Below are 72,089 nucleotides of genomic sequence, written 5' to 3'. Positions count from 1 at the left end.
GTAACAGCCCCTGTCATAGCACTCAGCCCGGACGACCAGCATTTCTATTCTGTACTCTACCAAAGCCCAGATATCTCAGGATAGGCTTAGCTCAGGAACTGTCTATCCTGCTGTCTCCACACCTATTCATGTACTTGTCAGACCACTCGTGCTAACTCTTGGTTAGGAAATCATGGCTCTCAGTCAGATCCCTCTCCCTCTGTCACAACTGCTGGTGGGGCCATGTCAGAGAGCAGGGAGGGGGGACGCACGGTCTTGGGCTGCCTCCCTGCAGAGCTGTGTGTCCTCAGCCCAGTGCTAGGGGTGGGGGACACCAAAGGCATGAGCCTTGTGATGTGACGCTCTGTGCCTCTGCTGCCATTTTCCATTAATGTGATTCAGGAAGGCTCATGGAGCAAATGCCTGTGCAAAAAATGAGGGAAACCAGCTGCCTGCTTTCAGGGCCTGCACATCTGACTGAGCCCTCTCCCCAGGGGGTAGCAGCAGCTTCTGGCTGCCATTGGTTTTGGGGTCTCCGAGCTGGCAGGGTATCCCTGTGAGGACTCTCTTCTATCCTTCCCTCAGACACAGTTACCAAACATGTTTTTCATCTTTATTAATCTGCTCCTCTTCTCACGTTTCTCAGGTCACAGCTGCATTGTTATCTGATGGGCTGGCTGCCAGCCCCGTGAAGCCTGACAGTTACAAAGAGTGGATTAGCTGCAAAGGAATATTTGTTAGAAAAAAATCCCTTTTTATTCTTCTGGCATTTTCTATGGAGTTAGCCACATAGTGCCTGGGTGAGATAAGAGCAGCCCTAATCTTAAGCAGCCTTAAGAGGGCTGTAAGCACAGGTCCTGTACCTGGGTTTGGCAATGCCCAGTGAGTGAGCAAGATTCTCCTTGACCGTCGTGGACCATCTCTCTCGACCTCTCCTGGAGGACCCTGCTTGATTCCACAGCTCAGAGAGGTCTGTCAGGTGGTTGACTTTCTCCAGAAACAGGAGCATCTTTTTGCGAATGGATCTCACTTTTCCTCCAGTCTCTAGAGCTGGAGATGAGTAGAGATCTGATCATTTGCTAATTGTTTCAGTTCAGTAGCTCTCCTTTGCTGGAGTGTGTTTAATGGCATTATGAGAGAAAAGTGATGTTTCAATAGAAAATAGAGTCAGGGGCCGGCCCTGTGGCTCACTCGAGAGAGTGTGGGCGCTGATAGCGCTAAGGCCGCGGGTTCGGATCCTATATAGGGATGGCTGGTGCGGTGTGCTCACTGGCTGAGCATGGTGCAGACGACACCGAGCCAGGGGTTATGATTCCCTTACCAGTGAAAAAAAAAAAAAAAAGAAAATAGAGTCAGGCAGGGACTTTTTCTTATCCACTTATAAAGAAACGCTGCCGCTGAGGTAATTCAAAGTCTCTCAGGAAATCAGGTCCTTGGTGGGGAGTTGATTTTTCACTCTGTCTTTGAGACTTCAGTGGTGGGATTGCAAATTGAAGGTGTTTGCAAGCCTGAGAAATGTTCTGATGCACCACGCAGGCTCCCTGGGAGGCCCCAGAAGACATGCTCTATTAGGGCACATGCACTTTGAGTAAACTCCAGAGAGATGTCAACTTTCCCACCCCAGCCTGGGAGCTGGCCAGACCTGCCCAGGCCTGCCTGCCTCTGGTGCACTGTGACACAGGAGGACAGGTGAGAGGCCCAGGATGCAGGCAACAAGGTGACTTTGGATCTGTTCTTTCTGATCCAGTGATGGTCATCATCTGGAATCCATCCAGTCCGGGCTCTGGGGGTAATGGGAAAACCGAGGAGTCAGGATCTCTAGACCAGGAGTCGGGGTCTCTGGAGCATGAAGGGAGAGAATCTCACTGTCAGCAAAGAAGCCGAGATAAAGTATCAGAGCTACAAGAGACACTGGAGATGGAAACCCCTCGTCCATTCACCAACACCAGTATCCAGACCTCCTTCGATATGCCCACTACAGTTGCCACACGTTTCTATAGTACGTTCTCTTTACTGAATGGAGAGAAGCTATGGCTTTTGGAAGAGGAAGTGTCTTTCCAAAGAGCTTGAGGCAAGGAGAGAGAACGGCAGGGCCTGGGCCTTGAGGAGGTGTACCTGCTCACAGCCCAGCCCTCCTTCCCATATTTTATTTCCCTTCCCTTCCCATGGGCCCTTTCTACACGGCTTCTTGGCTATTCTCATCTCTCTGTGGATGGGCCACCCCCTGCTTCCTGGGTGGGTCAGACACTGGGCAGACCCGCATAAACTCCCATCTTCTTTCTCATCCCAATGTGTTCCTCTTGACCCCCTGGTTTTTGGATAATGGTGCCAACATTCCATAAGTCAGCTGGGCTCTGGAGTCCAGGGAGGTTTCGATGCTTTCCTTGCTCTTGCTAGTTCCCAAATCAAGCACAGTCTACCCTGGTAGTGTCACTTCCATTCAGACCCTTATTTTCCTTCCTACCTACTTCCCTGGCTTTGGTCATCATCTCTCATCTCGGTTACTGCAGTGGCTTTCTAGCTGAACTTTTGATTTTTTCCTCTTTCTTCTTAAGATTCTTCTTAAGATTTATACTCTGGGACCAGATTCATCTTCCAAAAGGCTCTGATCATAACCTTGTAGTATTAAAAGCTGTCGCTAACTCCCCATTGCCAATCTAAAAATCCCCGAACTGTTTAGAAGGGCAGCATTGGGGGTTCTCTGGTCTCATCCTTGGAGGGACTGCGAACTCCATGAGGTCAGGGACCTTGTGTATTTTGTTTACTGGTGTTTCCCTGTCATTAGTATATGCCCTGCATATGGCACAGAGTGCCTGGCACACAGCTGGGCCTCAGCAGTGCTTGGGAACTACTCCCTACGCATAAATGCTGCTTCTGCCTGCCAGGAATCCTTACTGCTTCCAAAGAATACCCTTCATTTCCCCCACCTCCACCTTTGCACATGTTCTCCCTAGAAGCATGCCCCACCATAAATGTCTGTTCTACTCCTACCTGTTTTTCCAGGTCCAGCCCAAATCTCATCTCCTTCATGAACCCTTCTGTGATTCCCCAGAGGGACATGCAAACTCCTTCTCTGAACTGCCATGGCAGTTTTTACCCTCCTAAGGCCCTTGACATAGTTTGCCTTATTTGGGGACTTCTCCTATCTTGCTCTACTAAGGTTTGAGCTACTTGAGGACAGGGATCTTTTTCATTCATATTTTAAAGCATTTAATCCAGTGTCTTCCTCTGGAAGGTACTTAGTAAATTTTATTGAATTAATAAATAAATACCTAAGTGACTGGTAAATCTTTTATCTGCCTGCCTGGTTTATTAATAACCACATAATTTTATAGCTTTAATAATGATGAATGACTTTCAGGCCAATTAGCATTCATTTCTGCTGCTGCTGCTGCTGGGTTGATAAATTAACTCTAAAAAAATGTGAACAAATTAGCATTTGTTGTCTTATAGCAAATGTTACATTGAGGTGAATCCTTCACCAAGTTGTGGAGCAAGACACTGGGCATACCCTACATTAACTCATCATCTCTTTTCTCATCCCGATGAGTTCCTCTTGGCTCCCTGGTTTTTGGATAATGGCACTAACATTCCATGAGTCACCAAGGCTCTAGAACCCAGGTCAGTTTTAATGCTTTCTTTGCCTTTGCTAGTTCCCAAGTTGAGTATAGTCTCTGTGGGTAGCACCCAGTAGTCCTGGGCAATGGATTGTATAAACTTGCACTGTGGATGGGAGATGCCCTAACGATGAACACACAAGGGCCTCCAGTGTTCTCCCAGCTAAGTGCTCTCCTGGATCCTTCCAAAGAATGTGTTTCATGCTGAAGGGTAGGACAGGAGAAGCTGATCAAGTCTCTGGGCCTGTGCTAATTCCTTTCACCTATTTTGCTTCTCCATGAGGCTTTTAGACCCACTGGCATTGGTGGTTCTAAGGCTGTGACAGTCTGGGGGAGGGTCTCGGTGGTGACTCAGCACCTAGGGAGGGAGAGGTCTGGCTGTCTTGGCTTCCTCCGAGGCTTCCTGGAACCAGTGTCCTTCCTCCTTATGGTTCTCAGCTCACAACTCCTCACAAAAGTGACATTACGTAGAAGGAGCTCAGCTTTCATTCTGGCATGTCACCTCATCTCCCTATACCTCAGTTTTCCCATCTGATGGTGACATCTGCTTTATGGGAGTAATGGCATTGTTTTTGAGGATTAAATAAATGTCATGGTATTTTGAGAACCAAGTATGTTATATTATTATTTATTGTCATTGTTATCAACAGGTTCCTCGGAAGTCACTGGCTTATATTAAGCTGCCTGTGGTGTGAGGGTAGGCATGATGTCTCAAAAGTCCTTTGCAGACTGGTAGGCCAGCTCTCTGGGAGGCCGTCAGCGTGGGTGCTTAATTGAATTGCTTGGTGCACACAATTCTTTGAGCTTAGTGCAGTGGGGACCCTGGAACACATCCCATCAGTCTGGCCCAGCACTGGGTTAAAGTCTTGTCCTGGATGTCATTTCTAGTAGTTCTGCATTGTCCTGGGAGCCCTGGCACTGATATAAAGGACTTTGATTCTTAAGATCTTCTGGATAAAGCTGCCCTTATTTTGGGAGCAGTGGATTGAGGGGGAGCTGGAAGTTGTTCCCGGAACCTAATTTCACAGAAGGGTGGCTAGGAGAGAAGCACCTCATTTCATGTCTCCCTGGGCCCTCCACTAGGGAGAGCTGTCAGTAGGGGGAGCTCTGTCACTGTGGTGGCCCCTCTGGCTGCATCTGGGTGGAGGGTCTGTTTAGGGACCTGAGGAGTGGCTAGTGGGGGCTCTTTGTGCAGGAGGAACCCTAGGTATGTGCTGAAGAGTCACCAGGTCAGGAGTCCTAGCTGGAAAAGCAGTGGAAATCCAATGTGCCCAGTGTCCAGAGGTTGCCAGGAGGCTCAGGTTAAACATGCAAAGAAAATTGCACCAATGTCCTGACTTAGGCAGCCTTAGTTAGGTGGGGAAAGGGAGAGAGGGGTACAGCCTCAGTAGGACTGAAGCTGCCTCAGCACCTACTTATAAGGATAGAGGATCCAGAATTGCCCTCCCTCCCCTGCCCAGGGCTGCTGCGGGGACTGGCTGCAATGGAGGAAGGGGACAGGCAAGAGAGAACCTGGAGTTCCTGAGTGTAGCCTGTGTGGGTGCCCTGTGTCCACGCTTACTGAACAGCCCTCAGGGAGGTGCCCCAACCTGGCCCTGGCCGATGTGCTGCACCCAGAGGCAGGAAGGTTCTAAATGGGAGTGTTTCCACATGGTAATAGGCCCTTCTTGACTCAGGTCGACTGTCTTCCCATGCACTTGACCCCTAGACTCAGACTGGGAAGAGATGAGGATCAGGTAAAGGGAAACATCCTTCTGTTTCAGTCTGCTGTTGGCGGCCATGTGAGCATTCAGGGTGACAGATGCATATGAGCATGGGCATTCCTGGGACTTCTGGGGTGGCGGGGTGGGGGTGACCATCATGCATGTTCATCTTCTGCAGAAAGTCTCAGGCTCAGGTGGGACTTGCCTGTGGCCTCTCTCAGGAGGCTGCGGAGTCACTCCTTCTCCATCTCTGTGTCATGCTAGATGAGGCCCTGGGAAGCCTGAGGACAGGATGTTAGTATTGTTGTCATTCTTGCACACGTGTGATATGATTCTGTGTGGTGTGAGTCCAGGCTCTGGAGCAGGAAGAGGCTGGGAGGTCTGAGAGGCTGAGACTAGGAGCCATTTCTCAGAAGCATGTGGGGAGGAAGTCCAGCAGAAGTGGGTCAGTGTGGTCTTGTTCAGAACCACTCTGCCATTTCTGGTGGCTTATGAGATCAATCTTTGACCCTTGGATATTTAGGTTGAGATCGAGATTGGTATGCCAGGGAGGGTGGTTGGCTCAGAGATGGAGGAAGGATTTGCTGGAGCTCTTTTCTGAAGGTCACTGGGATCAAAAGAACCTTCCCTGCATCCTTCCACCTTGGGGCCAAGGAAGAGACTGCTTGGCTTGGAGCAGGTTAGGAGAATCCTACCAGATTGACAGATTAGAGATTCCCTCTGGGTGAATAGAGAAGAGACCGTTTTCTTGTTTGTGATGAGACTTGCAGTGAACCGCTGAGTTCCAGAGATGGAGGGAGGCTGACTCCCGTCCTCAGCAGCTTCTGTGGTCTTTTAAGTTTCATCAGCTTGGTTTCAGAGGTACCAGGGAAAATTGTTGTGACCTGCCATACCTCCCACCTTTTGTAAGCCTTGGTTTATAGTATTGTTGGGGAAGTCAGCCTCACCCTGTAAGCTGGGTGGTCTGTACCCTCCATGGTGCAGACACTGTTTAATGTGTGGTCCAGATGGGAGTCCACAGGGATCTCCTGCCAGTCTGCAAACACAAGTGCAAACCTAAACTTTATCTTTGCAAAGCAGTTGGCTAGCTCTGCTTGCTAGAAGCAAAGTGACCCTCTTGAATTGTCCATTTTAGAGTTTTTGGATCAAGATGGATTGAGACACAAGCCAAGTCTCCCTCTCTGCATCTGGGCAACATTAAGTAGAAGTGGCTGAGTGCTCAGACCAGCATGTGTAACGATGCCACCTCTTTCTCCCTCACACCCTTCGATGGCTTCCCACTGCTCTTAGGTAAGGATCAAAATCCTTTAGAAAGTCTTTAGGGCCCTGCACGATGTGCCCATCCTGAGAGATATGCTCTCTAGACCCATCTCATGCCATTCTCTGGACTGCAGCCGCTTGAGACTTTGGTTCCTTGATTCTGTCATCCTCTTCCCAACCTCAAGACCTTGCACATGCTTTTCCTTTTCCCTGGCATGTTCTCTCTCATCCCCATCCCTTTCTTTTATCTAGGTCATTTCTACTCATCCTTCAGGGTCCAGCCTATGTGTCACTTCCCTAAGGAAATCTTTGACCTTCCAGATTGTGGTAGCACTTGTCACAATTACAGATACTTTGAGTTGTGTAATTGATTATTTTTTCTTTTCTCTGCAAGCTTCATGAGGGCAGGGCCTATGAGTTTATATTCTGTTTTCTTCACCACCTAGCATAGTGCCTGGCACAAATTAGGTACTGAACAAAAATGTGTTGAATGAATGAATGAACGAGTGGGGTCACCAGGTTGCCAGTAGATAGATACCCTCTGGCCTTCTACTAGATGGACTCCTGTTCCAGATTGTGTGGATGCTGTTTTTTGTTCTTACCCATTGAAGGGGAGAACCATAGGTGGGCTGGGCAGTTGCACGTGCCACTCATGTGACTTCTGAGGCTTAACTCTTGCGAGATGGTCACAGTCTCATCTCCTCCTGTTTTATTCCCCCCAGAGCTCCTCTGCTAAGGCACAGTCCACTTCCTACCATGCCCACTGCCTTCTCCCTACTGATCCTTAGGTGCCTAGCCTCTGGGCTTTGTGGGAAAAATGTGGCTTTCTCCAGGCACAGCCCAGAATGCTACCTGGTCCAGGGAAGATTACTGGCTATGATCTCCTGAGTTATAGCTCCAGAGCTAGGCTTCTCAGCTTGGTCTATCCTGCCACAGGTGAGATTGAGGAGCAGGTCATCTGGACTGCTTGGGATGGTTTTGGGGCAAGCTTTAATATCTCCTGGAGAAGTCACCAACTAGTTTTTGCAAGTCTTCCAGGACAGTGCACCTTGAGGCCTGCTCAGGGGTGGCTGAGAAGACTGCCTGTAAACTTCCCTTTCCTCAGAGAACTGGACTGTGGTTTGCTGGCTGGGCTCTGAGCAACTCTAGGCCATTCCAGTTGTCTGTTGTGGGCATGCTCCACCCCCAGCCACTCCCCATCTGCCTGTCCTTGGACTTCCTTGCGCTGAGTCAGCAACATCCCCCCTGCTATGTTGGCATTGTGAGGCCAAGCTAAGCCAAGTCTGCCTACAATGATTCAGTTCATCTGGAAGCTCACATCCTGTACTCTTTTCCAATGTGATGCTCAGCCAACTGGCACCTACTAGTGAAGAACAACCCTGGGAACCGAGGCTGCTGAAAACTCATGGCCCTGCACAAGCCAACAGCAAGAGCAGTGGGGATGGCAAGGCCATGCTGCTGCCAGGCCTCTTTTTCTGTTCCATGCTGGTTCCTGTCTAACAGCACCATGGCTCTGGCAGGCAGTCAAAATCCACTGCTGGTGCTTGTTGGTGGCTTGGTTCTCCTCCACCTAGCCAGGGCATTTGGACCATTTTTTTATGTTCTGCTTATGAGCTTGTGAAGCAAGCCAGTAATTCTCCTTGGAAATTGTCTCCATCCATGTCATTTCCCATTCCAGTCCCAAGGGAGACATGTTTCTTTATTTCCTCCACATCGACACCTTCTCTTGTGCTGGGCTCAAATACAGAAACCTCAGGTAGTACCAAAGCTATGGGGAGGAGAAAGGACAAGGGGACACGTACAGGAGGTAGTTGTGGCAAAACAGAGTGAGATTTGGTCACCAGTGCTGGACGAAGCACTGAATCTCCTGATCTCCAAGGGTGTAAGTCAGCCAGGAAAGGAGGTAGTTACAGGATTATTTCTTGGCTCCTGGACTGATTGTCTGTGGCTTTTATCAGGAACTCTCTGGCACTTCTGTGAGCCCCAGTGTTGACTTCTGTTATGGAATAAATTGTGTACCCCCCACCTCCGTTCATATGTTGAAATCCTAACCCCCAGTATCTCAGAATGTGCCTGTATTTGGAGATAAGGTCTTTGCAGAGATAATTAAGGTAAAATGAGGTCATATGAGTGGGCCCTAATCCAATATGACTGGTGTCCTCAGAAGAAGAGATTAGGACACAGATAAGTATAGAGAAAAGACCATGTAAAGACCAAGAGAAGGCGGCCGTCTATAAGCCAAGGAGAGAGGCCTCGGAAGAAATCAGCCCTGCCGATAACTTGGTCTTGGACTTCTAGTCTTTGCAACTATGAGGAGATATGTTTCTGTTGTTTAAACCACTCAGTCTGTGGTACTTTGTTTTGGCAGCTCCAGCAAACTAATACAGCCTCCTCCAGACGTAGCAGAGTGGGTTTGCAGAAGAGCCAAGAGAGCAGTAGATGCGATGCTCCCACTTTGCCCAGCTTCTTCTTGGGCTCTCAAGATTGGTAGTGTCTGTCTGGCTTCTTCAGTTCTTTCTGCTTGAGGCAGCCAGCAACTTCATCTTGTTTCTGGGATTAGCCAACGAGGCTAATACATGCAGCATTTCTACTCTTCATCTTTCTTCCCCTCTATAAAAAATTTATGATAGGAGCTGTGGAATCTCAACGTCACCCGGCATGGCTGGTCCTGCCCTCTGGAAGCTTACATTCTATAGGAGGGAAAGACACAAAAGTCACTTCACTGCAGTGTGGTAGGTGTCAGCAGAGGAATATGGGGATATGGAGGAGGACAACCCGAGCCTACCTGAGGAGGTCACAGAAGGCTTTGTGAGATGATGGCAGAGCCTAAAGTCTGTCAATCTTTTGCTGCCAGAGGCTGGGTCTTGCTCATCTTGGTTTACCCGTGGAATCTAGCACAGAGCTTTGCACATAGTAGGTGCTCATCTAGTGTGTTGAGTGAAGGACTCTCTTGAAGTCCCTCCCAGCTTTACAGTTCCATGATTCTGTGACCTCAGAGGCCTCCAGAAGTCAGATGGTTGGAGGTGCTGCTGGCAGATGGCATGAAGGTGAACAGATACAGGGTTTTGTAGTATGCAAAGTCATTATGAGTAATTAAACTGGAATCAAGGGAGGAGAGTGTAATGAGCTTCCTTCTTAGCTAGATTTCTGGGAGAATCCTCAGGCATAACAACAGGAACCCAGCCAGTGCAGCTGCCCCACGTGGATGATCAGAGGCAACATCTTACTCTCCACAGAGCAAAGGTTGGTCAAGCTCCTCACAGCTGTTTCCCGCAGAGAGGAAAGCCCCTAAGTTCCCAGGCAGTGTAAACTGACCGTGTGTTTATAAAATATGCCCCATACCCCAAGAACATAAAAAAACACTCCAGATGCACGAACCTGCAGCTGGTGCAGCAGGGACTGAAGATACTTGGGAGTTGGGAGGAGAGCGTGGGAGAGAAAATGGTTAAATGCCAAGTCTGCGTGGCTCTCTGGTGGAGAACACCCAAACTGATCTAAAACCGAAGTTCAAAAAATAACAAACATGCAAGCCTTTTGAAAACAAACTGTGCCTAAATATCTTTTAAAGCTGAGCGGTCAGCCCCCAGTCAGTGCCATGAGGGAGTGAGACCACCCAGCACCCAAGGAGGTGGGGGTAGCTTGTGCTCCCTGTTTGAGGGGTCCAAGAGTTCAGATTAAAATCCTTTCTGCCTGGCTTTTGCAAGACATAATGGGAAGAGCCCCCTGGTGAGAAGATGGGAGATTGAGGATGGCTTCCCCCCTCCCTGTACAGACTGGGTGTTGTCTTCAGACAAGCTGTTTTGTTTCACGCTGAGCTGGGCTCACCTGGGTGATGACCTTGTGACAAGAATACCAGGCTGAGTCCAGATCAGCAAAGAGAGGACAGGAAGAGGAAGAGGAAGAGAAGCAGGTGCAGCCATGCGAAGCAGTGACTGGCAGAAGCCTAGTCAGAACTGCTGGTTAACACTATTTTTAATCCCTCCATTGCAGTTAATAAAACTTTGACAATAGCAAGTCCTTGTTGTTAATCTCTTAGTCTATATAAAAAAGCTCGTTCACACCGAGGAACATAGGACAGAGGTGTTGGAATTATCAGACTCTCTTCAAAATATTAGGCCAATCTTAGGCTGCACTGGGGTCTGAATCCCCTCAAGGTTAAACTGAACACAGCAAACTGGATATACACAGACATCTCTATCGCTTACTGGACTCTGGGAAGTGCTGGGGGGCCACCTTCCACAAAAATCTACTCGAAGAGAATTTGCAGGCCCAGTATGGCCCCCGATCAGGAAGATAACAATGGCAGTAGTGGTAACAAAAATGATAAGAAAGATTATTATTTAGTGAGGCTTTGATGTGCTCAGGCACTGTGCTAGGCACACACAGTATCCCATTTAGTCGTAGTAAGGAACATTATTATCCCTTTTCTACATATGAGAAAATGAGGTTAGAGGAGGCAAATTGCTTTCTCAGGGTCACAGATAAGTGAGGGAACCAGAATACCTGTCTGACCCCAAAGCCTGTGCTCTTAATGTTCACACCATCCTGCCCTAGGAAGACACCTTCTGGACCTTCTGGGGCTTCCAAGCTGTGTGTGTGTGGGTGGGGGGATGGATATTGAACTAGAACCAGGGCATGCTCTGGATCTACCTGAAGTATCCCAACTCACTCCATTCCATCGCATGACTAAAGGCTTTTCAGATCTGTTCTTTTTCTGACCTGACCGCAGGAAGCTGGAGTCCCCTGAGGTCTGGATTGTGCATGTTTGGGGACACTAAGGGAGAGGCAGACCTACCTGAGATTGAATGTAACAATGTAACTAAGGAGAAGGAGGAGGAGGAGGAGGAAGAGGGGGAGGGAGAGAGAGAGGGGGGAGAGGGAGGGGGAAGAGGGAGAGAGGAGGGGGAGGAGGCGGGAGACTGTTATATCGAGGGGCCAGGAAAGGAGCTGATGAAGGCCCTGTAGATGCAGTCTGCAATCCTGTTCCCTCAACCAGCCTACACTGTCAGTAATATCCCAGCTTTCCCTTCCCTGCACCCTCCAAGCCCTTCTCCCTTAACAGCTAAAGACATCCTAGATTGCCTGGAATGAAAAATACCCTGGGACTTAACCACAAAGGAGCTGCCACATTCCAGTTTGTTTCTAAACTTTGGGTTCTAGGGCTTCTCTGCATCCCTGCTTCATTACATCCTTCCCTTCCAGCTCCGTGACCAGGTGGACTTCTGTTCTGGAGGCCTGATTCTCTGACTCGTTTAATGGAGATGTCTCTTGGAAGGCTGTTGGGCTGGCCATTAGAAAAGGCCATCCCTAGGTCACATGGAGGCACAAGCCATACCAGCCTCCACATCCTGCCATTTTTCACACCAGGAGGTACATTAGAAATCTCAACCTCTCTCTTTCTCTCTCTCCTCTGCCTGGCCTCTGGGACCAGGATCATGAGGGCATGATGCTTTTAAATGAAACAAGAAATTTCCAATTCTTTTACTCTCTATTCTAGCAAGTTCTATATGCAGTGCATATTTTATATTTACTCTCTCTGACTTCTCAGTAAACACTAGTTTCAAAGTGAATGGTATTATCAGCTGCCGGTTTACAAAATAAGGGAGTCTTTAGAGGAATGAAAGAGAAGGAGAAGCTTTAGAGGAAGGAGCAGTGACCAAAATTAGCTTTCCCTCCTCTCAGGCTAAGAGAGCTCACTGGTGACCAGTCAGAGGATTTTTTTTCTTTCTTTCTTTTTTTTTTTGCATCTGGCCTGCTTGGGGATCTGAACCCTTGACCCTGGTGCTATCAACACCGTGCTCTAAACAACTGAGCTAACCTGCAGCCCTCAGTTATAGGGTTTTAATGAGCGGGGTTAACTCTCTTCTCCACTGGGCCAGGCAGGTGCAGTTGCCACCTCGGATTTAATGTGGGTTCCAAAGGAGTTAGTTTGTATTTTAGGGCATCCTGCAACTGGAATCCCATTTCAGAGTCAGGAAACAAGGTTTGTGCCCATAGCCATATATATCTAAGGATATATGACCTTTTATTCTCCTTCTGTCTCTCCAGGACGTCTGCTCCCCTCTCCCCAGGCTCCCGAGACGCACACAGTTCTCTGTTCAGTGACAGTCTCCCTGCGCCCCTCCAGCTGGGGGAGGTGGCAGCATTCCAGCAACCTCAGGCTTCAAGTCTCCCACGGGGAGGTACCATTTGGTGGCGCATGCAAATCAGTTTTGCCTGGAGATCTTGGGAGAAGAAAAGGAGGCTCAGAGGGACTGATCTTGCCCTGTGTTCTGGGAAGCTGTGTTTTTTGTTTTTTAGATGCTGCTTTCACGTGACCCAGATCTCATTACAGATGCTGAAGTGGGGCGTGATTCTCCGTGATTCTCAGGAGGCACCTGAGAAATGGGAGATTGGCTTGCTGTTGCCTTTGAGGGTCGGTGGGAGTGAACCACAAGCATGTTCAGATCTTATCTGCTCAGGAAGGGGCAGGAAAGCAGCACAGCAAGACAGCTGCCCGGGTGAGAACACCACCTAGGGCCTTCACACTACGCCCACGCGCGATGAACTTGCCATTTCTCATGAAGACCAAGGAGGAAGGGTGAAGCGTGTCAGGGATTCCCTGAGCCCCAGAGGGGAGGCTCAACCAGGCCAGGAAGGGGCCATCTGACCTCATCCCCTGCAACTAGAGCGCTCTCCCTGCAGGGGGCTGAGGGGGGGCGGTCAGCTTTCCCTCTCTGGAAGAGGCAATCCATCAACAAAAGCTGATTAAACATGCTCTGTGTGTATGCTTTGTGATGTGGGGAATTCAATTAAATACAAGACAGTCCTGGCTCACGTGGAACTTAATAAAAACCGAGAGGGGAGACCAACCACCGAGAAAGGAAAAGTTAAATAATATACAGCACACGCACACGTAAATCACACACAAAAAGAGCGGTTACAAGTGGTCCATGACTAATTGGCAAACAAAAGGCACCCCTTCACTCTCGCTTTGCTCCCACACTGACATTTCGCTGAATGCAGACAGAAGGATAGTAGGCCACTGCAGCCAGCTGAGGTGGGGGTGGGAAGAGGGGGCACTTGGATGGGGTTGCATAGCATGGCTGAAGCTGCCTGTACTCGTCCCCAGTTATGATATAATACAGAAGGACATGTATTCTGGAATGGACTCAGGGCCAGCTTTGCCACGCTCTCAGAAGGCTCTGGTTGTATCTTCCTGCAAGGCATCAATCACACTTACTTACGTCTTTCCCCTTCCCCTCTATGGGAGCCTTTCTCCACTGTGTGCTGTTGCATGCTCTGCTGCAGGCTCCCTGCTTCTAGCCTTCAGAATGGAGCCATTCTTCACTATTGCCTTGGCCAGGCCACTCTTCTCTCAGGCCTTTAAGATGAAGTCCCACGGCAATGCCAGTAAACATGAATTGATTTTGAAGCTAATTGGTTTGGGAAAAAATCCCAGCTCTGTCACTCACTAGGTGGGTGACTGTGACCATGAGCCTCAATTTCCTCATCTGTAAAGTGGGTACAAAAATGATATCTCTATTGTATGATTGTTATGAGGGGCAAATGAGATTGTGAATGTGATGGCACCTGTCACAGCACTTGGTGTGTGTCCAGAGTCTACTGTTGTGTGGAAATTCACCAAAGTCTGTGCTAAAGTAGTGCTTTTCAAACTTGCATGTGTATGTATTCTCATCACCGGAGGATCTTGTTAAAAATGCAGACTGATTCAGTAGAACTGGGTGGGGCCTGAATTTCTCTATTTCTAACAAGTTCCCAGGAGATTCAGATGTTGCTGGTCCAGGGACCATACTTTGAGTAGCAAGGTACTGAAGGACTTTATGATCAGAATCCTGCATTTCCATGATTTGTTTGGGTGCCAACCCTACTCTGCTTATGCTGACTCTTGCCTACACTGACACTTGCCTTCTCTGTGTTTGAAACTTCCTATCTCATTTTTCTGGCTTCTCAGTCTGCCCCTGTTGCTGACCTTTTTGGCATATAAGTTCTGATTTTCCCTCTGGCCTCTGACTCTACACTTGTCTCTGAGTCTAGAGTGGCACTGCTCTCTCTTTAATATTTCTGGCTTAGTCTCACAAGGGCCTCTTACAATTTGCCCAAGGTCACCCTTGACTAAAACCCATCCCGTTTCCCTTTTCCCCTGGGCTGCCAGGAAGCTTATAGTTAAGTTTTATGTTAGGTTATAGCAGCATTAAATCCCCAAGTTTTCTGATGAAATTAATTTCTTCCCACTTGACATCCTCCTCTTTTCTTTTATAACTTGATTCTTATAATCTTTTTCATTTTATTTTTTGATTTTTGTGTGGGTGTGTAGTTTTTTTTGTTTTATTGTAGGTGTTGCCGTTTGCTAGCTGAGTGATCTTGGGTGAGTCACTCAAGCTCTTTGGGATTCTGTTTTCTCCCTTGTAAAGTGGGGATAATAATGGCATCTACTTCATGAAGATTGTTGGGAAGTTTAAATGAATGGATATCTGTAAAGTAAGCTTGGAACAGTGCTTAGCCCATGGTAAGCAACACAGGAATGTTGTTTGTTGTTGCTGTTATTTTACAAACTGCCTCAAATCCTTTTGAAAGGTGAGATGGATATCATCATAATCATCATCATTGTTAGAAAAACCATTGAAGTGGTATGTAATATACCATGAAGTTATCATATTACACTGGAAGAATTGAGTTATAGAACATCTTTTAAGCTAGAAAAAATGAATTTAGGACAAATTAAATCAAATGCAATGGATAGTAAACTTTAGGGAACTTCTTTCTTATATTCTAAAACTAGGTATTTCCAAGATGGGTTGAAATGAAATAGAATTTGTCCTTCCTATCTCTGTGCCTTTAAACCAGAACAGTCCATGGATGGGCCATTTAATCTCCATGCCACAAAATGAGCTTTGAGCATTTTTTTTATTGCAATATATTGATTATACATATTTGTGGGGTACAGAATTGAATATCAGTACACATGTATAAGGTGTGATGATCAAATCAGGGTAATTAGCATATTTGTCATTACAAGGCTTAATCACTTCTTTGTGATAAAGACACTCCATCTCTCTTAGCCATTTGATAACATGCAGTAAATTAATGTTAATTAACTGCTCGACTGTATACCAATAGCACTTATTTTTTCTGTCTCGCTGTTTTGTGTCCATTAACCAGCCTCTCACTATCCTCTCTCTCCATCCCACTTTCCCACCTCTAGTAACCACAGTTCTGAGCTTTGAGCATTTTCGTCATGACTGAAGCAATTCTCTTGAACCTGCTCTCTTCTCTTTTGCCCTTGCTCTGGCTTTCTGGTCCATTCTAGACCCTCACTCTTGGGCCTTGTCTTTCATTGCTGGCCCAACTAATTTCTTAAACTGATGCCTGGATTCCGCGGACCTAATTTGACACCATTGCCTTCTCTGACATTGCATTTCTGTCTGCTTCAGGAAACCATCCACTGGGTTCTGTTTTAGTTCCTAGGACTTTACTAGACGGTCTGCTGGGGTTTTCATGTGCCTGTTCCTTACCCTCATGATTCCCTCATTCATTTACTCAATGAAATCTGTTTTATATCTATTCTGTGCCAAACACTTCTAAGAAATATAGAAACCAAAGAGACAAAATTCTGGCTCTCATGGAGCTTATATTTCAGTTGGGGAGACAGACGATAAAAAAAAAATCACATATACTATCTACTCTACATTCTCAAAGTGTGGTCCACGAGCTGGCTGCAATGGTGCCACCCGGGAGATGGTCACACGTTCAGAGTGCAACCCTACAGAATCAGAATCTGCATGTTAACAACATCCTCAGGTGATCTGTGTGCACATGACCATTTGAGACATGCTGCTTATTCTAGATAGTCTGTCCATGCTGTGAAGGAAAATAAAGCAAGTTAAGGGATTAGCAAGTGAAGGTGGGGTGGGGTGCGTGTGCTATTTTATATAGGATGGCCAGTGAAAGCTGCTTTGGTAAGACAGCATCTGCTCAGGGACCTGAAGAAGGGAGGAGTGTACCCTTTCCCGACAGAGGAGACAGCAAGTGCAAACAGCCTAAGCAGGAGAGTGCGTGGCCTGTTCAAGGAACAGGAAGGAGGTTGGTGTGGCAGAGGCAGAGTAGAAGGAGGATGGAACAGGGAGGATGCCAGATCACACAGGGCTTGGGCCATATGAGAACTTGGGATTTTACTCAAGTGAGATGGGAAGCCACTGGAGGATTTTGAACAAAGCAGGGCATAATTAAGCTTTAAAAAGGACCACTCTGGCTGCTGCAACTGTAGCAGGAGAAGGGTGGAGGCAAGGAGACCAAGTAGGAAGGGGTCACGTTAGTCCAGGGGAGAGATGATGGTAGCTTAGGCTTAGAGTGGTGGTGGCAGGGGAGGTGCTGAGAAGTAGTTGGGTTCTGGACATATTTTCAAGGTGAAATCGATAGGATCTGATGGATTGGTTGCAGAGGATAAATAAAGAAAAGGAGTGAAGGATGACTCCAAGGTTTTTTTATCTGAGAAACTAAGATACGATTACCATTTGCAGGAGGAGCTCGTTTGATAGGGAAGATCGAGGATTTTGTTATAGACCTGTTTACCTGGAAATGCTTACTGGAAAATCAAGTTGGCAGGTTGAGGAGGCAGTTGCTTATTCGAGTCGAGTTTTGTGGGAAGCAAAAAGTAGAACAGACTTGGAGGATAATCTATTCTGACGACTTCCTTTCACAGTTGCACAAACTGAATCTGAGCGAGGCGAGGTGGCCTTGACCAAGGGCACATCATTAGTTGGTTTAGAGCTTATTTTTGTTTTTTTTTAGTACTCATTATATGTGATCTCTCCTTGCATGGATTGTAGGTTAACAAACTGTTAAGGTAAATCAGTTTATTTAGGGAATTCTTAAACTTTATGGCACTGTGGAAATGTGCGAAAGCCTGTCGCTGATATTTCCTGTTGAAGCCTCAGTCCTGGGTTAGAGGTTGGATTCCAGGTGGCTACTCTTGAGTTTCTAGTCATACCTGCCCTAAACAAGGGACATTTAGGGGAGAGGGGTAGTGACCATGGAGGTTCCTTTCTGAGACGCTGACAGAGAGCTCTGTGCAAACTGGGATTAAGAAAGGATTTCAGAGACACTCATAGATTCATTTTTAAAGAAGGAAACGGAAACCTAAAGAAGTTAAGTGACTAATTCAAGATCCCATTGCAGGTTGGTAACAGACCTGAGACCACAGCTAGGTCTCCTGACCCACAGTGCAAACCTTAGGATTTGGGGTTAGAAGATCTGTTTGACTCCCCTTATCCCTCCTATACATTAAACCTCATTTCTAAAATAGGGTTGATCAAATGAGAAAGCTCACATGAAATGTTTTTTGAAACTGATTTCTTTCCTACAACACACAGCATTTCTTATGCCAAAACCATCTGAAAGAGAGGGAATAATCAGAATCCAAACTGAATCCCATGTTAGGAAGAGGATGCTGACGTGGGAGTGTCCCCTGCATGTGGCTTCCATCCCTGGTCAGCTCCTTTTCCAGCTCCCCTTATCCCCTAAAGGGCTGATTTAAAAACTTTTCTCTCCTCTGCCACCTCTTCCATCCCTCTCAGAGAAAACAGGCAGGTGGATGGGAGCTCCTTCAGTTTTCCGTAACCACAAACAATCTGCATAAACACCCATTTCCATCGTGTCCTCCTTCTGAGATGCTGTTATCCCACTTCTTTTCTTGGTTAACCCCTATTCTCACTGGCTCTTCACAACTCAGCCCAAGCGTTACCACATCCCACTCTTCTCCACCCTTCATGAGCTGATTGGGGGCCCTCACTTTCCTCCGATAGCACCCTGTGTCTCCTCTACCATAACATGAATTCCGTTATCTTATGTTATTTGCTTACTTGAAAGCCTCCTTTCATTAGGAGGTGGAGATTCTATTTGTCTCTATATGTACCTGGTGCCTCGCCCACAGTATGTTCTCAGTAAATGTTTTTGGATAGATGAATGCACGCTCGATGCTTCCTTGGGTTACCGTGAGGAAGACATCACTAGCTTCTGCGTTACCATCTCTCCTGGGTCTGACTTTCCTGGTGAGGCAAGAATCTTCAGGTCACCCAGTCTCACTCTTTGCACCCCCCACCCTCAAGTAGATATGAATGAAATAGAGGTGCTTGGTTTTGGCTACTTTGCCCCAGCTGTGCACCCTGTCCCCTGCTTGTCTGAAATCCTCTCTTGGACGGTGGAGGCGAGGACGCTGACATGAGGGGTGGCTGCTGGAGGAGGCAGGTTTGTCCTTGCTGACAGGTGTAAGCTCTGGGTTTTCCCAGCAGTGAGTTTGCTCCGCCACCCATTCCTGAGCAGCCTCGCCTGCTGCTGGGAACCTTTCCTGATGTGCTGCAGCAGCCCTCAGCCCCCAGCTTTCCCCAGAGTCAGGCTCATGGGACCTTGAGCTGGTCATGGTACCTGGTATCTCACAGCCATGAGACAAAAGGAAGTGGGAGAATGTAAGAAATATAGATGACAAGAAGCCACCCCTCGTCCCCTCCCACCCCATTAAGTGGAGTTTCAGTTCCAGAGACTCAGCAAACCATTTCCATTTGTACTCTGAGACTCCCATCTGTTTACGACATGGGCTTGGAGGCTTAGGACGGGGAAGGTTAAGTGTGCTATGGCCCTGGCGCCAACCTAGGTGAGACCGTGCCTGTGGAGGGGTCTTAGTGTTCTTTTACTTGCCCTGACATAACCCCTTTGCCCTAGCACTGTTCCCTGACTGCAGAGGCCTCCGTGCCCCTCCCTATTCTAATTCCCACACACTATACTTTTCCTGCCCTCCTGATTCACATTTAAAGTCACACATCCTGAGGAATAAAGTACAGTGGTTAAAACCTTGCACTCTGGAGACAGTCTGGTCTGGGTGCAAATCCTGGCTCCACCACGGACTGCAGTGCAAATTACTTACCCTCTCTGAGGATTAGTTTTCTCAGCCGAAATGTGGCAAATATTATCCACTCATGGGGTTTTGCATTAGATAATGCTTACGAAGGGCTTTTGAGTCCTCAATGAATAGTGACTATTTTGCTGTTTATAACTACATGTTTCTCTGACTTGCATTGTGAGAAATAATCCCTCTTTTCTTGGTGTTACTACAGAACATTGTAATAATATGTAATCATTTTAATAATAGTATATATAATTATATGCTATATATAGTACATATACTATATAGTTATATGATGTAACTATATATAATATACAGTATTTTTAGTATATACTATATATTTAATAGTATGTAATAATATATGGTATATGGTAATAATAATAGTAATAACGGTAACTTTTATTAAATGCTTACAATGTGTCAGACATTGTTCCACAAGCTTTATATGTATTAATTCACTTAATCCTCACAAGGTAGGTATGATTGTTATCCAAATTTTATAGGTGAGAAACTGAGGCACAGAGAAGTACCTTGCCTGAGGATATGTAGTAAGAGGAAGGGTAGGATTTGAAATCAGGTAGGCTGGCTGCAGTATTAGAGTTTGTGCACAAGGGCTTTGCCCCCCATCCCCGGGCTGTGAGTTTTATGAGTGGGCTGCCTGTGTTGGATACGTCCTTATAACTGCCCCCATGCTTCTCTCCAGGTTTGAAATTTTCTGTGGTGTGTCTGTACAAAGGAGATGCCATCAGTGAAACATACCAGCTCTTTAGCAGCTAACAGCCCTAGGAGGGAGGACGCCAGCTTCCCAGCTCTCGGTTCTTAAAGTTCATTTCTGGTCCAACTAAACAGGCTATACCCTAGCTTGGCAGCAGATTTTCTTCCCCAGGGGAAAAGGGCATAGAGCATACAAGGAATATTGTAATGGGAAAAAATGATTACTTTCCTAATTAGAATAAGAAAAATAGAGGCTTATTTTGCAGCTAGGGATTGTACTTGAAGAGTGGGGCAGACGTAAAACATCGCGCATAAGCGTGGACTCAACTATGTGGTGGTCAGCCAGTAAAGAGAGACGATCCTCAGGATTCTATCCAGAAAACAGCCTGTTTGGGCCAGCAGGGCCCTGCTGAGCCATCTGCCCCTCCACCATTCCAGGCATGGAGGACCTGACTGTCACCTGAAGGTCACCATCATCAAAAGACAGAAGGGTGCCGTGAAGTGAGCATATAATTGTTGACAGGTCACTTATGTCTTCTGATCTTAAATTTTCTCTTCTCTAAAGTAAGGATAATATTTAAACCTGTCTTACAGATTTGTTGGGAGAAAGTAAAGCACCATACATTGTGAAGAGTGGTAAAGATATCTTATACCTGCAGAATACTTTAATTAATGAATAATAATACTACTAATAAATAAGGATGAAGCTATCTGGCCTTCCCAATGAGCAGAAAGCTGATCCTCTTGATATTTTTCTGCAACACCAGGTAAGATTTCCCACGGTTTAGGGTCTGTAGCAGACTCCAGACACTTCTTCGGTAAGTAGATTCCGCTCAGTATGAAGAATAACCCAATGCTCCCTGTACCAAAGAGTTTAACAGGGAGGGTTGCCTGAGTTCCTGCCTTATGAATGTCCATGCTTACATTCGTCATGGGGAGAAGTACAGCATGGCAGTTAAGAGCACAGACTTGGAGCCAGATTGCCTGGGTTTGAATGGTGTGCTCTTACTTTCCCAGAGACCTAGAAATTGCTTCTTAATTTCTAGGATGCACGGAGTGCTTCAGGTAGGAAACCATCTTAATTCTTTGATGGGCTTCAGCCCCTTTTCTTCTAGCTGGGTGACCTTGGGCAAGTTGCTTAATCTCTTCAAGTTTTAGTTTTTCTCATCTATAAAATGGTTATATAAAAGTGGATGTGAGGACAAGCTGAGATAATTTATACATAGTGCTTACCACAGTGACTGGTACATTACACATGCTTCTAAAATACTATATTTTTGTTATTAGCTCTACTACCAATATCCTCACATTGCTAGCACTGTCGTTACCATCAGCATCACCAATATCATTGCTGTCATTGTCAATACCATCATCACCATCATCACCTAACCAGTACATTCCATGTCCCATTTCCTTAATACTTTTAAAAATGACTTGCTGGTTAAACTGATAATTACCACGCTTTCCCTGTGTGACAATGACTTAATTTGTCACCCCACTCACGTAATATCTTTATTCACGTTTTTAGGGGGCAAGAGAGTGACTTGCTGAAAATTAATGCTCACAACTTGAGGCCCTGTGGTGGGAGGTGGTTTGGGTTGGATGGACTTTTGGATGCTCCTCAGATCGCCCCGTCTGCAGCTCTTAGGTCTGTCCACAGATAAACTGCTTCACTGAGTTCTCTCCAGTTTCCCACAATGCAGGTAAAGGAGGCCGTAGTCTACTGCAATCATCTCCCTTTTCACCATTAGTTACAGAGTCATAGGGAAGAGAAGACTCTTCATTTCAATTTTAGTCCTACACAAAAATGGGAGTGCCAGAAGGAGAACAACAGAAATGTTTGAGGTTGAGATTCTGAAGCATAAAAAGCACAAGTTAATTCCTTTTGGCCTCTCAGACAGATTTCTATGTACACAATTGTGTTTCACTTTGTAACCTGTGGCTATACTTTGAGGGTTTCTGAAGTAGAGAAATTATCCATGCTCTGTCCAGAGTCATGCTCTAGTGAAGAGCTCATAGGCAGATGGACATAAATACCACTTGAGCAGCCCTGCCTCTCTGGGGCCTCCAACAAGAGAAGTCCTTCTCTGGAGAGATATTGATTTGGTAATTCCAAAGGGTACAGGGACTCATTCTGCAATTTTTGCTTGGGGGCTCTCATTTAAAGTTCCACTCTGCAAAGGGGTGTTCAGTTCCGTTGAATTTCTTCACCAAGTCAACACAAATGGCAATGTGGAAATGAGTGTGTGCAGGCATTTCCGATGTGGTATTTCTTTCTTTCTTTTCTTTTTCTTTTTTTTTTGCCTTTGGCTAAAAACACAGTCAGACCTTTGTGCACAATGTGGATTCTGAAAGGCCATTACAGGCCCAGTGGGAGAATCTTTAAGACATCTCAGGGGAACATTTAGCACAAACACAGCACATGCCAACTTGCCTCAAGGCTGGGGAGGCTGAGGGTTTCTCTGCAGCAACCTCTCTCTTCCCACACACCACCCCTGAGAGGATCTGGAAGACATATCCTCTTGGCTTGTATATGAGGCTTGATCTGTTCATCCATTGAACAAATATTTGTTGAGTGTCCGCTAGTGCCAAACCTATTCTAGATACTGAGACTACAGCAGGGAAAAAAATAGGCAACAATCCCTATGAACATAGAATTCATTTTTTCTCAGATAGGCTTAATGTTGTTATTTTGCTGTTTCCGACTTTATGTGTGTGTGTTACGTAAATGTACTTCTTAGATTTTATATATAAATTTAGCTTTCTTAGATTTATATATAAATAATATAAAATAAAATATGTTTATGTATAAATAATATATAGATAAAAATATGCAATTGTATCTTGATTGTGTGTTCTAAGAAGGCAGGTGTTGGGTTTATTCAATTATCTTTGTATAAAGCCCAGAATGGAATCATTCATTCATCCATTCATTCATTCACTCAACACGTACTTTCTCAGTGGCTGCTCTGAGTTAGGCGATGGGGATACAGCAATGGGCAGAAAACCTCTCATGGAGATTATAGTCTAATTTAGTAAATATGAAAACAAGAACAGTGATGCTGTGGTTTTTGTTGACATTTAATTTGGGTTTAATAATGTACAAATCTTAAATCTTACATCTGAAAAGTTATATCTTACATCCAAAGAGTAAAGCTGTACACATTGCTAGTTGACACATTTTCAGCATGAATGACTTTGTCTACCCCATGTATGTTCTTTTTCTTTTTTAACTTTATATATTGAAATAATTTTAGTTTTACAGGAAGGTTGCAAAAATAGAGCACAGAGAATTCCTGTGTATACTTCATCCAGCTTCCATTAACGTTAACATCTTATGTAACTTACAGTACATTTATCAAAACTAAGAAATTGACATTGGTATAATGCTATTAACTACATTACACACTTTATTTGAATTTCACTGTTTTTTCCATTTGTAGTGGATTGAATTATGTCCCCCAAAACTCATTAAAGTTTGAGTGGTGTCCCCCAAGTTTTATGTATTAGAAACTTAGCCCACACTGTGACTGTTAAGAGTGTGGGAAATCCTATTATGGTAATTGAAAGGTGTAGCCTTGAAGAGGTGATTGGATTGTAGGACCCTGAAGTAGTGAATGGATTAAAAATGGTGGTCAAGGGCGTGGTTCTCAGGGCTTTAAAAGGAGAGGAGAGTCTATCTCTCTTGCATTCTCTGCTCTCTCTCTGCTTCCACCATCTTGCAATGTAAGACCCCTGAGTCACTGTCACCACCACCAGATGGACTTTGGACTTCCCAGCCTCAGAAACTGTAAGCAATAAATTTCATTTTCTTTATAAATCACCCAGTTTTGGGTATTTTGTTATAAGCGGCATAAATGGACTAATACACCATTAATGTCTTTTTTCTGTTCCAGGTTCCAATGCAGAATATCTCTTTGCATTTAGTTATCATGTCTCTTTAGTACCCTTCAACCTGTAATAGTTTCTCAGTCTTATTTTTCTGACCTTGATGGTTTTAAAGATTATTGGTCAGTATTTTGTAAAATGCCCCTCAGTCTGGGTATGTCTGGTGTTTTCTCATGTTTATCAGCACCACACTCTCCCAAGTGAGCCACAGGCCAGCCCCGTTTTCTCATGTTTAGACTGGGGCTATGGGTTTTTAGGAAGAACACTGCAGCAGTGAAGTGCCTTATCATTACATCCTATCAAGGATATGTGACATCAACATGACTTACCACTGGTGATGTTAATCTTTGTTGCTTGGTTCAGGTGGTATCTGCTAGGTCTTTCCACTGTAAAGCTGTCTTTTCCCTTTATATACTTTATTTGCTAGAAGCTAGTCACTAACCAGCCCACACTAAAGGCAGGAGAATAAGTCTACCTCCTGGAGAGAGGTTTGCTTTCCTTTTGAGTTTTCCTCATGTATATGTCCTGGCTTTGGGAATAAGGCTTTAGGAATTATAGTATTATTTCGCCTTGAAGTGATATAAGAGTTATACTATGTTAAAGTTCATGAACCTAATCTGTTTGTACAGTGCCTTGTTTAGAAAATCCTTTGTCATTTAGCATGAGCTTTTATGAGAGAGAGAGAGAGAGAGAGAGAGATTGATTTTTTTCATCTGGAGTGTTCTTGTTATTTGCAAATTAACTCTAATCCTATAGATGAAATATCTTTTCCCCAGTTTAATGCGGTTTTAGCAATTTCTTATTATATTTTAAGGGAAATGACTCAATAGTAGTGACTTCAATTCATGGAACTGTGGAATCATAGAACTTTGGGCCTGGGGAAGATTTAAAAATCATCTGGTCCAGTCTCCTCACTTTACAGATGAGGAAATTAAGGCCCAGAGAGGAGGTATGACTTTTCCGAGGTGTACACCATCTCCACGCCCCTGCTGCCACACGCCCCTTTATCCCAGCTCTTTCCAGGGCCTGCCATTCCTTTCTGTAGATGAGGAATAAGGCCTGTATCTAGGCCATAGTTAGGACAACACGGGATTAAGGGAAGCACATGTTGCAAACACCCTCACACTCCAGTATCACACAGTTTACATCCACCACCCTGGGGGCAGGAGAACTTCTTACCCTCCAGCTACTTCCTGCATTTCATCCCAGCTCGGTCCTCAGCTGTGGCCTGGAAGGCTCAATCCCCTTTTCGCCAGCCTCTGTCCTGGGCTGAGATGGTGCATTCTGAAAGTGGAAGCTCTCTATTAGATCTGGAGTTCATTCTCAGAGACCACTGTCTCGGGAACAATGAGAGCAATTCCCTTAGGAGACTGAGCCAGCTTCGTTCTCTAAAGGACTAAGGAAACAGGTCTTTCCTTCTCAAGAGGCAGTGAGTCTCAAAGCTTGCATTGGGGAGAGAAAAGTGGAAAGCCATTGCTCCCTTCTCCCTACTACCCACCTCCACTGGGGTTAAAAAGCAAAGGGGTGAACATCTGGCTGAGTTGGCTCTGTTCATGAGATATGCTGTTTCTCCTAGTGAAAGGCATGAAGCTTAAAATCCTATTCAACTCCTTATATACAGGGGGGTCCAGTGATCAGATTCATGTGAGGGTGCTTTCTAGTATCTCCCTAGACAATGAAGTGCACAGAGGTCAGGGGGAGGGCTTTCCCATGGCCAGAGACTAAGTGGTGTCCAGGAGTTTAGTCAAAACACCCAGCCAGCCGGAATGTTCACATTGCCCATTTGACAGTCTTGGCTGTGGTCAGTGAGCCTATAAGAAGCAGAGCCTGAGGCAGTGAGAGCCTCTAAGGAGGTGACCGCAATTGTACCTTCAAGGGAACCTCCTGTGAAGGGCTTCCACTTACTGGGCAGCCCACTTGGAGAAGTGAGTAAAGATGGTTTTTGGCTGCCTCAGTTTCCCTTCCCTGGGTATGTCTCCTCCTTCTTGGTCCAGGATCTTCAGTACCCCCTGTTTCCCCATTAAAGACTTTCATTTTAATGAAAAGCTCAGAAACTCATTCCTACTAGCATGTAAATCACTGATTCCACGTCAAGGTGTTAGCCCTGCATAGGGACCATTGCCTTCAAATAGGGGTAAACACTTGCATGTGGATATCAACCTCAAGCATGCATCAACATCACTGGTGGTGCATTTATAAAGTACAGGAGCCTGGGCCCCACTCAAATCTGGAATGTTAAAAAAAGCTCCACAGGTGAATTTCACTCACAACCAGGGCTGAAAACCACTCCTGGTTTAAGTGAAATGTTCTCACTGTGTACTGCCTGGACCAGCAGCACTGGCATCACCCGGAATCTTAGAAATGCACATGTTCAGGCCTGAGTCAGACCTCCTGAATCGGAAACTCAAGGGGTAGGGCCTGGCAATCTGTGTTTTATTAAGCCATCCATGTGATTCTGATGCATGCCAAAGTTTGAGAACCACTGCTTTAAGCTAAAGGGCCAAGGTCTAGCTGAGACATTTTAGTCAGAAGTGGGGTGATGTGGATGGAAGGTGGGGTGCTCCCTAAAACCACATGCCATTAATGGTTGACTAGTCCTTGTACATGGAAAGCCATCTCTGATTGCTTGTTGATCCATGAAACTCTCAGATTTACAATCAGCAGTGTTAGAACCTTTTCTTAAAGTAGGAAGGACAGTGATAATTTACCTAAATTGGCAACAACATACTGGGTAATAGTATTGATAGGTGGTGGTTATGTCTGTGGTCATGGCTACCCCCTTCCTTCTTCTCATGTCCCGAAAGCCACAGGCCACAAGTGGGGGTGGTAGACAGGGCAGAGGCATAGGACAAAGCTTTGGTAGGGGAAGTTAATTATTTTATTTGTTAAGATAAATTGTACTGAATTAGAGGACATGGAACTCTTCACAGTATTTCTTTAATAGTAAATTTGGTGTCAAAAATAATGATCCCAGATTGGCTTGTTGATTAGAGCTTAGCCTTGTAACACCAATGTCTAGGGTTTGGATCCCCATACTGGCCAGCCACCCCCTCCCCCAAAATGAACAAACAAAAAACCAACAACTGCCCCCCAATAGTGATACCAAAGCACTTACTTGATGCATAGTATCTTTATGAACTGAAATCATTGTAAATAGGAAAGATTTGCTGAACATTTGGTTGAAATGTGGTGACATTTCAATTCTATTCAACTAGCACTATTCTTGGTACTGGGATACATCTATGAACAAGAGACACAGTGTCTGCAACCTCAGGATCTAGAAGGGAAAACAAGTGAGAAGACCACTAATGAAGAGGAGACATAGGATGCAAGTGAGCATCTAGCAATCGGCTTGATCTTAGATCCGGGGCTCAGGTAAGTCCTTTCTGGCTAAGTGATGTTTGATCTAAAAACTGAAGGTTGAATGGGAATCGACCAGGGATGCAGGGGAGGGAAGAAGGAAAGGTGGGGAGAAGAACATTCTAGACAGAAGGAAGAGCTTGGGTGAAGGCCTGGAGTAGAGAAAGAGCCTGATAGGGAAGTCGTAAGAACTGCAAGCTGGCTATGCCGGATCCTAGAAAGTGTGGGGAACGTGAGAGGAGCGAGGTTAGAAAGGCAGGAAGCCTGAACCCTGGAGGGCCTAGGAAGTTAGATGAAGAATTTGGATTAGGGCCTAACGATGATTGGAAGCCACTGATGGGTTTAAAGCCATGCAAGAAGATGACAGATTTGCATGAAAAATAAATCTCTTGGCTGCATTTTGGAAAGTGGATTGGGGGAGGGATTGTGGGTATTGGGAGACAGGAGATGTGTGTAATACAGATTAAATAGATGAATGTTTGTGTAGGGAAAATATGAAACAAACTAAGAAATTAGGAGATTAAAATGTGTTTCATTTTATGTTCTTTTTCAGTCCTAGTTTTGTTTCTGTGGATGAAACAGATCTACGAAAGCTATCTTCACAGAGTGGGCATGTATTAGGCATATGGCATACCTTGCCAGTGGCATGAATCAATCAACCAATGCTAATTGAACACTAGCTGTGTGCAAGTCACAATATAAAACATGGTACTGAACACCATCGGGGATTCCAGAAGGCTTAGTTTTAGCCACAAGGAGCTAACAGTTGAGTAATGGAAATAACACTTAAGTGTTCCTTGATGATTCAGGCAGTATGTGATTGATTATGAAAAAGTGAGGACAGAATCATAAACACTCTAAAAGGAGGGTTAGAAAGAATTGCACGGAAGATGTAGGTCTTGGCCAGGCTTTGGAGGGTAGTAGGAAGTGGGAGACTGAGCAGCATGTGTGTGCATTGCAGGCGGGGACTGCCATCAGCTGTGGGCATTGTGGTGGCATCCCCATTTATGGTTTCAATTTGTCTAGATTTTTAGAAAAAGGTGACTAAACCTCAGACATAATAGAAAAGCACATTAGCTTTTGGCAACAAGTAAGGGAGTAGTGAATGTTCCTCTCCTAGTGTTCACTTTTTTGCTGCACTTGCTGGGACTACAGCAGAATAGGGGCCTGTGGGTGGACTTGGCTGGAAAGGTATGTGAGATTGACTTATAAGACACCTGGGAAGTGTCGAGGGCATGGAGGCACTGCTGTGGGGGAGTGCAGTGAGACTTCTGTAAATCTGGCTGGTTAGCCTAGAAATCAGGATGTCTGGTTTTCAGAACTTTACCTAGTGCCAAGGCAGTTTTGAAGTTACATGTAATAGGAGGGGCCATTCTAAAAGTCTCATTTCCAGAAGCCCCAACTCTTTGTCCCTTAGCACTGAGACAGTCTGCTCTTATGCAAGAGCTCAACTGTTCTGAAACTTTAACTCTGAATTCCTGCAAGTCTCAGGTACAAGCTGCCACGTGATGGGCACCAGCCACCATGCTGGGCAGGGGCTGGGGAGGAGGTTGAAGGGCACAGGGACTGAAACTGTGTCCTGCAACAGCAGGGTCAGGTCTGGGTCAGGCCAGAGAGAAGACAGGCATGTCTCTGGGGTGGCTTCTGGGAGACACTTGTACTGGCCAGTGGACTAGGCTGTGCGAGGTGTTGGAGGTGATGCAGGGAGCATGTCTCCAAGTCTGGCTGGAGGACGTTAGCCTTCAGGGTGAGTCCAAAGGGTCACGGAGCATCTCCAACCATGTGTGTTCTCTGAAGATGTGTGTGGGATTGTCTGGACTGAAGGCTGGAGAAGCCAAAGGAGGGAGACACCCCAAAGACAGCCTATGGACCCCTCCCACTCCCTTTTCACTGGAGTTGGGCCTCTTCTATTTGTTTTGTATTTTTTGGGGAACTTCTTAATAATTCATTTGGAAAATAAAAAGGATGCTGATGACAGAAAATGGCTGGAAATCCTTTTTACAACGTGCTGTTTTAATCCCTGCTGCCAGGGAAGGTATGTCTCCTATAGGGAAGGTCCCCGAATCTGTGACACCCGCAGGGGTGGCGGTGCTGAGCCCAGGACCTGCCTAGTGTGTGCAGACCAAGCAAGGCTCTGCTGGGGTCACTGGGGGCAGGGATGGGGAGCAAGAGCCAGTGAGGTGCCAGCAGGAGGAAGAATAATGGGCTAGTGTTAGTGCTGCCTGCAGGGCCTGTGGAGGTGACAGTCCACCGGGGCTGTGGAGGCGTGTTTGTCCAGGCAGGAAGCCACATGGGACCCCAAGCCAGCCTCCCCTGGCACATATCCTGACCGCACCTGCAGCCGAGCCCCTAGGCACGTTGAGGATGGCAGGAGCTGTTGTTGGACCCCCAAGCCCCAGTCTACCTGGCCTATACCAATTTCTTCCTTATTTCCTGGTTGTAGTTGAGGACTCCCCTCCCTGCTTCAGGACGAATTCTGTACTATGTTCAGCCCACGTGGCCTTCTCCCTTAGTCACCTCATGGACACACTCTCTGGGCTCCAGATTCCCTGAGCCAAGGGCCTCAGTTCTAATGAAACAGCCCCTGAGGGAGAAAGGCCTGATGGACAGGACACCTTCTAGGCTTCCCATCTACACAGGTGGAATGAGTGATTTTATGAGTGTGCCGGGGCTTTTCCGCTATGTTAAGACTGTTGTGCTAACAAAGGTATAAACATATTGTGGTGGGTGGGAATAATTTTATCACAAGATGATGTTATTCCTGGTGTCAGTTACTTGGGGACGAGGCCTTCCTCTCAGACCCGGCCAAGGGCAGGCACAAGTGTCCTAGGAGGGTGTCAGGGTGGGCCCATGTGGAGATAAACAATAGAAATGAGGAGTGGAGGTGGGTCAGATGTCTGGCATTAATTTTAACACTGTGTATGGAAAAGGCGGGATCTGCAAGCCACAGGAATGAGCTGACTGCAGTAAGTTCAGACAGCTGGACACTGTCGGCTTGACTTCTTCTCCACGCCTGGAATTCTCTGGGTTCATTCCCAGCATAGCCTCGTCTGCTTAGTATTTAGTGATTTAATGGCCATCATTGGTTGTGCATCTCATTGCCTGGCATTGTGGTATGTCTTTTCATGCAGTATTTGATTTGGCCCTCACAACAGCCTGGTAAGGAGTTATTATTCTATATTTTAGAGATGTGGAAATTGAGACCCAGAGCATTAAGTGCTTTGCTCAAAGTAACACAGTTTTAAGTGGTAGAGCTGAGATTTGAACCTTGATCTATCTGATTCCAGAGATCAAATTCTTAACTATAGTTTGCTATGGAGTCTTTTGGACAGTACCTGCCTGTCTCACTGTGCTGAATGTTATTAAGAGAAGGGTTCAAGTTCAAGTTTGGGTGAAGCTTTTCAAAGGTTGGTGGGGCTCCCAGAGTTGCAGCATGAGGTCATGTCACTGGGTCAGCCATCCTTCCTTCCCGGAGCGTCTCCTCTCCTTCCCGTGCTAGACCTTAGACACTCTGTTTTTGCTTTAGTAACGGGGGAGCCTTCCCTTATGGCTCATCTCTGCAACCTCCTCCCAGCTGTCCCCAAAGCTGGGAGTGGCTATGAGGAAATTCTTTTAGGAGTCTGATGGTACCTCCTACATTTAGAAGTAATGAAGAAGATCTCCAAATATGCAGTTCTCTGGGTGGCCAGCATCCCGGGGACCTGCACTCAGCTACCGCCTGGTTTCAGCATGTACTTCTCAGGCATCCAGGAGGACCATGTCCACAATCAGCTGCTGCTGCCGCCTGAGGGTGTGGAGGTCTTGACAGGAGCAGGTGTTCCAACGTCTGCTATTTGTTCTGGTCGACCTCATCAGTCCAAGCCGACATCACAGCCTCTGACAGATAGAAGTGTGTGGCTGCTTAGATTGAATTATGTGACTTGTTATTTATAAACCGTGATTTGTTCGGTTACCTAGTTCCTAGACCCAGACTAATAACAGGAGAGCTCATGATAACAGTGGTCTTGGAGGAGGCCTGGGAGAGATCCAGATAGCATCAACCCATGGCAACAACTCTCCTATCAATCTTTGCATTTGTTGATATGTTTATGAGTCTAGGTGACTATGTGCTTTAATTATCACCACTCTGTGGCATATGCTCATACCTCTCTGTGGCCCAGGCAGTACAACAGGACTCTCCAGGCATGACACTTTAGTAATAATAGCTATCCCTTTTATATGCTTATTATTTGCCAGGCACTGTTGTACCGTTTTACACATATGAACTAATCTAATCCTTACAGAAATTTTATATGTGCCTAGAGGAGATAAGGTTGGTAGAAGAATCAAACCCAGGCATTTGGCTCCTGGGTCTGGGCTCTCAATTACCAAGCCAGACTACCACTGCGCAGGCTGGAATGCCTCTTTTCCCAGAAGCTCAGAGCCCAGCAGGGAGGGATGAAAGAGCCAGGCTAGACCTGGCTTTCTGAAAAAGACAGCTAGGTGTTGTAGAGGGAGAACCAGGTAAGGCAGTGGTTCTCAGATGGGATCTCTGGACCAACAGCAGCGGCATCACCTTGGAACTTGTTAGAAATGCAAATTCTCTGGTCCTATCCTGACCTACCAAATCCGAATCTCGGGGAGTGGTGATTCTGATGCATGATAAGGTTTTGAAATCACTGGAAATGGGAATCAGGAGGCTAGGTTCTAGGCCTGTGACTGCCCTTGCCCAGCTAGGTGACCATGGGCAGGTAATTTCATCTCTCTGATCTTGGTTTCCTCATCTTAACAGTGCAGGGCTCGCTCCAGATTCATTCACTTTTCATTACTCCAACAAGCGTGTATTGAGTGCCTACCATGTGGCCAATTCTGAGAATACAAAGCACTGTGCCTTCAGAATGGAGCACAGCAAGAGCCGGGTGGCTTGAGATCATCTATCATTACCACTCTAGGTTCAACCCTAGTTAATTCTTGCTGGAACAATTGTTAGAAAGACTCTCTCTCTACCCTCCCTTTCTCCTAACTCCAGTATATCTCTACACTTTCACCAAAGCCACTGTGAGAAGAGGCATGACTCTGGCCCTCTTGCTCGTCAGTTAAAAACCTTCCATGGCTCCCTGTTGTCTGTGCTTTCCCAGTGGAACACTATGAAGGACAGGCTGCTTGTGGTCCTCTGAAATATTAGAGGCTTTAGACACAACTCTGCTCATGACACACAGGCCTATAGGATGGTAAAGAGGAAGGAGTCTTGGCCAGCGGAGGTTCCAGTTCTACAGAACCTGAATCCAGTGGCTAAAAGAAGAAAATAAAGGGTAGGATTCTTATGTAACATTTAGCAAAACTTTGCTTTTCCTAGGGCTCATGTGACATTTCCCTGAGACAAACCTGGTTAAATTTCTTGCTTGTATTTTAAAACCTACCAAAATTTGGAGCAACCAAAAATGGGCATGTTGGCCCAAGACTCAAGACTCTCAACAGCGTGAGTTTGAGTCTCTTGTGGCAACTGGGACCCTTTGTACTCATCAATGGTGTCTCTGGGGCTTGGTGACTGCAGTCCTGGTTGGGCTGGGGAGCTTGCTCTCCAACTTGAGGTGCAGCCACTGATGTCTACATGGTTGTCTCCACCTGACAGAGAGAAAAGGATCAGATATCAATGAGTCAATGAGACTTTATTGAGCACATACTCTACTACTGCCATTGAGTCAAGTTTTCTGGGCAAAAAAGAGATGCTTGCCTAAGGAACTCACACTTTTGCATTGGAAGAGGCAATCTGCCAAGATTTCTGTGATCTAAGGCTTGGCATTATTTTATAAATTGGGCAATCCAAACTCAAGCCGAGGTGGGTCCGAGGCTCTTTAGCAATGTGTCTGGATCTTTGCTTTGGCATCTGCGCATCTGCCAGTGAAGTCCACCTCACTGATGCAAAATGGTTGCCTTGTTTTAGGCAGGTAAGTGGTCTGAGTTGCATCCTGAGCTGCCCAGCTGGGATTGGAAACCTTTGAAGAAAGAGGGAGAGCAAGACTGTAGTCTTATCAGATTCTTAGCTTCTGGGCTCAGCATCCCTGGTAAAACCCATCGGAGATATCTGTGGCTGAAGGGAGAGCCCACCAGAGCCCTGATTCCTACTTCCTGTGATTTAACTGATCTCGGGGCTCCCTGAGCTCAGTTTCTGCTTTGTCATTGTGATGGCAGAGCCTGGAGCTCAACTGATGTTTGTTGAATTTGTTAAATGTAGAGTATCTAGGTTTAATGCCCTTGATGGTTTTTATCTGTATCCCTTACCTGGGTATTTTAGAAAAGCTTTAATGGATGTGCCTGAGATGTTTATTTTTAGAGACAATTTCTGATCCACTGCTTCTTTGTTCTGGAGGGAGATGTTTGTGAGACAGAGTTGTAGAGACACTGGGCTCAAGTCAAAAAGCTTCCATATTCATTATTAGTAATTATAGTAGTAACAACGATAATGGCTACCATTTACAGATTCTTTCCTATGTGCTGAGTATTGTACAATTTGGCAGCTAAGGAATTTCCTGGACCAGGAGATCATGGATACCCAGGTATTGACTGAATGTTTGTATCTGACTTTGTCTCTTGGTTCACTGAGGCCAGGCTTAGTTTACTTTGTTTGTGAATCTCAGTCTAGTATTACCATGACCAGCAAACACCTCATGAGTTACTGCTTAATTGAGTTAACTGCTGTTTCTGGGGGCAGATTTGGTTTTCCTTTGGACCCTCAAGTTGTCTAACATTTTGAGTTGTTTTTTATCTTTTTCTTACTCTTTTCTTCTTTTTCTTCTTCCTCCACTGACATTTCTATTTTTATCTCCTTTTCATCGTCTCCATTTCTTCATTCATTCATTCATTCATTTATTCACTCATTCATTCAAGTTGCTCTCTCACCAAATTAGAGAAGTTGCAGTTCAAAAAAGCAGCACAGCTGCCAGCCGACAGCTCCACCTGTGACCGAAAGTTGGCCGTGAGCACAGCACGCATGCAAATAGACTTGTCTTCACATGTTGGAACCTTTTCCTTTTTGCAGTGAACTCTACCAATGATTCACAAGGAAATGGACTTTGGCTGTATTGTAATTCTTATTTCCATAGTGTTTGGGCACAAATCACAAAATACACCTGGTGAAAATCCCGAGTCACTGGAGGGCTTGGTGTTTCAGGAAGAGGAAGAGGAGATTCCTTTCTTATACCTGCGGAAGAACAAGCGTCACCTCAGTCATTGGACAATCCCTTCACCCTACTCCATTGAGCCTTCAGCTCAAGGGTAACAGAGCATTTCTCAGTAGTTGGTCAGATCAACGGCATTCCTGATGTCTATTATTTTGGGGGGGCTCCAGTCACTTGGGGGACTTTTAATGCCACACAGAGTGAGGCTGAGAGGTCTGAGTCCTGGACAGGCAGAGTGGGTCCAGGTCAGATGGTTACTGGGTCACTATTCCCTGGGGGACCTACGGGAATGGGATTATCTCTGAGTGCACAGCATTCATGGTGCTAAGCTCCCTCCTGTGTGTGGGAAATGATGGTTATGTGTTTAGCCAAAGGATGCTCCATGTTACACTTAAGCTGGAGCCTTTGTTTTTCTTCATATCTGGGCTTTCTAGGGGCATTCCAACAGAGAAGACTTGAAAGGGAATGCGTAGAAAAAGGGGATCTAGAGAAAAAAGGAAGGACTCATTTTTGGTTGTTTAAGTTAATGCTTCCTAAATCCCAAAGCAATGTCACCTGAAATGTTTATTTAAAAAAACGAAACAAAATAAAACAACAACAACAACAAAAAACCAAAACAAAGCAAAAACCCAAATCAACAAACAGTGTCATGGACCATTCCAGACCTACTGAGTCAGGTTCTTTGAGGTGGGGCCTAATAAATATCTCTTTATAATAAGTATCCCATGTAATTTGGATGGGAACCATTCCCTAGGAATTCTTGTGGGACTTTCCAAACAAATAAACAAAAAATCAGGTTTTTCACACCAGCAAGGTGAGCAGAGAGACTCTGTTTTCCTCAGCTCAGGATCTCTAACCTCTAGCATAATTCCCAGCACAGAGTTTGTGCCTAATAAGCATTTGTAGAAGTTTCATGGAAGACATTTCTCAAACGTGGCCATCAACTGTGCACGTAGTGGGGGAAGGTACTGTTGATGACATGGAGGCAAAACTATCAAATAACACCTATTATTCAGTGTGTGGAGTCAAGTAATGGTAAAACAGAAAAGAAAAAAGAAAATGTCTCTCTACCTTGGAAGGGCCTCATAGTGGATAGGATAGCCTGGAGACTTTTTCTCTTGCAAAAGCTATTTTCCAAAGCTCCGTGGTAATAAGAACATCAAAGGTAGCACCCACCAGGCTTTCTTGAATATCTTCCAAGATCATTTATGGCAGTCTTGAGCTATAAATAATAATTAAAATCACCTGGTCCTTGGTTTTCCTATCTGCAAAACGGGGCATGGACACTTGCCAGCTGCCTTTGTTGATGGGAAGTTGTCAGAGTGACTAGAAGCCATCTGTCTAGCACCAGAGGGTGTTCAAGAATGGCCATGAAGAGAGCTGGGCACCCTTCAGCCTGCCATAGAGGTCAGGCTGTTACATAAAATAAAGCCTTGGCTTCTGAACACTGGCATCCATCCAGCCCACTTGGGTTGATACAATTTCTGTTTGATCAAGTGGATGTGATTTCCTTTTTATTGTGCCCTGTCATAATATCTTATTATTTAAGGTGCAATAAAACTGGAAATTCCAACCATTAAGGCCATTCCTAGATAAATATCTGCCATGCAGCTGTCAGCCATATTTGCAGATGATGGCTGAGAACTTGAGAAGATGAGATGTGTTCTGAATCCTTCAACAGGGATAGCAGGACCTGCTCTTTTCTTGGAAAAGTAGATATTGGCAAACCTTAAAGGGCTCCCTAGTGTGCATAAAGTTTGAGAACTAAAATATGAAAGGGAACTTAGTTTTGTAGTCTCTTGATATGAAAGAAACAGTAAAATTGGTGTATGTAGGAAACTCTACACTGGGCTCTTGCATTTAATCATTGCAAGTATTATAATCATTTCAGTTTGGAAGAGGAGAAAACTAAAGCTAGGAGAGTTTAAAGACCTTCCTACAGGTCACACTGCTAGCAGTGCAGCCAGACTTCAAATCAGGCTCTCTGACTCTATATTAAGTAATCTCTTCACCGTACCCTGCTGCCTCTCCCAGAGGGAAATCATGTAGAAGAATGAAATAATATACATTTGCCAGAGAAATGAGAAATGGGCTTAGCTGACAGTAGGTAAGGAAAACATGGAAAATGGCCTGTAGGCAGCAATGGAGTTTGACATTTTATCTGTGGATTACCCATTTTACCTTGGAGCATATTATTCTTCAAGTTGGACTTAAGCAATTTGTCTTTCATATACTTAAAAATTTAATATTATAGTATTTCTTTAAAATAAACAGTGGTTTTTAACTTTGGGACTCTAATAAACCCTATGGACTGTCTCATGGGTCCCGTTTAAAATCATCCTTGTCTGCCCTTCCACTCCCACCAAGGTCAAGAGATCCTTCTCTATAAGATCTGACTTTACAGATTGCTTCAAATTTCTGGGCCACAGACGATCTCCGTAGTCTAGGGGTTGTTAAACCTGTAGGCTTTCAATTCTTTTGTGCTCTAGTCTGTCCATACCTGCGTTTATGACAAATTATTTATTGAAAGGTCATATGGATTTTCTGTCTACCCAGCACCAAATATCTGGTCATATGATGCTAATAATTTCTGCTTTGTTTATTGCTGTATCCCCAAAGCCTAGAATAGTACTTGGCACAATTACATGATGTAATTTATATGTTTTACTTTTTGTGTTTAATATATTTGTTTCTGAAAATTGTGTGTAAAAATGTTTGTAAATTAATCACATAAATGCAATAGAACAACCTGTTCTTAAAGGAATTTCATCTACAATTTCTCCATTATGTATAATATCGCTGTAGATTTTTGGCATGTAAACTTTATAAAGCTAGGAAAGTTTCCTTCTAGTCCTAATTTTCTAAGAGTTATTTTTCTTAAATCACAAATAGATGTTGGACTTTATCCAATTTTTAGACATCGGTTGAGGTAACCTTATAAATTGGTATCATAATGTTTATCAGTGTGGCGTATTACATTGGTAGGTTTTCTAAGAATAAAACACCTTGCATTCCTGGGATAAACCTACATATTATTGTGTATTATTATTATTTCACGATGTATTATTATTTCTTGATATACTATTGAGCTTGGCAAACTAATATTTAGGGTTTTTGAATCTATTTTCACAAATTAAACGGCCTATAATTTTCTTTTCTTATATTGATCTTATTTAGTTTTAAAATCAAGATTACATCAGTCTTTTATTTGCAAGCTTCTTGTAATTTTTCTGTTTTAACTATAACAAACATATTGTTGGATCTTTTTAAAAATTTATTTATTTATTTATTTATTTTTCAAAAGATGACCGGTAAGGGGATCTTAACCCTTGGCTTGGTGTTGTCAGCACCACGCTCAGCCAGTGAGGTAACTGGCCATCCCTATATAGGATCCGAACCCACCGCCTTGGTGTTATCAGCACCGCACTCTCCCGAGTGAGCCACGGGGCCGGCCCTTTTTTTTTTTTTTGTCTGTGCTCAGCCAGTGAGCACACCGGTCATCCCTACGTAGGATCTGAACCTGCAGGGCGGGAGCGCCACTGCACTCCCTGCGCCGCACTCTCCTGAGTGCGGCACGCGGTCGGCCCTCTTTTTAACAATTTAAATTCAGTCTAAGAATCTGTGTCTTTTAAATGGTGAGTTTAATCTTCTTATATTCATTACAGGTACTGTATTATTAGAACTTACTGTCACCTTATTTCTATTTTCCATTCACTGTATTTTCTTAACACCCTCTTCCTGTTTTCCATAAAAAGAGCCAGTTTTCTTTAGCTGGTTTTAAAATGAAACATTCTATTTCTTTTCTTATAGTAAGAACGAAAGTAGTGTTTGCCCCTTACTTCAGATTCACACTTGTGTTTATTTTTCCTATTGATTTCTTAAATTTAACGAAAGCTACATTTTCCCCTTTATAAAACAAAAACATTAGTGCATTTAAACTTCCCTTTAATCTCTTCCACATATCACAAAATTAAATAGAATATAATGTGAATAGTGCATTCTGGACTTGTGCCATCATGTTGATATTTTAAAATATTTTGTTCTGGGTTGTTACAGATGAATTTTCTCTTTTTCCCAGTTTTAAGAAAATCCCTACAATAAACTTCACCCAGGTATTTGATCACCTTTTGCTCAGATATTTCTTGTACCATCCTTCTGGGTAGCTCTTTTCATCTGAGTGCTTCCTCCAAGAGCAATTTTAATGTGAGATCTTGTAGGTCTGAAGATATTTTTGTTATGCTCCAATATTTGAATGACAGTTTGGCTGGCTTAAAATGATAGATTCAATGTTCTTTTTCTTCAATACTTTACAAATATTTCTTCATTGTCTGTTCACATCCAGTTTTGCTGTGAAGAAGTGTACTGTCAATGAGATTCTTGTTCCTTATTTGTTAATGTACTCTTTTTCTCAGTAAACTTTTAGAATTTTCTTTGTATTAGTTGTTTTTAAATTTCTTCAAAAATCTTTTTATTGGTTACGAATATTCATGAGATACAAAGCTGATTGTCATCACTCGTGCCCAAGATGTGATGGCCGGATCCATACTGGCAGCATGCCCATTACCACAAATTGCAATTATATTTCATGTCCCTCCTCCCAATTATCCCTGACCTCCTTCCCCACCCCTCTTTACCCCACTCCGCTTTATATCCCTGGGTATGCTCTCTCCCTCTGCAAGTCCAACACACCACTGTGGTCTTTCCTTCCTTCTTTCTCTCTTAGCTCTCATTTATGAGTGAGTACATGTGGTATTTATCCCTCTGTGCTTTTCTTTTCACTCAACATAAGCTTATCCAAGCTCATCCATGTTGTTGCAAATGGGAGAATTTCATTCCTTTTTATGGCAGAGTAGTATTCCATGGTGTATATATGCCACAGTTTCATTATTCCATCATCCATTGATGGGCACTTAGGTTGGTTCCATATCCTGGTTATTGTAAACAGAGCTGCGATGAACATAGGAGAGCAGGTATCCCCTCAGTGATTTCCATTCCTTTGGGTATATACCCAGAAGTGGGATTGCTGGATCGTATGGAAGATCTATCTGTAGTTGTCTGAGAAACCTCCATACTGTTTTCCATAGTGGTTGTACTAATTTCCAGTCCCACCCACAGTGCAGGAGCGTTCTCTCCACACCCTTGTCAGCATTTGTTATTCTCCATTTTTTTTTGATTATAGCCAGTCTAACTGGGGAGAGATGATACCTCAACGTGGTTTTAGTTTGCATTTCTCTGATGACTAGTGATGTTGAGCATTTTTTCATGTACATGCTGGCCATTTGTATGTCTTCCTTAGAAAAATGTCTGTTCACCTCCTTCTCCCATTTTTTAAATTGCATTATTTGGTTTTTTACTGTGTAATTGCTTGAGCTCCTTGCACATTATGGATATTAATCCCTTGTCGGATGTGTAGTTAGCAAAATTTTTCTCCCAGTCTGTAGGTTGTTATTTCACTCTGTTGATTGTTTCCTTTGCTGTGCAGAAGGTTTTGAGTTTGATGTAGTCCCATTTGTTTATTTTTTCTTTTGTTGCCTGTACTTTTGGGCTCATGTTCATAAAGTCTGTGCCCAGACCTAGTTCCTGAAGTGTTTTGCCTATATTTTCCCTTAGTAATTTTACAGTTTCAGGTCTTATACTTAAGTCTTTCATCCCTTTTGAGTTGATTTTAGCATATGGTGAGAGGTGCATGTCTAGTTTCATTTTTTTGCATATGGATATCCAATTTTCCCAGCATCACTTATTGTGGTTTTGAATTTCATTATGATATATCCAGATATTAGTCTTTTCTTACCTCTATTGGTTGCCTGTCCATGAGCATTTTCAATCAGAGATTTTTTTACCTTTTTAAAAAAAAATTGAGGAATTTATCTTTATCATATCTTTAAGACAAAGGCCAGACAAGAATAACCACTGTCACTATTGCTGTTTGTCATAGCACTGGCCAACACTGTAAGGGAAGGCAAGAAATAAGAAATGTAAGGATTAGAAGAAAAAAGATAAAAATGCCATTACTTTCAGAAGAGATGATCATCTACCTAGAAAGATCATCATAATCAAGACAAACTTAAAACTAACAAGAAAGTTAAGCAAGGTTGCTAGAAATAAGATAAATTCACAAACAGTAGATTTTTTTTCTATAACATCAAGAAGTAAATATTATTTTTTCATAATATTTTCTAACTAGAAGATATTATGAAAAAATAAGATGCCATTCACAATGTCAACAGAAACTAAACATAATTAGGAATTGATTTATCTAAGAATATACTAGACTTCCATGGAGAAAATTTTAAAACTCTAATAATAAAGAACATGAAATATGATCTAAAGAGATGAGGAGCTATCCCATGGTTAGCTGGACCAAAATAATCTTACAGTGATGTCAGTCCTCCTTAAGACAATCTATAGCTTTAATGAAAACCAATCAGAATTGCAGTTGGATTTTTTTTGAGGAACTTTATAAACTTATTTAAAATTTAAGATGTATCATAATAAATAATAATGAAAACTGTAAGGTATTAGTACAAGAAGAGAAAATGAGACCAATGAAAGTTCAAAGACAGGTTCAGGTAAATATATTAAGTATTTTTGTTCAAAAAACGGATACCATGAATAAAGTTAACAGATAAAAGAGTAAGACAGGAAATTTGTATTGAGTAAAACTGATAATATGTAGAATTGTACATATAGAATATACAAAACCTCCTGCTAATCAACAAGAAAAAAAACAACCCTAGTAGAGAAATTGGCAAAGGAATGAACAGGCATTTTAGCAAAGAAGAACTTCACAAGGTTAATGTGCATATGAAGAGATGCTCAAATTTATTGATATTAGTGGTATGAAATAAACCACAATGAACTATCACTACATCTACTAGATTGGCAGAAATTAGATAGCTGGATAATGCCATGTTTTGAGGTAAAATGGAAATATGTGAATCCTCATGAACTGCTGGTGGAAGTCTTGGACAGCAACCCAGCTGTATTTAGTCAAATTATACATATGCATATTCTTTGACACAGTAATTCTACGTCTGGGTATATAACTTCAAGGAAATTTTCACATGCCTCTGTAAAAGGATGCATGTAAGAATGTTCATTGATGCTTTGTGGAGGGGGAAATTAGAGACAATCTGGCTAAGTTAAATGCAGTGCTTGCACACCATGGAGTACATTTCAGACATTAGAAGTAACAGATGGGATGTCTACATAGCAATGTGGATGGTCTTACAACATAGTGCTGAATTAAAAAATAAGACACAGTGTGAGCTCTAAAATACAGCACCATCTACATGAATTAAAAATCCGTATATGTCAATCAATACATATTTTATAAAAATTGGTGTTAATGTCTACAAATAAAAGGATTGACATCAACCAGATGAAGATAGTTGCCTTGACTGAAGTGGAGGATATGTAATGGGTTAAGGGAGGACAGGAAAAGAACAGGTGTGGAAAATAGGGGGGAAAGTGGATGAATGAGCAAAGGAATTATTGAATGAATGAGTGAATGAATGAATGAGAGGGGGCCTTTCATGGATCGGTGATGGTAAAGTGCCATAAATGAAGAAGATGATTAAAGTTCAAATGAAAAGAAAATATAAAACCTAGCAGAGGTGATGGCACATAATGAGCACTCAGTAGATATTTGTTGAACGAAGGAAGACACGGTGAATCTCTTTGCAAAGCTAAAGTCTTTCACAATATCAATCAGTGCTCTTTAATGGATTATTTTAGGAGTTCTTATTTTGGCATATCAAATCCTTTAAAAATGTGAGCACACCTGTATTGGGAGTCATCTAGACTGTGTTAACATAATTTTCCTCTTTTCTTTCACTTCTTGAAGTATTGCATAAACATGGACACCATGTCCTCTTTTGACCTAAGCCATGCAGCTTGATTGTTGATCCTGAGTCATAGAAAATGTTTTCCAGCAAATATTTGCCATTTCGATCAAGTCTGGGCTCCAAAACAGCTGCCTATATGTGGTCATTTATATCCAGGGTCTTTGCCGGAAGCACTGAGCTGGAATCTGCCTCCTGAACTTCAAGGCTGTCAGAGGTGGCAGGGTTTATCACTGGCCATGGTGATGGGCTTGCCTACTGACATTTCCTTTTCTCTGCTGCTGTACAAGATCTGATTTTTCAGAGCACCTCTGGGTTTCTCCTCTTTCCCCTTTCTTTCCAGAGGACAGGGATTTATCCCAGAGGGTATAAACTTCTATTGGTCTGCTCCAGGTTTTAATAATAGTGAGCCTATATTACTACTTGTAAATATGGCTGACATTTGTCTTTTGCTGATTACAACTTAATGAATATCTATTAGTAGAATTATTTAGAAATCCAGCCCTAGTCAGATGAACTTGGGTCTGACACCAGCTTATCACTTAATAGCCCTGTGACATGGGGCAAGTTAAATTTCCTATTGTTTCTTTGAACAATACAGATAGAAGTTTCCTCACAGAGTTCTGGTGACGACATCAGATGGTGTACTTAGGGCTGAACATGGAGTCTGGTGCATAGTAAGTAACGGTTGTTATTACTTCATGGAAATCATTATGCTAGGCTTGTGGGGAGAAACAGATGAATGAGAAACATACTTAATTTCACAGAGTTAGAGAGAACAAGACAGAAAACCAAAATACACTGTGGGAGAGGACTAGCAGGGTCAGGTATCCTCCTAAAGAAGCAGTGAGACACTGGGAAAACGGCTTCTTCACTTTATAATCAAGGAACTGAGACTAGAAGAGTTACATGACTTGTTTAAGGGGACACAGCCAGAGTGGCAGAGCCTTGATGGGAGCCCAACTCTCCTATGACTGAGACAGTTCTGATGGATGTGCCACTGTTTCCAGTGGAAACTTCTCAGTGAGGCCCACGGCCTTGTGATGCTGCTACCTGCCGGGCCGGTCTGGGGTGCTGCAGCAGCCCACAGCACGTACCACAACATGGTCCTCCACGGTCCTGAGGTCCAGAGGCTTTTAGGTGAGGGGTCATAACTCAGTGAGGAGACAGCCTGCTCTGTCTTTTGAGTGAGTTGTTTATGTGGACAACATTTCTCCTCAAGACTTGCCCTCAAATCAACAATGCATTAGACTCAGTGGTTCATAACTTCATCAAATGAACTTTTTCTCGGGGTCAGTATGCTCCAGATCCTGAGTGAAGTGCTGGGGAGACAAAGATGAAATCTCCTTGAGGAACCTACAGATTCGTGCAACAATTTGCTATCCTTTGTAGTGAACAAAGTGCTCCAAGAGCTGAGAAAAGAGGAATGAATATCTTCTGGGCTAGGTGGTTTGGTGAGTCAGGACATTTTTCATCAAAAAAGGGTGCTATTTGAGCTGGATCTTGAGAAATGGAGAGGTGATTTTCAGGTGGAGAAGCAGGGAGAGGAACCCAGCAAGAGAGGACAGCAAGGTCAAAGGCAGGGAGCTGCATGGATGCTCAGTGGTGCTTGGAGGGCCTTGGGGACCGGGGGTAGGGGGCAGAGGAAGATGAGGTGGGAAAAGAAATCAGGGGCCTCATTAGGAGGGGCCTTCTATGCCCCAGCTCTGTGGCTGAAGGGAAGAGATGAAGGCTTTAAGTTGGAGAATGGCATGATCAGATGTAGGCTGTGCAAGATCCCTCCGAGGCAATGTGGAGGAAGGCAGAGTACCAGGGCCCCAGACCTGCCCTCGGGTGCCTGAGCCAGGTGGTCTTGACCCCACACTGATTGGATCCCGGGAGCCTGAGCATGTGGACTTCAGATGCAAAGTGGTAAAGGCATCAGACTGGGAAAGAGCCTGTAGCCTGCTATCCCAAACACTGCCAGATGGTGAGCCCATCATTACTTTTCCTTTGAGAAGCTTCCTGTTAATCAGATGGGTGGGCACTAGGAGAGAGGCCCTGTTTGTTCTGTGCCTGCAAGTCCCCTTTGAGAAGCCAGCTTCAGTTAAGGAGCACGGGCGTCTTCTCCTTCCTTCCTGAATGAGTTGGCCTCTTTCTCCGTGGGCTTATGGGACATCAGGACCATTGCCCCCCACAGTTAAGCATGATTAAGACTTGCCTTTCTGGAGGTGTCTCGGGGCAAAGGGAGGGACTATTGTGTTTCAAAATGGAATAAACAGAAAAGCAATATTAAAAGAATGAGGAGTTGTTTAGTGAGGCTTGAAGAGATGACAGGTGCTTCCTCCTGTGTTGAGAACCAGTGACCCCTGGGAATCGCATTTCCCCTTGAGCAGGAGCCCATGGCGGGCAGAGTCCTGCCAACGTGCTGTTGGTATGGAAGCCTGCATGGGTGCCAGAGAAACCCAGCATTCTCCAGAGGACCCGTGGGCTCCTCATGGGTGTGAAGAGCTCTGAGACTTGACACACCTCACACAGCTCACACTCACGTGTGGCACATCACCCTCGAGCTGTGTGAGAGTGGCCAGGGCCTCTGGTGCCCAGTCGTTGCTCAGTCCCAGCTGGTTGGCTGGGCACGAAGTGCTCTGCAGCCAGGGGGCCTGCGAGGGCGCACACGGTGGGGTGACAGAGGTGACAGAGTGCCCCTGTGCTGCGGTGGGAGGATGTGATGACACGCCCCCACCCAGCGGGAACTCGGGCCTTTAAAAGCCGAGGAAACAGCCTCTGAGCAAGCGGTGGCTCCACTGGAGGAAAGCACACCCAGGTCTCACATTAAAGAAGCCAAACTGTCTGCTTCAAAGAGAAAAGGCAACATCCTGTCACAGGCCATGCTCTGGCAGAGACGTAAGTGGTTGGGCCGTGGCTGTCAGAGCCAAGTGAGCACGACAAGGGGTCTGGGGATCGCCGGTTGGCCTGGGGGTGGTGATGGGGCCACAGGGTCTGGGTTCCAAGCTGGGGAGTGGGGAGTGGGGAGGTGGGCGAGAGGGAGCCCAGTGGAGAAACCAGCCTGTCAGACGTGATGCTGATTTTCCAGACTGGAGGGGAACGAACGAGTGTTCCAAGGTGGGACAGCTCATCGCATCTTCACTTCTGTGCATGAATCACTGTGGTGAAGAAAGAGCAGTTTATGATTCACAGAACAAAAGCCAGATGTGATATGGGTTTGGGGCTGGGAGGGGAACGCTGTGCAGTTCCTGACACGAGGGGCTTTATTTTTATAAGCAGCTACTCTTCAGCTTGTTTAATTCTGTGGGCCCGTTTCTAGCTGAGGGACCTAGTTTCTGCTGGAGGTGTGATTTGTTTGTGTGGATGCGTTGGGAGCAGGTGGAAACCTCGTTCTGTGAAGACATGGTCTTGCCTCTTGTCATTCTTTTTCCTATTCTATGGCAAGGCTTATGTGTCCCACTGTAAGGGGGCAGCGGGTTTATCTTTGACCTTGATTTTTATCCCCGGAGTTGGATGGAACAACTGTGAACTTTATTTTCCATGATGTGGACTGAACAGAGACTCTTGTTATTAATAATTGAAATCATACAGAGATAATCTACAACATTCTGCTCACGAGGTAAACAAAGTCAACACAATGGCCTTAAGAGAGTTGAAGCTTGCTGAGGCTGAGTTCTATACTTCCTGAAGCAAGAAGTATTACCAAAAAATTGCTCTTTCTTTCTTTTAACGGTGCTTAGTTCTCTAAAATGCCTTTCAATTAATTCAGGTACACCTACACCAAGCAAACTTAAGAGAATCTAGACTTACAGAAAAAGATAAATTAGGAAGTGTTTATTTTATGAAAAGAGATTCTTTTGGATCCCTTACTGTTCTGAAAATATAATTTATTGATTAAAATGTGACATAGTCACTTTATCACTAATTCATTCTTTCTTTTATTTCTTGTGCAAATTCTCTGGAATTGGGCTTATTACTGTGTAATACAGAGGAGTGATTTCAAAATTTCTCAAATTTTGAAGTCGTATCATTGTTTGATATTAGCAAGATGCAATTTTTTAAAAAATAAAACAAAATGAACTTTAATTTGGGTTTGAGAGTTACGGACTCTTCCAAGACAATCAGGAATATTCTAGCATGGGTGGTATGCAACTCCTACCAGAAGGAGGATTGAGCAAGACCCTATCCTTTGGGGGACAAAAGGCAGCCAACCCCGTTGGGAGTCCTATGTGGTTGAGGGCAGGTGGGCATTAATGTCAATACTGGGGGCTTCTAAGCATCCAGGCTTCTAAGCATGTCATTACTGGTGGTTTCTAAGCCCTTTCACTTAGAGTTGAATCATTTGGGTTTTGTGTGAGCCCCTGGGGGGAGTTTTGCCTCAGCTCCTACCTTCTATGAGCAAGTCACTTTCCTTTTTTCCCTTAGGTTTTTCGTATGTAAAATGGGGATAAAAATAATACCTATTCTGCAGAACTACCCTTAGTAAGCTAAGGTGCCACTGAAATGTTAATTGCTCTGGTTCTGCATCAGCATCTGCGATGGTTGCTTCCCTGAATACACAAGCTGCCAAGTTCTCCCCTCTTGGTTTTGTACTAATTTTTTCTCCTCTAATGCCTCCTAAGAAATGAACAGTTTTTTGTTTTGTTTTGTTTTGTTTTGTTTTGTTTTATTTTAAAAAAGGGAATGCTGGAGGGCATGCTTCTTGTTTATACCCTGGCGGCCAGCCAGGTATGCAAAACTCCATCATAAGGGAAACCACTTTGTAAGCTCATCAGTGGAATAGCTGGGGTAAATACAGATCAACATTCTTGTTATTTGTCCTTTGGAACCTTAAAGGAAATTAGGAAAGACCCAGGACACTGAACCCATCCCCTTACCCTGGGCCCAACTATGTGGCACTCAGGGCACCTGGGTGACTAAACCCTGTGGGAAAACCAGTAAAAACAAGGCAGCATCATCAGCCCACTTAGAACCACCCAATGAAAGAGTTTGAAATCAGACACCAAGAGTGCTGAAAAGGCACTTTCTTTTTTCAGAAAACACCCTCGAGGCATGAGCTGAAATGACTGTACTGTGGGGTTCTGGAAAGGGTTAAGAAAACATTCACTTTGTAAATGTTGCCTCCTCCCTGCCTGGCCCATGATCCTTGTTTGTGGATTAAAAGTGAACATGGGCTTTGGTTAAGGTCAGGGAATAGCATGACAAAGCTCAGAGCTGCTGCCACAGAGAAGCGGAAATCTTCAAGCCCCAACCACAGATTTGAGATTTGCTTGACTGGCCAGTTGGATGAAGCCGTCACTCCACCTGCAGATTCTCTCCCTGGGTTTTGCCTTTGGTTATGCTGGTTTCACGTAGAGGTAGAACTAACGTCCACCCCAACTAGTAACAGTGTAGTTGAAAGAGCATGAGCACTGGATGAGACAGGACTGGGTTTGAAAGTTGGCTCTGCAACCTATTTCACCTTCTTACTTCTTAAAAATCTGAGAAATGGGGATTCTAATGCCTGCCTCGCAAGATTTTCGTGAGAACTAAAGTGATATCAAGTTTCCTGATAAGTAGTGATAGTGGACAGTTAGTACCTTCACTTCATGGGCCCGTCTTGAGAGATCAGAGTTATGCCAAATTTCCTTCCTGTATAGACTTTTCCACATGTTGAATAGAATAGTTAAAAAGCCACAATCAAAATATTCTTGGCTGATAGGATCTTGCAGAGTTTTCCCAGGGTCTAAACCAGGAGTCTGCAAATGTGGTTGGTGTGCCAAGTCAGGTTGGCTGCCTGTTTTTGTAAATAAAGTTTTATTGGAACACAGTTATGTCTATTCATTTACATATTGTGTAGGTCTGCTTTTGCTACAATGCAAAATGGCAGAGTAGAGTATTTACGACAGACCCTGTACGGCACACAAAGCCTAAAATATTTACTGTCTGACCTGTTCTAGAAAAACTTTGCCCGTCTTTGGTCTAAGATAATGATTTGGTTGGTACTTTCGACATTCATTTCTTCAGGTTACTCAGTATCCTGAGGTGGCACAATGCCAACACCAGTGGTAGGTAAAGCTTGCAGTCAATTCATTAAGTAATTTGTACAATACCAAAAATTAATTTGATTGAACTTCTTCCTTAAAAAGATGGAAGTGTGTATAATGAACTCCATACCGTTTGTTAGAAAGTGAATGAACTGGACAGCTTCTTTTTGTTGTTGTTGTTTGTATTAGGGAAAGATCTATATGGTAATAACAGGAAGGCGTGACTGATTTTCTTTGAATTGATTGGTTGTCTCGGTGTCCCATAGACTTGTCCTTGGTGCGTCTTTATTATAGTTCCCAAGGAGGCACCTTAGGAACAGAAAGTAGTTATTTCAAATTATTATGGTGCAGATTTGCCTTTGCTTTCAAACAACTTGGTTAGAGCAGCAAAGTTTTCGTAAATGGACAAATCAGGGTCTCAAAATTCTCATTAACATAGAACTCTGCTCTTAGGATTTACTCTAGGGGTCCACTAAATAGCCAGCATTTTTAAGGCAGTTAAAACTAAGGAAAATGTGTAATATACATAAAATTTTTGGAACCCTATCTCCTACAAAATATCAGGCACACTTACAACATGAAGTAATTTAGGTCTGTGGGCAATCTCTAATATTTCTATTCTGTGTTACAGCTTTTGCTTATTCAATGAGCCTAACAAACATGTTTACTTCTTATCAAGTTTATCCATCGATTTGGTGATTCTTGCTGTTAAGGACAAATAGAATCCGAAAGAGAGGCACGAATTTGCATGCACTTTCTGTAGGTGAAATAAGGGGCACACATATACCAAAGACACAGATTTAATTGCTAAAAGAGCAGATGATTTTCATGGTGAATACTTTATTTCCTTCTCTCTATATTTTCTAAAGAAAATTGCCAGGTTAGTCCCCCACTACACCCCAAAAGTTCCTGAGTCAGAAGTTTGAGAGAAGTTTTCACACTTGCAAATCTGTTCTTTTGTGCGGGGGTGGGGTGGGGTGGGGGGGGAACCAATCAAGGTTGTCCACACTTGTTCATTAAATGTATGGACATTTATTTCACTAAGACGTCCTGTAAATATTTTCTTTTAAATTTCTCATTACAAAGTATGCATATCAGGTTTTTTCCCTTCTGACTTCTTTCTAAAGGAGTTTATTTTCCCACTGAGTGAAGATGTCCACCAATTTCTCATTCTGAGCCAACCAACCAAATCAAAATTGGCTAATTGATTATTATCATTAACATAATTTTCACCTTTATGACATACTTAGCAACACTCTAGTTTTCTCATTTTTGTAGGATAACTGCTTGGAAAGGATGGGCCAGCCTGGAATGTAGGGGCCTTCTCTGAAACCCCCTTGTCCTGGTTGTGTGATTTGTGGAAGAGGCATTTCTCTTGCAGGCAGGAGACAGGGATTCTATTTTCCACTCGACAGATAATCAAGCCACCTAACCACTCTGGGTCTCAAATGTTCCAGCTGTGAAATGGAACTTGTCTTTTTCTGACTGAGGGCAAGGAGGTGGAACTTGATTGAGGTTTTTTTCCAGCTCTAATTGCTGAATTTTCCTAAGTGCTTATGAAAAATAAATGCATGTTTTAAACCATGAATCTTTAATTAAATAGAAGCGATTCTTGCATCTGCTTAAAGCAGTGTTTTTCAATCTTGGCTACACATTGGAATGCTCTGGGGAGATTTAAGAAACATTGATACCTGGGTCCCAACTCAGAGATTCTGATGACATTGCCCCAGGGAATTGGGATTTTCAAATCCTTCCCAAGTAATTCTAATGTGCAGCCAAGGTTGAGAACTGCTGACCTAGAGGTGGAAATTGATGGCTTTCTGATGCACCTTTGGACATTACACTGCTGTGAGTAGAGCATTCTCAATTGTTTTAATAGTAACAAATAGCAGCTATTGAGTATTGAATACTTATTTGGTGCTGTATAGTGTACCAAATATTCTGTTGGATAAGTTTGGATTGCATTTGGTTGCTAGTGAAGAGATCTGAAATAACATACATTTAAATAAGACGGCGGTATACTTCTTCTCATATAAAAGAATGTGATTGCATGGAGTCTCCTCAGTGCCAACAATGTCCCAAGCTCCTCCTGACTTTCTAGTCTGCTGTCCTTGGCATGTGGCTTTTGTCCTCAAGGTTTCTTTATAGTTGTCACTATAACACTAGCCATCACATCTGTGATCTTCATCACATTTGCAGACAAGGAAGAAGAAAAGAGAACAGCAAAAAGATCATGCCTCTCTACCATTGCCTGTTCCCTTAACACATAACTTCTGCAGACATCTAATGGCCACTCCTATTTACAAGGGAGAACAGCATAACTGTTTAGCTGGGCACATTGCTACCCTCCATAATGCAGGGGCTGTTAGAAAGGAAGGGGAAGGCAGATGCTGGCTGTGACAGCTGCCAGTCTTGGCTACACTTTGAACATATCTCATTTACTTATAAAATCTCCATGAGGTAGGTTTTGTTGTAAGGCCTATTTCACAGATAAGAAAACTGAAGCTTAACGATGAGGTTAGTAACTCACACACACAGCAAAATTCATCTGAACCAGACCCCAGGATTGACTTGCCAAGCTCTTCCGTCTCCCTGCCATGGTGCCTGTCTCATCCATGGAGCTTAGGAGGCACTCTAGGTAAAAGCATAGGCCTTCCACATTAGGTAAAGTACCGATGGCAAAATGAAGTGCACCAGCCTGCAGATGTCTGTTCATACCTTGAGAACTCATTTGTGATGTGTTTAGCTCATGCTTCAGCTTACTCATTGGAGAAAACTCGTTCTTTGCTTACTGCTATATCTTTTCTACTGAGCCCTTTTCAGACATATTAGCTATAATGGATGGCTCAGAAAGGGACCTAGAGTCAGCCCCAAATATCCCAGCCTCTCTTGAATAGAGAGCCCGATCTACCAGCCTGTGCTGGGATCCTGAACCTTCTAGACTCTGGAAAAGTCAGGTGGTCCTTTCACATCTCTGTGTGTGTGTCTGTGTGTGTGTGTGTGTGTGCAGGTGGGGTGTGGAGAGCAAGATATAGAGAATAGGGTTTTATTCTGGATTAGAGAGTGACATCTCTGTTCTGTCTTTACCTTTAGTAGTTTAAAGCTCAGCTTCTGGGGCAGATGGATCGAAGTTTGAGTCCTAGATTATGCCTTATTGGCTGTGTAGTGCTGTCGATTCCTTTGCCTCTTTCTGCTGCCATCTCCTCATGTATCCACCAAGGATGTAGTTCCTACTTCACAGGGTTGTGGTAGGTGTTTACTGCTATGTTTGGCATTAAGTAAACGCTCAATAAATATTAGCTACTGTTATTATTTTCCCATTCTCTTCACTCTATCTCTAAGGACAAAGCTCATGCAGGCTAATTCTAGATTATAATTCACACGGCCTTTGAGCTCTGTACGTTTTGGGAAATGGCAGGGCACTTTATTTCCAGTCTTGTAACTCGTGATGGGGTTAGTAATCAGGTTAATACTGATGGTTATTCTGATCATTCTGTGACCAAACTTGGAACTTGGGCTGTGATTCCCTGCCAACCTTATAAGGTAGAATGGCAGCAAGGCTTGTACTGACTGGCAAACTTGTGTTTGTTTTTTTTAATTCACAAGATTGGACTGAGGTGTTTATAATCTGGCTGTGAGGAGAACAACACTTGAAATATGCAAGAAATAGCACTAATGATACCGAAAACTGAAACAACAACGTGCTGCCTGCCTTTCTTAGTAATGGTTTCATTAGTACCACTTTCTGGGAAGCTCTGGTCACCAAAGAATTACAAACCAGATTCATTCTCATACCAGGTGTTGGGACCAAAAAGGACTTGACCACCCTTAAGAAAAGTTGAATTACTTTTTAACTGACTAAAAAGAGCCATAAATTTAATAGGAAGAGAGAAAAAGTACAAAGATGTTTAAAACTTTCCAGGACTGAGAAATGCTGAGGAGATAAAAAAAGAAATGAAAGAAGAGAAGCACTAGACTTGAAAATAGGAGTAAGTCTTCATGTTGGGTGGAAGCCACACCCATTCAGGGAAAATAGGTGTAAAAATAGAAGATAGGAGGAAAAATCAACCATCTACTTATTGTTCCGGGCACACATGCATCCATCCAATTCAGAAATATTTACAGCTGGTGAAATCAACTGGTGAAATAAATGATCTTCAGCAGAAAGGAGGGGAGGGTGGAATGGGAGAAGGTGTCAATGGGACATATAGCATTGGATATGGATTCTGAAGGATGGATGATAATCAGACTTCTTGCTTAGATCCTGGGGCATGCACATACATTATAGGACTTAAAATACTAGCATTGGGAAAAAAATCCAAGGATACCTAGGCTGATGTCGACCACATTTTGGTCACAAACCCCTTTATTTAAACCAAATCTACTGCAGAACCCCAATATAAAAATAAAAATGAAGCAGTTTTGTGAGGATATCCAGAGCTCCGATGGCTCGTTCAGTCCCAGATTTCCCTGCCTCCTTCACTCTGTTGGCACCTGCAGGCATCATAACTATATTACAGGGTTCTTTGAATCGTAGCTTGACCACCCAGACCTGGACCAATCCTTCACTCCATTCAGCAAGACCCCTGATAGCTGGTCACAGGCTTTTGGTCTACAGACTGAGTTGCCATGAAGCATGTTGCGTTGGTCTTCACGAGGCTTGGAAGCTGTAAGGTCATGTTTTCAGTCTTTGTGGATCTCTTGTGAATAAGAGAAGCATAAATCCCTCAAAAATTGACTGAGTGACTTCTTTTTACTGCTCTTCTCCAGGGCCCTTTATAAGCGTATCCCCCCACATGATGAGGTCCATTGTGTAGTAAAACTGAGAATTAGCCAAAAAGCCCTTCTTGGCTGGCCGCTTTGCCTCTCGTCGTGAATCCATTCTCAGGGCTACTTTTGCTCATGTAGGCTATACCCCAGGCCACCATAAGCCCTGGGACTTCGGCAGTTGGGTCTGAACCCAGAGACACAATGTATGCTGAGGTCTGAAGAGTTCATTCTCCAAGACAGTGATCTTTATCTGAGGGTCTCAGGAAAAGTTTATTTCTTTCATAAGACTCTCTTCGGCCTTGAAAATCCAAAATTAGATGTTTCTTAAATCAAGGAACAAACAACGGATGGCCAGCTGCCTCCTCCAGCTGCCTAACCACAGGATTTTCCACTCCTAGATCAGACTGGCTCTTCTAGATTCGAGCCTTGATCTAATGAGGAAAGATGTATGCCTCTCCTCTGCTCCATCCCTCAATGTGGTGCTGCCTTGCTATAGAATTTGGGTGGGCACCTGGGGTGGGTGAACTCTCCTCCTTCACCCCCTGATACAGGACTGTTTGTCCTGACCTCTCAGTTTAGGCCCTTTCTCTCCCCTTTTGATGGCTGCTGCTCTTGATAAAACTGAGGCAATGCCTAGCATGTCAGCAAGGAATCTGCCGTGCTCCAACAGCTGATAAAACTCCCCTCTCCACGCACCAAAGAGCCCTCCCTTGTACGCTGCCATTTTTCTATCCCATATGTGATATGTGCTCCTAGGTTTCTAATCCCCTTGGAGGAGTATCTACAATGCAGCTTAAGCCATGTCTGTGTTCCTATCCTTTTGGAGATATATACATGTTCCTTAAAGGACTGAATTTGAGGTCAGGACAAGGGCATGCCATCTTACTCTGTCTGCCACCTAATTGCTGCCACTCAAAAATATCCAAGGTGTTCATTCTTGGAGTCATCCTTTAAAAACTCAAATCTGCCACAAACCTAATCCTTGGTGACTTCGGAAGAAAGGACTCTTCTGCTCGGCTTATGGTATCTTTACAACATGCCAGTGCCAGGGTTTGGATGTCTCCTGTCCGGGCTTGTTGTCTGTGAGTGAGGTCTTAGACAAGCCCCTCTGCAGCATCATTGGACTCCCTGTTTCCTAAACAGGGCTATTCTGCTGCTTGGGGATGTCAGGCCCAGGTACCAGAGGGATGATGTTCAGGAGCATGATGAAGACAGGTTGAGACAGACAGCAGATGGCCTGGGGTATGTGGAAGACAAAGACAGTCAGTATTAGAATGCAGCACGATGGGGCAAGTTAGGGTCCTTGTACCAAGGCTACTTCTCTGGAGAGAGATGGGTCATGGACTGTTGCCTGAGATCAAAAGAGAAGCGGCCATTTGTTAGGCACCTATTGTGTACCAGGTGTCTCACTGTGTCAGTCTCACACAATCCTCATGATAACCCTTTGAGATGAATATTATCATTATTCTCATTTTGCAGATGGGGAAACTGAGGCACACACAGGTTAAATAATTTGCCAAGAGTTACCCAGGTGATAAGCAATGTAACAGACTTTTCAAAATAGGTCTGCCTGAGTCTCAAACTATTCCACATTGCTTCTCAATGCCCAGGATTTTAGGATTGTATTGGGTCCTTCTTCCCCTCCCAGTTGAAATGGGTCTACCCTTAGATGGAGGTGGGTTAGGATTTCGTCAAGGGTAGCTCTAGACTAGCTCAAAAGGAACTGTCAATTTGAATCTCAGGAAGTTACTCTTGAGACAGCAGAGAATCTTTGAAGCCAGCTGATTTCCATCTCGGAATCCAAGTTCCTGGGACTGGACTTCTCCTGGTGGCTTAATCAGCCAAGATAGGATAAGACAAGCTGCTGAAACATCCTGGGGGTTCCCCCAGCGCCTGCCACTTTCAGTATCTTGCACAAGGCTCACACTCATGGTGTGTACTGAGCCTCTGACCCCAGACCAGTCTCTCTGCATTGTAGACAGCACAGTCATATCTTTTGCCACGCTCCTCTTTATACAGTCCTTGTAGACTGGGGCCCCTGGTTTGCTGCTCATTTAAGCCTTACTGAATCAAGTGGAGGTGGAAACCAGCCAAATGAACAAGAACCACTTCAATTCTGAGGCAGTGCAGCTCTGTCACAGTTTGTAATTCTAGATTTGCTTGTGCTATTATTTGATCAAAATCTGTATATGCCACTAGATTAGACTGTAAGCTCCACGAGGGCAGGAACCTAGTCTACTCTGCTCAGCACATACTTGTTCAATGAATGTTCTGCCAGAAGGTCTCCCGATCTTGTTACCCACCCTGGGACATGGTATATCTGTGATGGGAACCCTTTCTGCATTGGTGACTCCAGTTTCTATAAAAGGCGGGCAGATGCAGCTGGTTTCTCAGGTGTACTTGTCTGCTGTCATTTCAGTCGAAAAATGCCCAAAATAAACCTTGTGGGGAATTGTTTGGGTCTCTCAGTTCTCGTCACTCCTGATGTGAACAGACTGCTGGACTGTTCTCTTCTCTCCCCAAGAGTACTGTTTCTTGGGGGAACTGGCAATTGAGGGAGACTGGATCAGGGTGGTCCAAGCCCAGACTCCAGCTGGAGGAAGGAGGGTTAGAACTAGGCCAGGGACCATTTTATTATTGACCTCCAGTGTCTCCCAGAGAAATAAATGGAACTTGCCTGAGTGGGGAGGATATGGGCAGTGAGGCAAAAGTGGGCTGTGCTAGGAATCAGCGGTCCTGGCTTTGGCTGCTGACACTGTTACACGAGCAGTCCCTTGGCAAGTCACTGAACATCTCTGAGCAGCACTTTCCTCATCTGTGAAAGAAGGGAGAGGGAGAGGAATGCCTCCCCTCGCAGATACACCATGTCCTAGAGTGGGGGACAAGATCAGGAGACCCTCTGGCAGCCCATTTTGGAGGTTGTGGTGAGGACTCACATGAAATCCCTTGTGTCAAAGGCTCTGAACATCATGCAAATGTGAGCATGGTTATTTTGGAGTTCCTAGGAGTTCAGATGTGACTAGGAAACACATGGACCTTTGTCACCCATTCATTCCACATCCCTGAGTCGACATAAAGAAGAGGCAGACGTTGAAACTGACTCTGGGAGAAGAGAGCCGGATCAAAGAGCCTTCTGCACTCAGCTCATTCTGCAGGAGGCTTGGAGGGAGGAAGGACATGTGGTGTGAAGGGTGCGGAGAGCACCCGGGGAAGGAGTACTTGGGCAGTCATGCTGTGAGAACCACACCAAGGCCTTTGGCTGACCACCCTGAGGTCATGGGGTGGGACATTCAGAACTTTTGGGACAATCCAGTTTATCTCGAGGCTTCACAGTGGGAGCCCGTTAGGCAGGAGCTTGGTGGATAAGGGTGCGCTGTGGGGAATGGGCTCTGTCGTAACTTGAGAGGAATCCCTGTGTGATCACCCCGGTGTCCCTTCCCTGCTGGCTATGGCTGCCTTTAAATAGGGATCACTCAGCTCCTGGACTCCTTTGGTCTGGGGCTCTGTGGTCCTAAGACGGGACAACCTTCTGCAGTCACCCCATACTTACTTGAGGGACTTTCCCAGCTGTTCTTCATCAGGTCTTTTCTCTCTAGGTCCTTTGGTCTGCCTAGGTCTGGGGAAATTCTCAGTGGCTGTAGCCCTTCTGGAGCCTCTCCCAGTGGACCTGCCTTGGATTGATGAGCGAGCCCTGTGGGGACACAGGGATACAGAGAGGGAAGATGACACTGACCACTCCCTCCCATTCTCGGACCAGACCAGAGAACAGGGGTTGGTGCCATCTTGTGATCTCCTGAGGGAGACATCCCTGTCTGCCAAGCTTCTGCTTTCTCTCACATCTTCTCAACACCTTCTTTAAGGTCACCTTTTTTCCCTGTCTTTTTCTGTTCTGCCCTGAGTGTTATATAGATTGCTAGAATATATGAGTGATGTGTTTATATTTCCTGGCTGCTGGGTCCTTTCCGTTCAAACATTAGTGAATGGAAAGTCTACATTTACATGCATACGGGATCTTTTTGTTGGCCTACATTAAAATTAAAAAAAAAAAAAGTAAACTACAATCTAGTGTAAATTGAGCGGGAAAGGCTTTCTGTAGCGTGTCAAGTCCAATCTTTGGCCAAAGCCCAAGTTCTTTCTTCCTGTTTGGAAAAAAGTCAGCCATTGTCCGTGAATGGAAATTTGAAAACTTTGACTCAAACCTTTACCATAAGAAGAACACCCGCATTAGTGTTTCAATTAACGTTGTGAATAATCCTTCAGCCAACCTGAGCTAACTTTCCCAGAAGTCCTCAGCTATTTCAGGCCACGAACACAAATGAGGTTCTTCACATTAAAGTGAAACGTGTGGGCATCTTTTGTGACTTTGTTTTCGGTTAGAAGTTAGGGTGTTTGTTAGCCCTAGGCTTGAATTCCTTTTGTTCAATTATTTATTTTTGGTCTTGCTACAAGTAAACAGAAAATTACTTGTATTTCTCCTTACTAGGTCTTTTTTTCCTTTTTAATAATACTTAAGATCCAGCAGTATTAAAAGATAATAATATTTACATTGGTTACCTGGAGCAATCAATAGTGTGTTTTATGTTCTTCTGGGCTGGAAAGCTGTTATCCTTCAAAATGGCCTTGTGTGGCTGACGCCCTGAGGTTCAGCCAGTCAGCTGTGAATGGCATGAGCTCTCAGTGGGAGAGATTGTCAAGATGGTTGGATGGGTTCCTGTTTTCTGATTCCCTGGTGATGGAAGTGCATACTTATCCCGGATCCCACTAGTCCTTAGAGTAGCTAGCTGTTGTCCAACCTGATGCTTGGCCTGGTGGCTCATGGGAAATCACAAGAGAACTATGGCTGGTGAAGGGTTTTTTCTCAAGAATGCCTTGGAGGCTGTCTTAGGGAATGAATGAGTCTGACATGGGCTCTTGTAAAGCCACCCTTCAAGAGAAGTTACCAGTGACCACTGTGGTGTCAGCTCCATTCAGAGCCATTAGGAGAGACCTGCCTCCTTAGCTAGTAGCTTCTGCACTTTGGCATGAATGTGGTTTGCATGGAATAATTAAATAAACAAGGGCTGACAATTTTGCATATTTCCTCAGTGATATTTTATTATACCTTCCTCAAGGAACTGGAGCGCCATGTTTATTTAAATCAGTGGAATCCGTATGTTCCCGTACCTTGGTGCAGAGCAAGTGCAAATGCCCGCGTGTGGATCAGGGTGCTGTCTGCAGCAACCGGTTGGCCTGCATCTGTCATGCTCTGCACTCTCCAGTGGAACAGCAGCTGCAGATCTCTTATTTTTGTGATGTGGAGCATGTCCGGGTATGTGGCAGGGGGAACTGAAATAGCCTCTGCTGACTTTTTATACTTTCAGATTTTTTCATTGCTCATTTTGGAAAAGGGAAGCCCTCACTGGGGCCAAATTCATGGGTTTTTCTGTAAATGAGAGTTTTAAAAAATTTATTTTTATTTTTTATTTAAAAAGGTTTTTCTCAAATCTCTCTGGTGGCTGACTTCCAGTGGTACAGAAAGGCAATAGAGTGAATAGTGAATCTCTCAGCCTGTAAAAGCAGATTTCCAAAGAGGGCCAAGAAGCTCAAGTTTAGGCGGACAGACTTTTCTCAGTGATGGACACTTGGATGCCTACAGGAGACATAAAGGGCCCTCAGACCACAGGATAAAGGGTGAGAAAGCTTCAGGTTCTGAGGGCATGCTAGCTCAAGCTGCAATTTGGTCGTGCTCAACTCTACTTTGGGAAATTGGGCTTTCATCTTCTCTGCTAGTGTGTTATTAGTTCGATCTCCTGTTTTAGTTTCTTTGGATATTCTTTATCATTATTTAAAAAAATATTTTAATAATTAAAAAAAGTCTTTTAATTATTTCAGCTTAGTTGCTTAAAGGCAGCTCAATTCAGGGATCCAGATGCCCCAAGGTGAGGCAATCGTGATTTCAGACAAACTTCTTTTCCTCGTCCAATTTTGTATTTGTGAGCTCAGTTTTCGAGCTGGTGACAGGAGGGAGTGCAGTGTTTACATGTTTATTGTTGCTTCACGTAGATTGGTGTGGAAGGCACCAACTGTAAGTTTTCAACTTGCAAATACACTTGGCCGCTGGGATCGTTGGGCATTGTCCTGAGGCTTTGGGTTCTGTTATTTCATGGGCACTTTGCTCAGACACTGTCAGAAGCACTCTCACTCTTGCCTGCTCAGTTGGAGTCAGTTACAGGATTCTTGGCAGCCGGTTGTGGACACATGGGTGGGCAGTCAGGAGACCCTTGGGAGCTATGGGAGTTTTGCAAGTGCAATAGGAAGAGGTGGGGACTTCAAAATTGCTCCCCATATGGTCTGTTGTGCCAGGGCACACTTGTTGACACTGTGGGTTCCAAGGAAGTCTGGACATTAGATGGCACCTTCTGCTTACAGCACCTCCTCCAACCCCTCTTTGTTCATTGATTTAAGAACAACAGGAGGCAGAAAGCCCTGGCTTGACAAGATCCTAGAAGTGCCCAACTGGTCTCTTTCCAGCCAAGTGTGTGGTGTGTCCACTTCCTGGGAGGGAGTGGTCCCAGGAGGCCTCTGAGCCCTTCCCCAGAAGTGTACATGCAAATCAGATAGGGGTGAGCCCGTACCTGTCTTTGATCTGCTCTGAGATGTGTGCATATGGGATTGAGCCTTTTTTGTCTCCCAACTGAATTAAGAGGGTGACCATTGTGCTTGGGGCCCCAAATAACCCCACCCTTCGAGTGCACAAAGTCTCAGGCTGCACTTTGTAGAAGTTTAAGGAATAGCTGGAAACCCAGTTGGAGACAAGTATAGGTTGGGTGAATGGCTGTGAACAAAGCTGATGCAGCTATGGTGATGCTGAGAAGGAGCGAGCACAGAGTGGGAGGGGCAGGTGCCCCTGCTCTCTGCCATGTCAGGCCATACCTGGGATCTGTGGTCAGCACCAGGCATCACCCAGCAGAAGGGGAAGTGGCAAATAAGACTTGTGCAAGAGTGTGGCACCCAGAAGGAAGGCTGGGAATTAGAAACATGTCATTGAGAAAGAGCTGAAGGAATGGGAAGTTCATTCAGATTTACAGGGCACCCGGTATTTGTGTTCAGATGCTGGAAAGGGCTTCTACTACTACTACTACTACTACTACTACTACGACTACGACTACTACTACTACTACTACTACTACTACTACTACTACTACTACTACTACTACTACTACTACTACTATCACTGATAGTATTTGATTACATGTAGTCAGTGCTTACTCTGTGCCAAGCTCTATTTTATGCACTTCACATGTAATTCTCAAATTGCCGTGCAGCGTACATACCATTATGATCCTCATTTTATAGATGAGAGCACTGTAAATAGATTATGAATTGTGAATTTCATTAGAAGGTAATGCAAGGAAATATGATGCTTGTTACCCCGAGGCAGGTTGAGTAGGAGGAAGAGCTTTCTGGCATAATATCCCTCCAAAGGAAGGTGGAAGAGGGTGGAGGGAAAGGAAGCAACGTAATATGCATTGAGCAGCTACCATATACCTTGGGAGCTCCCCGTGTATAATTTTAGTTAAACCTTACAACAATTGTGTGAGAGAGAAATTATTATCCCCATTTTACAGATGAGGAAATTGAGGCCGAGACAGTAAATAAATCTGAGAACTTTCTACCGTCAGTTGCAGTCCTGATTTGTATACAGATATTTTTGGCTCTCAAGTCCATCATCATTGCTGCTTAGAACAAAGGCGGAGGTGCCCAGGTGGTCCTGGGGCACAGATACCAAGCTGGCTCCCCCTGCTGTACACTTCCATATCAGCTTGAATTTCACAGATTGGTCACAATCTGACATTCTCCCACTGGTAACAGTTTTATTGCTTGTTTTCCCCACTGGACTGCAAGATCCACGTGGGCAGGTGCTGCATCTATCTTGTTCAGTGCTGTCTTCCCAGGGCCAAGGAATATTTGAAAGAATGAATAAATACCAGTAGGGATTGCTCATTAGGTGGGACAGGGGAAGTTAAAATGAGGATAATTCATTATAATTAACCTCCTCTTGGGATATTATAGGGAGATTCACGTGTTAAATCAGGGATGGATTATCAGTGGTTCTAATCCCAGCAGATCTTCAGAATTACCTGAGGGATTTTTATACATGTAGATTCTTCGGCCCACATCAGACTCCCAGAATCAGACTGTCCGGGAGCAGGGAGGGCCTGGTATCTGTATTTGGCAACCTCTGGTTGATTCTTCAGCATGTCTAGGGAAGAGACTCCAGCAGGTGGGTCTGAAGTCCAGCTCGCGATGCTAGGATTCCTGACCCCACATCCTCTGTCCCTGGGGCTCATGTCTCTCCTCCTGCTGCCTGTGCCCAAGCTTCTTTCTGTCAGCTGGGCTTCAAGGCCAGGCCATGCTTGTGCCTGGAGCCCAAAGGGGGGTCTGGTACCAAGTCAGGTGTGGGATCTTATCAGCTGGGTATTTACTGGGCAAAGTTCAGCCAACGCAGCGCTGCAGATCCGGGTTTAACAGATACCCAGGCTTCCGGGCCTTTGATTCAGAGTCCAGGTCCCTGGGGTCCTTATCGGTGGGTGATAATGGGCTACCCGTGTGGGTCCTAAGAGCCAGTGCCTCTTGCCACTCAGCTGACCCAAGCCTGCCTTCTAAGGGCCCAGGGTCCCTAGGCCCCAGGCTGCCTGGGTGGGCAGATTGTCACTGCTCAGGCATGGCTGCTTTTGGCTTGTCTTCCCAGGCCAGGAAGGGCCCTATGCTGTGGCTCATATCTGGGTCAGTGCTTTGGTGTCCCGGCTTTGATGATAAGTGGGAAATGAAACTTTCTCTCAGCAGCAAGGTGGACTCCTCTGACCCTGGGGCACATGGATCACCATTGGTTATTTGTCTCATGTCCTGGGAGACACTTGCTTCAGCCCATTCCTTCTAAAGGTCCAGTAGAGGTGAAGGGGAGACACATGGCAGCACATTTTAAAGAATTGCCCCAAATCAGTTAATCGGCAAATAGCCACTGAGCTTATGGACAGGTCATTTGGGTAAATATAGAGAAACAAGGAGGAGTTTATACTGTAGTTGGGGTCATAAGAAATTTATACCCAAAAGGATAACTGATTATTACATAGCAGATGAAAAGCTTATTGAATACTTACTCGGTACCTCATTTTATACAAAGTATATACTGTATTTCCCGTTTACTATGTCAGGGGTTCCTCGTATTCCTTTGTTGAAGAAATTGCGGATGGAGAGGCACAGAGAGATTTAGCAACTTGCCCAGGATCACACAGCTAGATTGTGTCTGGGGCATGATTTGAGGCTTGTGCCACCTGACTCAGAGTCCCTGCTCTTACTGCCGTCCTCTGCTGCCACCTGTGATAAATACTGATCAGATCTGGAAATGTTTGAAAGGTTGTAGGGTGTAGAAATTCCATGGGCAGCAGGGGTCCTGGGTTGCCCTAGTCTTGGGTCAGGAAGAATCAGGAGGTTGAGACAAGTGAGAGGGAATTCTGACCATGGAAAACTTCAGGTGAAGATGGGGTCGTGGGTCATGCAGGGGACATGTAGAGAAGTATAGACAGAACTTCTGTCTTGAGTCAGGGTTTAGGTAGTGGTTAGAAGAAAAATGAGTTCTGATCCCATTGTGGAGGCTTTTCCATTCTAGGCTAAGGAGCTGGGCCTTAATTGTCTGGGTGTGAGGGAGCCATAGAACGTTTGGCGGTGGGAGGAGTGACAGTACTAGGAGAAATATTCTAGGAAGTCTCCTGTGGTCTTCTGGGTTCAAGCACAACCTAGGGGAGCAGGCAGATTTTTGAGGAAATGGACACTTAGGGGTGGGAGCTTGTCTGAGGAGGACCACGGGCTCCAGTGACATTGCTTTTCACAGCTACAGCTCCAGAACAAGCCCCGGCCGCTCCCCGGCCGTACCAGGGCGTCCGCGTGAAGGAGCCGGTCAAGGAGCTGCTGAGGAGGAAGCGCGGCCACGCCAGCAGCGGGGCGACGGTGGCACCTACCGCGGTGAGGGGCTGCTGTGGCTGGTGTGGGGGGCGGTGAAGGGGTCAGGCAGGAGTTTGCTTCCTTGCTCCTTGCGATACTCACTGGGGGCATGGAGGCAGCACTTTGCATGGTGAAGCCTGCTGGAGATGGACCTAGGGTGGAACAAGTCAGTGGTCCCTGGAGGGAGGGGTGGCTGGCTGGCTTGACCCATGGAACAAAGCTACTGTCAAGGCCTGAGTGAGCGAATGACCCACACACCTGGGTATGAGTTAGGGGCTCCCCTGGGAAGAGGAAGACACCAATTCCCTCAGTGCACAGCCTGGCTAAATGGAAACACAAATCCCCGAAAAGTGTAGGTGGTGGTGGTTGGGATACGGGGTGGGGTGTTTTGTTCTACCAAGGGAAATTCTTACCCTAGACTCTCCTGCCCTGGGGTCCCCAGTGAGTTCTCTGCATAGGGCTAGTTGGAAATGGCTCAACCTGATTCTGGTCTTCTCTTCTCCCCTCTAGGTGGTGCTGCCCCATCAGCCCTTGGCGACCTACACCACAGTGGGTAAGAGCTCCCCACAGCCCTGGTCTCCTCCAGGTCTCTCGTCTGGGTGTGGCACCTGCAGTTCTGTAATCTCCTTCTTCCCACAGGCCCTTCCTGCCTTGACATGGAGGTCTCTGCTTCTACAGTGACGGAAGAGGGGGCCCTGTGTGCCGGCTGGCTATCCCAACCAGCACCGGCCACCCTCCAGCCCCTGGCGCCGTGGACACCCTACACCGAGTATGTGTCCCATGAAGCTGTCAGCTGCCCCTACTCAACTGACATGTATGTGCAGCCTGTGTGCCCCAGCTACACAGTTGTGGGGCCCTCCTCGGTGCTGACTTACGCCTCCCCACCTCTCATCACTAATGTCACGGTATGTCACACAAAGGCAGAGCTGTCTCCCCCTCCCCCACCCCCCATGCTGAGGGAACCCTTTTAGAACCAGGGCTGACTTCCTGCTATTGACTTCCAGGATAATCAGGTCACCAAAGCCCACTTATCCCCCAGGGAGGCCTGGTCTTATTCCCATTGACCTGAAATATCTTCCACCAAGACGTTTTAGGGCCTCTTTTCTTGTGTTTGGGCTCCTCAGGGTTGAGAAGGCCTTTTGCATCTCTATTCTAAATCTCCCCAACTGCCCTGTAACCAGTGAGTCTTGGTTACAAGTTAAAGTTTTTGGTAAATGGGGTTACCAGATGAGATCTGCGTAGGGTCTCGTGCCAGAGCCGGTCTTTTTATTCAGATAGCTTAGGGAGTGATCATTCGCTTAGCAAATGGGATTTACCAGATTTCTAGGCTTAGCAACAGGTGATATAACTTTTCAGAAAACTGTGTTTTTGATGGAGACAGACTCATCTGTAGGTTAATTTTTTTGAGTACTGTCTCCAAGTCAGATTGCCTGTGTTTAAATCCCTGTCCTTTCACTTACTAGCTGTGTGACCCTGGGCTGAGTGACTTAACCTCTGAGCCTCAGTGTCCTCATCTGTAAAATGTTAATACTAACAAGAGTGTTGTTGCCAGGGCCCAATGAGATAATGCATGTGGAGGGCTTAGCACAGTTCCTGGCGTACAGAAAGCACATGATAAATGTTGGTTATTATCATCTTATCAAAGTCTGCCAATAACGTTAGCAAGGGCTACCTTCAGGTGCCAGATAGGGAAGGAAGGAGCTGCTCCCCCAGGAATGGAGGAAGGAAGAGAAATAGTTTTATGCAAATGGTGTCTGTTTGACCAAAGGAATGGGAATCTCAAGTGTTCAGGGGAGATAAGGCCTGTGGTTACGGTTGTTTTCAGCTCCAGTCCAGGGAAACTGTGGGGAGTAGAGTTGGGACCTCAAGTGGTCACAGAGCCCACCTCAATGGGGGAACTTTCTTTGATTGCCCACATCCCCTCCATTTCCCTCTGGGGTCCGGTGTCCTCCTTTATGCACCTGCTGGCTGCCTCCAGGCACCTTCCAAGCAAGGTCTGCAGGAGCCTTTCCACCCCAGACCTACCTGGTTACCCAGCAAACCAACAGTGGGGCCTGGATGACAGTGGGTAGGAAGGAGTTAATTCAACACCTTTCCCAGGCAACTCATTTCCATGTCAAGGGGCCTGGAAGATAGAATGGTTCCCAGCCATTTTGTTACCAAGGATTCCTTTCATTATTTATCCTCTTTCATCATTCCCACCTTCTGCTTTGAAAGGTTCTGTGTATCAAACAAACTGTATTTATCAAGAAATAATTTATTTGTTTTGCCATTTTGTAAATTAACTCATCAAAGCTGGCTAGAGCTACCAGTCAGCACTCCTGATCGGCAGAGATAAGAGTTGTGGAGCCAGGTTAATGTAATTCTATCCCTGAGCAAAGAAATCTGCAATTTCAGTTGACCTGTACAGGTATATGACTTGAAAATGTAGGATTTCCATTTGGATTTTGGAAATATTGGAAATGATAAGGCTTTCTCAGATCCTGTCTGGTCCCAGGACACTGAGTTGGGGACCACTAGCTTAAGTCAAAGGAGAGGAAGTGGTCCTTCTGCAGTAGATGTGTACACGGCAGCCTCTGAGACCCTTTCGGCTCCATCATTCTATGGAAAAGTGCCCTAAAGCCGTGCTACTCAAACTGTGGTCCCTGGACCAGCCACATCAGCATCCCCTGACATCTGCTCAGACATGCAGAATCCCAGGCCCCATCCTAGACCTCCTGTGCCAGAATCTGCATTGTAACAAGATCTCCAGGAGGTTAGCAAAAGCTCTGCCTTAATGGACTCTAAAAGTTTACTCTCAAGACACAGTGGCAACCAGAGAGGGATATGACCGGGGAGGTAGGGGTGGTGGCGGGAGGTTTTGGCCTCTCTCACATCAATCCATGCAGAGATCTTCCTCTTTCACCCTCTTTCCTTAACTGTGCAAGAGTAGTAAGAATCCAGGCCCTGCCACTCTTGCATGCTTGACCTGAGGTTTGTGAGGGTAGTTGCTGTGCAGGTGACAGGTTCGGTTTGTAGAGCATGTGGGAGAATGGTCCCGACCCTCGGAGGGTCATGGGGGGCTCGTGGGGTGGGATGGCCATGGGCGAGCAGCTTAGAGACAGAGGAGCAGGAGGATGTGGAGGCATCAGGCAGCAGCAGGCAGAGAGGCCAAGTTTGCTTTCCTCCACCTCGGGTATGGCCAGGCCTCCCAGTGCTGTCGCCACTAGAGGGGTGGGAGGTGATGGAGCCGTGGTGGCCCATGGGGACTTCAGGATGCCAAAGCTGCTGTGTGGAGCCAGGAAAGCCTTTTTGTCTGGGTGGGACAGTGGCCACCTTCAAGATACAGCTACTAAGCTATGTGGCAGGCTCATTGTTTAACACGTTGCGTATCCTAGACTTTAAGATGAATATTTTTTCACATTTTAAGATCTCTGAAATCAGAATGCATTGTATATTTCACAAAATGTGAAAAATCCTGTCTAATTTGCACAGATCTACGACTTCCTTACTATTTGTATCCTATTTTATAGATGAGAAAAATGAGGCTTCCAAGTGAGGAAGTAGCATGAGCAAAGACAGATAGCTAGCAGGTGACAGAGTGTGGGAGACAGTTGAAGTTTGTCTAGCTTCTCCCTTGGGGACCACTTTGAGCAGGGGGAGGTGGAGCCCTCTGAAGTGAGAAATCAGTAAAGGGCAGAGTCTGGGGGGACGTGGAGGCCCCTATGAGAACAAGGACTGGGAGCTGGAGAGCCCAGGGATCTAACCCTCGGTCCTGTGTTTCCCCTGTCACAGACGAGAAGCGCCGCCGCGCCCACGGTGGGGCCCCAGCTGGAGGGCCCAGAGCACCAGGCGCCCCTGACCTATTTCCCGTGGCCTCAGCCCCTTTCCACGCTGCCCACCTCCACCCTGCAGTACCAGCCACCGGCCCCAGCCCTGCCTGGGCCCCAGTTTGTCCAGCTCCCCATCTCTATCCCCGAGCCAGTCCTTCAGGACATGGAAGACCCCAGGAGGGCCGTCAGTTCCCTGACCATCGACAAGCTGCTTTTGGAGGAGGAGGAGAGCGATGCCTACGCGCTCAACCACACTCTCTCTGTGGAAGGCTTTTAGCGCTGGCTCCCACCTGAGAGTCCAGGTCCCCAGAACTGGAATTTACAAATGAGCCTGAACGCGAGCCCCTGATTCATATTTGTTTGGAGGAGCCGTTTCATAACTACACTTTGCACCCCACACCGAAATTGTAGACCCTTCCTTCCTTCTCTCCCTCCCTCTCTCTTTCTTTCTTCTTTCTTTATCTAATTCTGTTTCTTTTTGGGAAGAGATTTTAAGGATTACATTTTATGCCCAAAGTTGCCAAGTCTGTGGCCGGGTGCTTTAATTTCTGTCACCTTTCACTCCCCGGAGAAGGCGCCTTCTGTCCAGTGTCCGCTGCTTCTCCCCAGTGCTCACTGCTGACGCATTTTAGGGCCGGCTACACCCTCTGTCATTGTGAGGTGCATGGGATGCCCTGTGGGAAGACCAGCCCTGCCAGCACCTCCCGAGAGAGGCAGCCAAGGGCAGACCCGATGCCAGAGTCCTTGAACTGTCAGTTCCCACAGTTGCTCCTTTGTTTGCTAGTCTCAGCCCGGGCCAGATTTACGGTCTAGGTGGCAAAGTCTCAAGGCCTGGGGCTCAGCATAGTGATGGGTGGGGGGTGGGGGCGAAGAAGGAACATTGGCGTGGGTAGGGGCAGGGCAGTGACAGGAGAGAGGGACAGGGCAGGGTTGGGGACAGGCTGCGTGTCTATGGTTGGAGGGGGGTGTGGCAGGGTGGGGAAGCTTGGGTTATATGGGGAGAGGAGACTGAGGAATGATTTAGCTCCAGATTACTTGGTTATGAAGGACAATAAATTTAAGAAAAATTTTGCTTTATTAATTGGTTTTGCTGCTCTCCTTGAGGATACTTGCAAGGAAAACTGAGCTGTTATAAACTGGATGAATGATGTGTTTGGCCATTTCTGTCCCACCTCCAGAACCTCTGCTGGTGTGTGTAGGCCAAGGCCCACTGAAGCCTGATGGTGACAGGCCCTTGTTTAGTGCTGTCACATGGGCTTCTTTAAGGTCTTAAAAGCATCCATAAGCCACCATGATTGGAGCCAAGCTTTCCTCCATCCAATCACCATCCCTCCTGGGGGCTTCTAGAGCCTCAGCCAGCAGTACCATTAGGTTTCATTTCAATTTTTATTTGTTTTTCCTGGAGAAACATAAGATTTGCAGGGGACTGAATGCAGTTGTTACTGGGGGTGCTTGGTTCCTGGTAGGGGATGTGTGCCTTGGGAAATGACATACCGTTTGTTAATGACATCATCACCACTACTAGGCAGACACGTTAGGTGGTGGAATCCATGTCGTAGTAATGAACTTTTCTGGGAAATGATGGTTTTTTGGACACATTTTGTTTGCCATTAAAACAAACAAACGAACAAACAAAAACAAACAAAAAACTCTGGAAAAAGCTGCCTTTTTTGAATTTTTTCAGCTTTGAGTTTATTTTGGCTCAAATTTCTCAGTATCTGCCTAAAGTCCCAATATACATGTATTTTTATTCAGACTTAGTTTTTTAGATTTAAAAGCTTATGGCAGCATTTTAGATAATAACTTTATAGTTAGTGATGGTGGGCAGGTAAGGGAGGGAAGGCGTCTCAATCCTATTTGATTAAAAGCCTGAGTTTCCTATAAAAAAACACTATGCAAGAGTTTCTAGCCTATTGTTTGAGGATTTGAGAGGATGCAGAAGCAACTTCCATAAAGGAATTAAAGTTGGCAAAAACTAGCATAGAAATAAAGTACTTTATGTATTTGCTAAGATTTAAACGGTATCTTTTGGGGGACAATCAGCTTTGTATCTCATGAATATTCTAAATAAATAAATAAGAAAATACACTGTCACTCTAAAAAATAAATAAAATAAAATGAGGTCATTAGGATAGGCCCTAATCCAATATGGTGAGTGTCCTTATAAAAAGAATTTTGCTCACACAGAGATAGACACAAAGAGAGAGATGATGTGAAAAGACACAGGGAGAAGACAGACACCTACAGAGAGGACTGGAACAGATCCTTGCTCGCAACCCTCGTAAGAAACCAACCCTGTAGACACCTTGCTTTCAGACCTTCTAGACGCCAGGACTGTAAGGCAATAAACTTTTGTTGGTTAACCCCCCCACCCCCCAAAAAGGTATCTTTTTTTCTCTTATCTTGAGGTCAAATTTCTTGGTTGTAGTAGTCCGTCTAGGTTTCTTCCTGGGTTATTTTGCTAAAATGGAAACATTTTCAATAAAGACTTATAGAGAATTTTCTGTGCCAAAGTGTTTTTATTTCTTATCAAATTAATCCTCTAAGCTTTCAGTCCCATGTCAGACAGTGTCCTTACAGGAAGGAGCTTACAGTAGTCTTGTTGATTTTGCTAATTGATCTGTTACAGGAGAAGATAAAACCAGTCCCCACTGTGCCTGCAGTCCCATTCTCCCAAGCAAAACATGTTTGTGGCTGGTGGGTTTGGTCTCCAGGAGAACAGACATCTGAGGAGAGGAAGGAAACCTTTTAACCTGTTGTTCTTCCTGTTATTTATGTTACACGAGTAACTTTCATGATGCTGCATGTCCAGGGATAGGTCCTATCACGGGCATTTCCACAGCAGGTTCTGAAATCCATCAGTCAGGACCCAGAAGCATGTGACCATCATGCAGGGACCATTCCCAAAGTCAGCCATATCTTTGGGCCAGGTATCACAATGAAATGAAAATTCAAGAAGCCAGTCAATCCCAAGACCAATCCTTAGAGTGAGTCAAGTGTGGAGGGGTCTCCTTTTCCTGGTGATTTTCTAAGTTGGTAAGGGCCTCTAAGCTCACTGCCTTCATTGTTCATCTTTATTGGGGTAATTATTTTTAAATTATCTACATTATTCTGCTGTATGTCTCATTTCCAGATTTTAGGGTATGATAGCCCCAAATCTGGTTATTTAGCTCACTTTAGATTATCAACACCATTATCCTTTTTCCTTATTTCCCATGTAGATCATGACCTAGAAAAAAGACATGGAAGAAAAGAAATTTGAGTTTTTTTTCTTCAGCTTTAGTGAGGCTCAACCGTAAGGGAAAACCTATTAAAAATGTGCTTTGCCTTACTTACCCTCTTTTGAGGTTGAAGTATGAATAATCTGAAGTGCAGTGTGAACAGAGTGGCCAATTTGGTATAGATTTGTGCTTTACAAGATTCTGATCTTGGAGGCCATTCATTCCCAGCATGGAATTGGGGAGCAAGGAGTAGATAAATATGTGGTTGGATGAAAAAGGTAGACATCCAGAAAATAATAAGATCACACGACCAAGGGCTCAAAATCTTTGAACATCAGTGTGCACCCACATCTAAGTGGAAGTTTGAAGATATGTTCTAAAGCTAAACATGAATTTCTTGAAATCAGCAACCATAGATAGATTATTTTGTATAAACTTACTTCATTTGTGAGTCAAATATGAGGCACTCAATAATTCCTCATTGAGTTGAATTAATTTAGGAAGTTCTCTATTTACTGCTCCTAAATATTGATATGGATGATTGCAAGTTGATTATAGTGGAGTCTCCTTATTGGACTACTGACATGTGATGCTTCTCAGATGTTTTTCTGAATGCTTGGGTAGAAATATTCATAAACTGGTGTTTTTAATCTATTTGTCAGATTTTCTATGTCAATGGCTGCTGTGGAAGGAGTTTCCTTCATTCATTTAACACAAATTAAAAAATTTTTTTTATTATAAATTGACAATTTATAATTGTATGTATTTACAGGGTACAAAGTGATTTTATAATTTATGAATACAATGTGTGATAATTAAATCAAGGTAATTAACATATCATTCACCCAAAATATTTATAATGTTTTGTGGTAAGAACATTCGAAATTTATTCTCTTAGCAATTTTGAAATGCTCAATACACTATTATTAACTATCTTCACCATTCTGGTCAATAGATCTCAAAAAAACCCTTATTCCTTCTGTTTGAGATTTTATAGCCTTTGACTATGATCTCTCCATTTCTCCACTATCGAGCCTCTGGTAATCACCATTCTACTCTCTGGTTCTATGAGTCTGATTGTTTTAGATTCCACATACAAGTGAGAACATTTGGTATTTGTCTATCTGTGCCTGTCTTATTTTACTTAGCATAATGTCCTGTAATTCCATTCATGTCTCAAATGATGGGATTTCCTTCTTTTTAAATTATTCTATTATGCATATATACCACATTTTCTTTATTCATTCATCTGTTTATGGACACTTAGGTTGATTCTGAAACTTGACCACTGTGAATAGTGCTACAATGAACATGGGAGTGTGAACATCTCTTTAACATATTGATTTGAAACCTTTTGGGTAAGTACCTAGAAGTTGGACTGCTCAATAATATGGTAATTCTATTTTTAGTTTTTTGAGGAATCTCCATAGAGTTTCCCATAATGGCTGTACTAATTTACACTCACACCAACAGTGTACTAAAGTTCCCTTTTCTTCACATCGTCATCAACACTTGCTATCTTTTTGATAACAGCCATTCTGACAGGTGTGAGACGATATCTCATTGTGGTTATAATTTGTATTTCCTTAATGATCAGTGACGTTGAGCATTTTTTCATATATGTGTTGGCCATCAACACATATTATTGAATGCCAACTCTGGGCTAGGCAGGCATTGTGCATTATTACGGATGTCTACTAGGAAATAGTAGCTCAGTGACCTCTTTTCACTGTGAATAACTATTCTTATATATGTATATTTAGTTATTTATAAATTATTTTCTCAAACTATTCTATGGTATAATATCCATTATAAAATATTCACAACAATTTAAAAAAGAATTTAAAAGATGAAGTAAATATAAAATAAAAAAT

General features: G+C 44.6%; 1 protein-coding gene across 1 annotated transcript; it reads left to right on the top strand.

The window, feature by feature from the left end:
- Positions 1–31,067: 31,067 nt before the first annotated feature.
- On the top strand, positions 31,068–67,271 carry POU2AF1 (POU class 2 homeobox associating factor 1). The gene is made up of 5 exons (XM_063093288.1): positions 31,068–31,209; positions 63,073–63,203; positions 63,693–63,735; positions 63,822–64,087; positions 66,957–67,271. The coding sequence occupies exons 1-5, from the start codon at positions 31,068–31,070 to the stop codon at positions 67,269–67,271; spliced, it is 897 nt and encodes a 298-aa protein (XP_062949358.1).
- The last annotated feature ends 4,818 nt before the right edge of the window (positions 67,272–72,089 follow it).

This window comes from Cynocephalus volans, chromosome 4 (assembly GCF_027409185.1).
Source record: "Cynocephalus volans isolate mCynVol1 chromosome 4, mCynVol1.pri, whole genome shotgun sequence".
NCBI lineage: Eukaryota > Metazoa > Chordata > Mammalia > Dermoptera > Cynocephalidae > Cynocephalus > Cynocephalus volans.
This window is presented reverse-complemented; position numbering and strand designations above follow the sequence as displayed.

Coding starts and splice junctions, on each gene's coding strand:
- POU2AF1 (XM_063093288.1), top strand. CDS start 31,068: ATGAAGAAGATCTCCAAATATGCAGTTCTCTGGGTGGCCAGCATCCCG. Junction 63,204..63,692: donor CGACGGTGGCACCTACCGCG/GTGAGGGGCTGC, acceptor TCTCCCCTCTAG/GTGGTGCTGCCCCATCAGCC. Junction 63,736..63,821: donor GGCGACCTACACCACAGTGG/GTAAGAGCTCCC, acceptor TTCTTCCCACAG/GCCCTTCCTGCCTTGACATG.